General features: G+C 54.4%; 1 protein-coding gene and 3 pseudogenes across 1 annotated transcript; 1 reads left to right on the forward strand and 3 right to left on the reverse strand.

Moving 5' to 3' along the window:
- The first annotated feature begins 2,212 nt into the window (after window positions 1-2,212).
- LOC114684833 (serine/threonine-protein kinase SBK2-like) lies at window positions 2,213-11,843 on the forward strand. Its single transcript, XM_037201670.1, is given in 7 exon segments — window positions 2,213-2,463; window positions 3,308-3,376; window positions 3,379-3,561; window positions 10,169-10,270; window positions 10,273-10,370; window positions 11,063-11,640; window positions 11,642-11,843. Coding segments are annotated over 6 exon segments (1,083 nt in total). The 5' UTR covers window positions 2,213-2,463; window positions 3,308-3,309; the 3' UTR covers window positions 11,697-11,843.
- Window positions 11,844-22,300: 10,457 nt separating this feature from the next.
- On the reverse strand, window positions 22,301-43,783 carry LOC114684834 (annotated as a pseudogene).
- On the reverse strand, window positions 43,783-45,372 carry LOC114684835 (annotated as a pseudogene).
- Window positions 45,373-46,316: 944 nt separating this feature from the next.
- LOC114684837 lies at window positions 46,317-52,462 on the reverse strand (annotated as a pseudogene).
- Window positions 52,463-61,096: the final 8,634 nt, after the last annotated feature.

A 61,096-nucleotide genomic window follows, 5' to 3' on the forward strand; every position in this document is an offset into this window, starting at 1 on the left:
TAGGGCAGGCCCCCTATCAACTGAACCTCCTCATCCCCTGACCCTGAGCACCGTCCCGATGAAAGTTTCTGTTCCTCCCACAGCTGTATTTCTGTATCTCTGAATCACTGACTGCTTATCATGAATTCTGATGGGACCACTCTTCTCCCCTAAGACCTGGATGGCCCCCACCAGCTGAGGCACAAAACCTGAACATGTAGGATCCGATGTTATGTTGATCTAGTGTTTCCTGGGCTCCGTGTTGGTTCCATTGTGGAATCATATATGTATTCTGAAGTTAACACACACACACACACACACACACACACACAACACACATCACTGCCGAAAGGCACTCGCACACCTTATTTGCTCCACCTGGCACACTTTGCTCCCTTCTTGGCCTACAGACCTGGTCCCCATCCCTGAAGTCCTCCCAGCCATCTGTGTCTGTCCTTCCTTTCCTTATCACCAACTGCTGCGACGTGCTTGTGTTTTTTTGTTTTTCTCGTTTCTAAACCCTTCCGTTTTCTGTTTCCACAAAGCCCCAAGTAATCTATCTGGCTCAAATATCCCAGCTCCATCTTTCTTCAAGGACCCATCGATCACGAGAGCCAGGGCTGGTTCCATGGGTCTTCCTCTCTCTCAAACAGCACACAGACCCCAGCTCAGTGTGCTTCACGTCCCAGCATCCAGCGGAGGGGTAGGAACTACAAACATCACAGGAACTTATACTTTAAAAAACACCAAGTTCTCGTGTATCCCAGGATGTCATCTCACTATGGAATGGAGGATGGATAACCTTGATTATCCTCCTTGAACTTTTGATCCCCTGCCCCCACGCCCAAGTGCTGAAATTACAGACCTGTGCCACCATGGCGATTTACACAGCGCTGGAGATTTGAGCCACCAGAGTTTTGTGCAGGTCGAGCAAATGCTGCAAACAGAGCTACGTGCCCCAAGCCAGAGTTTACACTTTCTAGATTTAGAAGTGAGTTCCCTAAATGCACCATGGTGCCCCGGTTTGGACTTGGGAACAGGAAAAGGACCTTGAAGGCAAAAGGGTAGACAGGACAACTGTTGTTAGGAGCGTTGCTAACTCAGTGTTAAATGTTGGGTGAGATGCTGACCTGTGGGGGGGGGGGAGCGGGGGAGGGGTCCAAAGGACCTTTTGCAACTGTTTTTGTAAAACTTAAAATACTTACAAAAAAAAAGTGTGTTTGGACCATGAAATGAACCCGCATCGTCAATGCCTGAAGCCCACCAGACAGTGCAGCTGTCCCAGAGGAAGGGGGAAGTCACTCCTGAGCCCCAGCTGCCCCACCACCTGTTTCTGGCCCCTGGTCTGAGGTCATTTCTCATGACATCATTTTAGAATCCTGTCTCATTTTGTCCCTAAACAGGACCCTAGTGTCTGGGGCTCTTGGACATACCTCTGGGAAGATCTGTGTCCGCCAACAGGGCAGGGCAGCAGAGGCTGGGGAGCAGACCAAATGGGGCCAGGATAAAGGAGAGATGAGACCGTCTGAGGGAGGAGGCTACCGTCTGCCTCCTAGATCTGAAGGAAGAGGGCTGGGATCCGATCCCGGGGTCAGAGAGAAGAGGTCTCGGACCTAGTCTCTTGGATCGAGGAGGGGCTAATCCCTGGGACTGAGGAAGGCAGTTATAGTCCTGGGCTTCTGGGCCTGAAGGAGGATGGCTGGGGTCCTGGACCTTGGGTCTGAGGGTTAATGGATGAGGCCTGACTCCTGAGTCTGAGGAAGGAGGGTTGGGGTCTGAACCCTCAATCTGAGGGAAGAGGGCTGGGTCTAGAGTCCTGAGCCTGAGAGAGAAGGCTGCCTCGACCCTTGGATCTGAGGGATGAGGGCTAAGGGCTTGGATATGAGAGAGAAAGGGTGGACCTAGACCTCGGTGTCTGATAGGTGGGCTGATTTTCTAGAATCCTCCACTGAGGAAGGAAGGCATGGACCCCGAACGTGAGGGAGGAGGGGAGTCTGGACTTCTGCATCTGAGGAAGGAAGGCTACCAGGACTCTTGGGTAGTCCCAGGAAGGAGAGCTGAACACACACACACCCCCCACCCCAAATCTGGGCCCTTTGTTGAACCACAGTCAGTACTAGGATTCAACACACGGTGTCGCTCTGCCCCCAGTGGGGGCAGAAGGGGCGGGGCAGAGGGTGGGGCTTTACGACCCCCCAAGGTGGGGGCGGGACTTGCTCCCGGGCAAGCCGATGCTGGCAGGAGCCCCGAAGTGCAGGGCACTAACCTCAGTAGGCAGAAAGGGGTCAGACAAGCCTTGAAGAAGGTGAGGTCTGGAGCTCTCAGCCCAGGTCAGAAGTAGGGCAAGGTCAACCGGCTTGAGGTAGGCTGCAGTTGAACTAGGGAAACAGGTGGTAAGAGTCCTGGACCCTCAACAGGACAAGGAAGATCTTGAAGCCATCGAGTGCTTGAGTGTTGGGGCCAGGGTCCAAGCCCCCAAGTTGTGTGAGTCATAGAAGTTCCCCGGCAGTAATAAGTTATGGTTTGGACCTCTGGGTCTGGGGGAGGAGGGCTGAGGGCTGGGCCCCTGGGTCTGAGGGAGGGGGGCTGGGGTCAGGGACCCTGCATCTGAGGGTAGATGGACGGGGTCTGAACTCCTGAGTCTGAGCAAGGAGGCTGGCCCTTAATGTGAAGGAGGAAGGCTGGGGTCTATATTTCTAGATGTTGGAGGGGAGCTGGGGTCTGGAGCCCTGAGTCTAGGGAGGAGCCGCTGAGCTCTGAGACTTGGACCACAAAATGGTTGAGGGCTGAAGGACTGGGGACCGGTCCGAGCGCCAGCTTCCGGCAGGACCCTGATGTCTCAAGCCGCGTAGAGCCCCACCCTTCCCTGGAGGCAGAGAGCACCTGTTGCTCTTTGGAGGGAACTGCTGCTCCACTCTGGGGCCCCAGTCTGTTTGCTTTGGAAACAAGATGGGGGCGTTGTCTCAATGGCTTGGTTCATCTTACACTCCCAGGCACCAGGTGGCAGTGGGGGGGGGGGCATCTGACCTCTCAGTTGACCTCACCTCACACCACTGACTGTTCCCCACTCCTGGGGTCCTCTGACAGAATGGAAGTAAGTCACAATGAGAACTGGCGATCAGTGCAGGCCCAGACGGCTCCTTCACACCTCAGCCCTCCTCACTCAGACCCATGGGTCCAGGCGCCAGCCCTCCCTTCCTGAGACCCAGGAGGCCAGACCTCAGCCCTCCTCCATCAGACCCAGGGGTCTGGTTACCTTGCTCTCCCTCCACTGGGCACAGGCTAGCGACCTCTGGGTCCTGGGTCACTTTCCTCGTCTGTCTTGCAGAAATGCCGGGCAAGCAGTCAGAGGACGGGGTGATGGAAGGAGCAGCCGCGGAAGACGGGGGTGACGAAGGCCTGGGGGCCTCACCGTAGAGGAGCTGGAGCAGGGCCAGGAGACTGCGCTGGCCTTGGAGGACATGATGGCTCTGAGCGCCCAGACCCTGGTCCGCACTGAGGTGGAGCAGTTGTACGAGGAAGTCCGTCCCTTGGGCCAGGGCCGGTTCGGTCGCGTCCTGCTGGTTACTCACCGGCAGAAAGGTACTGGATCCTGGGCCCGGGAATGCCAGAGGGTAGATCTGAGCAAGATTTGAGACGAGCTAGCCAAGGCTAGGGAGTCTTATAACGTGAGTCAGGTCTTCCCTCCTCACTTTATTTCTAAGCTTTGTGTTTTAGGGGGTTCCTTTAACCCAGCTCTCTCCTTTGAAGAGATAGAAAGCCCGGCATTATGGTGTGTGCCTGCATAATCTCATCAGGCCGAGGCGGGGAGGTTGCTATGAATCTGGCCTAAGATTTACATAGTGAGTTCCAGGTTAGCCATGGCTACGTAGCAAGATAACTGTCTCAGACAAACAAAGCCGGACATGGTGGCTGATACTTGTAACCCCGGTATCCTGAGATAGAATCCCTGGAGGTAGAGGCAGGAGGATCAGGAGTTTGAAGTCATCCTACGATAGATCCAGAGTTTCAGGCCAGCCTGGGCTACATTAGAGGCTGTTTCAAAAATAGAAAGCCAGGCAGGATGGCTCAGCAGCTAAAGGCGCTTGCCACAAAGTTCAGTTCCCCAGATCCTACCTGCACGGTGCAAGGAAAGAGCCGATTGCCCCAGGGTGTCCTCCGACCTCCAGCCCTCCTCCCAACAAACACACAATCAGCCAGTGTGAAATTAAAAAGAAGGGAGAAAAGAGAAACCTGTTCGTACTTAAAACAAACACACACACACACACACACACACACACATACCAAAAAAAACTAATGATGTTCCATCGTACAGCCATGCCCACCCCTCTGCACTTCCTGGGATGTCTGAAACCACATGATTTGTGTCTACTGTGACAGCTGTCTTTCCCTTCCTCTTTCTTCTTAAACTTTTATTGACAATTTATGTGCATACGGCAATGGGAGGGCCTGCGGGGCAACTGTGCACATGAGTGCAGTGTCCAGAGAGCCGGGGACGCGAAAGGTCCCCGAAGCTGGAGTTACAGGTGGTTGGTTGTGAGCTGCTGGATTTGAACTCTGGTCCTCTGGAAGAGTAACAGCTTCTTGTTTGTTTGTTTGTTTGTTTGTTTGTTTGTTTTCTAACCTTTTTCCTTCCTTCCTTCCTTCCTTCCTCCTTCTCTCTCTCTCTCTTCTCCTCTCATCTCTCTTCTCTCTCTCTCTCTCTCTCTCTCCCTCCTATGTTTTTTGAGACAGGGTTTCTCTTGTGTATCCCCTGGCTGTCCTAGAACTCACTCTGTAGCCCAGGCTGGCCTCAAACTCACAGAGATCCATGTGTCTCTGCCTCCCGAGTGCTGGGATTAAAAGCGTGCACCACCATGCCCGGCTCATTTTTTATTTTTACTGTATGGGTGTTTTGCCTGTATGCATGTCTATGCACCATTGCATGCAGTACCCCCAGAGGCCAGAAGAGGGCATTCGATTCCCTAAAACTACAGTTACAGATCATTGTTTAGCAGCCATGTTGGGTGCTGGGAATCAAACCTGAGTCCTCTGGAAGACCCACTGTTCTCCACCCCTGAACCATCGCTCCAACTTTCCTTTTTTTCCTCCTTCCTTCCTTCCTTCCTTCCTTCCTTCCTTCCTTCCTTCCTTCCTTCCTTCCTTCTTCCTCTCTCTCTTTCCTACTGCTGCCACAGTGGCCTCAGACTTGCCATGTATCTGAGGCTAGCTTTGAACTCCTGATCCTCCTGCCTCTGCCTCCCCTGAGTGTTGGGATTACGGGAGTGCACCTCCAGGCCCAGTTTATGTCGTTTGAGGGATGGAACCAGAGGTTTCATGTATTCGGGGCATGCCATCTGCCAAGAGGATGATGCCTTTAGGTCATGAGTTCTCAACCTGTGGGTCGCGACCCCTTTAGAGAGACAATCTTTTCAAAGGGGTCACCTAAGGGATCATCAAAAAGCACAGATATTGCCGGCGGTGGTGGCGCATGCCTTGAATCTCAGACTGGGGAGGCAGAGGCAGGAGATCTCTGTGAGTTCAAGGCCAACAGAGTGAGTTCCAGGACAGGTTCCAAAGCTGCACAGAGAAACCCTGTCTCAAAAAAACAACAAGCTGGGTGGTGGCGGTGGTGGCACACGCCTTTAATCCAGCACAGGAAGCAGAAGGTGGATCTCTGTGAAGGCCAGCCTGAACTACCAAGTGAGTTCCAGGAAAGGCACAAAAGCTACACAGAGAAACCCTGTCTCGAAAAACCAAAAAAAAAAATAAAAAATAAAAAAAAAACAAACAAAACCACAGATATTTACATTACAATTCATAACAGTAGCAAAATTACAGTTACGAAGTAGCAATGAAAATTTTATATGGTGGGGTTGTCGCAGCATTAGGAAGGTTGAGAACGCTGATTTAAAGAAATAAAATGAGGCTATTTGTGTGGACACCAATACAATCTGCCTGGTATCCTTCAAGAAGAGAGTAGGAGTCAGGACTGTGTGAGGACTCAGCTTGAAGACAGCCATCTGCAAGCCAAGACACCCTGTCTCAGAAAGGAGAGAGAGAGAGAGCGGGTGGGCAGGGCTGAGGATGTAGCTCAGTGGTGTGAGTGCTTACCTGGTGTCTGGGAGGCCCTAGGTTCAATACCCGTTTCCGGACAAAACCAAAGCATCTCATCAAATTTCGACATCCTGCTGGGCAAACACCTGTGAGTCCAGCACTCAGGGAGCAGAGGCAAGAGTGCTCAGTGGCCTCACCCACAGGACGCTGAGATGCCTGGGAGGGTGAAGGCATTGCCTCGGAGATAGTACCACCTGAGTTGGATCCCTGGAACCCACATCAAGGTGTAAGGAGCAAACTGACTCCACAGAGTTGTCCTGTGACCTACATGTTCACCTTCTGTGCATATTCATTGATGGTATCTAACCACCTATCTGTTATCTCTCTCTCTCTCTCTCTCTCTCTCTCTTCTCTCTCGAAGGCTAAGGCTAAAGAGATGGCTCCGTAGTTAAAAATCATTTTTCCTTTTGCAGGAAAAAAAAATACGTGAATTCAATTCCATAGGCTCCGATGCCTTCTGACATCTGTGGACACCAGGCATGCACATCCATACACGTAGACAGACACTTCATACACATAAAATAAAAACTGAAAACAAAGAAGGAGAGGATGGAGAGATGTCTCTGAGACGGTTCTGCAGTTAAGAGTGCTTCTTGTGCTGGGTGTGTGTGTGTGTGTGTGTGTGTGTGTGTGTGTGTGCGTGCGCGCGCACCTTTAATCTCAGCACTCGAAGGCAGATCTCTGAGTTCGAGGCCAGCCTGGGCTACAGAGCAAGTTCCAGGACAGGCTCCAAAACTACACAGAGAAACTTTCTCTCTCTCTCTCTCGATTTATTTATTATGTATACAATGTTCTGCCGCATATATGGCTGCAGGTCAGAAGAGGGCGCCAGATCTCATTAGAAGGTTGAGGGCCACCATGTGGTTGCTGGGAATTGAACTCAGGACCTCTGGAAGAGCAGTCAGTGCTCTTAACCTCTGAGCCATCTCTCCAGTTTGAGAAACCCTTTCTTGAAAAGGGAAAAAAAAATACTTCTTGCTCTTGCAGAGGACTTGAGTTCAGTTCCTAGTATCAGGCAACTCACAACCACCTGTGACTCCAGTTTCAGGGAATCTGACACCTTCTTCTGTAGGCATCCCCCCGCCCCGACACACACAGCATATGCTCACTCACACACACACACACACACACACACACACACACACAAACACACACACACACACAACACAAAAAATGCATGATAAATACAAAAGACCATATTTGAGGCCAGTGTGGTCAATGGAGTTCCAGGGTGGGTGGGATTACCCAGAGAGATCTTGTCTCAAAAACTAAAAAGGAAGGAAGGAGAGAACCTTATCTTTGAACACAGCCTCATTTGCCGGGGTGAGATGGGGTGGGGGGTGGGATCCTAGGAATTTGACTTCCGTTGTTTGAATTTGAGGGAATCCGATTTGACCCATAACACAGAGGGAAACAGAATGAGAGAACAACAGCGGGGGAATGGAGGCACTGATGGTGAGTGAGAACCAACCTCAGCTGCTTGGTTCCATTGGACATATGAGTTACACCCCTGAGTGCCCAGCCTCATGCTAGATCCATGGTTCTCAACCTGTGGGTCGCGACCCTTTGGGGGGGCAAACGACCTTTTCACAGGGGTAACCTAAGACCCGTCAGAAAACACAGGTATTTACACGATGATTCGTGACAGCATCAAAATTACAGTTATGAAGTAATGACAAAAATAATTTTGTGTTTGGGGGGGGTCAGCACACCTGAGGAACCATGTTAGAGGGTCGCAGCATTGGAAGGGTGAGAACCGCTGTGCTGGACGATGCCCCGGGTGTAAAGATGGAGGCGGCGCTGAGATGTTCATAGTGCAGTGGGAAGTGAGCAGAGACCTTCAGAACACTAGGTGGGGGTCTGTGGCTCAGGGACAGGGCACTGCTCACCTCGCATGCCTGAGGCCCGTTCAGTCCACACACACACACACACACACACACACACACACACACACACACAACACACGCACACCACACAACGAAAACCAGGGGGTGGTGGGAAGCCAAGACAGCTGAGAAGACACTGCCTCTTCAGGCTGGAGTGTGCGGAGTTGAACGGCGGGTGTCTAAAGAGGCAGCCATGCCTGTCATTCAGCCATACGGGAGGCTGAGGAAGCAGGATGGCCAGTCAGGGTCTATCTGAGGCTGCAGAAATTCATGCGAGGCCTCCCAAAAAACTTAGTGAAAACTTATATCAAAGCAAAAAGTAAAAAGAAGTCTGAGGATTTGGCTCAGGGCTCCAGTGCTTGTCTAGACTGTACCAGTGAGAGGCGGGGGACGTGGCCCAGTGATAAGCGGTTGACCCAGAATCTCTCAGTGAGCAGGGAAAGACATCATTCTTCCATAGAGCCCTGCCTAGAAGCCCCCACTGAGGGTCAGGGCCATGGCTCCGTGGTGGGCACTTGCCCAGCATGCCTGAGCCCTAAGATCAATCCTCAGCCATACAAAAAAGAGAAAGTTGGCAGCCTGCCTGACTCACACAGCACAACCCGTGGTTGCGTTAGTTCTTAAGATAAGCGTAAGAAATAATCGCTGACGGCTAGAAGCTTGACACTAAAAGTTTCTACCTTGGAGGGAGAATCTAGGAAGTGGTTTCTCTCGTGGACTCGGATCATGACTCCTTGATTGGACCTGTTGCCCTGGACTCTGCAGTTTCCCCAGGTGTCTCAAACAGGTCTTTGTGCCAGCCGGGGTGGGCCATACCTACAATCACACCTGTGAGACAGGAAGATCCGGAGTTTAACGGCATCCCCAGCCAAGAGGGAGCCAGAAGCCAGGCTGGAATACGTGAGACCCTACCTCAGAAAAGGAAAAAAAAAAATCCTCCCACGGTCTGCACAGACCAACCTAGGCCTTCCACCTATGAGTGACAGTTGTGTAGCTTGTTCTGTTTGTGGGATTCCTAGCAGTGGGATCAGGACTGTCCCTAATGCTTGAGCTAGCTTTCAGGGACCTATTTCTTTCTTTTCTGTTTGCTTGTTTGTTTGTTGTTGTTGTTTTGAGACAGGGTTTCTCTGTGTAGTTCTGGCTGTCCTGGAACTCGCTCTGTAGACCAGGCTGGCCTTGAACTCACTGAGATCCACTGCCTCTGCCTCCCGAGTGCGAAGATTAAAGATGTGCACCACCTCTGGCCGGCTTTCGGGAACCCATTCCTCACACTGGGTTGCCTCGCCCAGCCTTAATACAAGGGGAGGACCTTAGCCCTACCTCCGACTGATACACCATGTTTTATTGACATCCATGGGAGGCCTGCCCCTTTCTGAACAGAAACAGAGAAGGGGTGGATGTGGGGAGTGGGGGTGCAGAGAGGAGGCCAGGAGAGGGAACGGGAAGAGAGGAGGGAGGGAAACTCCCTTCAGGGGTGTAAAATAAACGAATGAAATTTAATTAATTAAAAAAATCCTCCTACATGGGATTGTCATCAGGGGGAGTTAAAACAGACTCACTGAGGTTCCAGGTTCGGTTTTTATTCACCCTGAGAAGAGAAATGCAGAGTGGACATGGGTGGCATGGTGGCCATTATGGGTGCATGGCGTGGGTGACGTGGGTGGAATGTGGTGGACGTGGTGTGGGTGGACCGTGGACATGGGTGGACATGGCGTGTAGACATGGGTGGACGTTGGGGTTGGACATGGGTGGACATGGTGGATGTGGGTGGACATGGGTGGGGGTGAACATGGGTGGACGTGGGTGGACATGGGTGGACATGGGTGGACATGGTGGATGTGGATGTGGGTGGACGGAGTGGACATGAGTGGACGTGGGTGGACGTGGGTGGGTGGGTGGGTGGGTGCGGGTAGACATATGGGTGGACGTGGGTGGGTGGGACATGTGGTGAGGGTGGACATGTGGGTGGACACGGGTGGACACGTGGGTGGACCAACATGGACATGTGTACATGGGTGGCCCTGTGCTGGTGCGGGCGGTAGGGGGGTGGCCATTTACGGTAGGCAGCAAACAGGATTGGCCAAGGAGGAGTTTGGGAAACTTCCCTCCTGAAGCCTAGGAAGAGGATCAAGAGAGCTGGTCCAGTGACCCCAAACTCCTACCCACCTCTGACATCCATCCCTGTTCCATCTGCCCCCCACCTCTAGGAACACCCCTGGCACTGAAGCAGCTCCCCAAGACCTCGACCTCCCTCCGTAGCTTCCTGTATGAGTTCTGCGTGGGCCTCTCACTTGGCACGCACCCGGCCATCGTGCAGCCTACGGCATTGGCATTGAGTCAGCCAATTCCTACAGCTTCCTGACGGAGCCTGTTCTCCACGGGGACCTCATCACCTTCATCCAGCCCAAGGTGAGTAGGTCGGCCCTGGGTATGCCTTCGTGAGCCTCACCAGGGTTTGTGGGAAGTCAAGGAACCCCAAGATCACGCTCACTGTGTCAGGCCACCCTGGTCCCCATCTAACCCCAATTTCTAGAATTGTTGGGTCATTTTAGCGTTCCTTGACTGTGTCCTATTGGGATTAACCAACCTTCACAAGCTCATAGTCTGCCTGCTGGAGTTAACAGGCTTCATGGGCTCATCGGGTCCCATCTGGGGTCCATGAGTTCCAGCGCTAGGCCTCAGATACTTGCAAACTCATGGGACTTGTAGGCTCCTACTAGGCCTCGGAGGCCTCACAGGCTCGGACTCATGGAGGCCTTACCAGCTCACACTAGACCTGACAGCCTTGCACTGGGCCTCAGAGACCTCACAGGTTCACAGGTCTGATGGGCTCCGCTGGGCCTCCTAGGCCTTACAGGCTCACCCTGGACCTCACGGGTATCACAGGTTCACACCCCTTAGGGACACATGTCGCGCTTCACACTAACAAGTTCACACCGGGCCTCCCAGGTCTCTCAAAGCTCACAGGCCTCACTGGCATGACCTGTGAGCCTTCTCAGCTTTTCCAGGAGCTGTGCCTGGCGTTGGAAAGAATCCCTACCTCTTCCGTTTCCCTCAGCAGCTAGGGGGCAGGGGACCTTCATTATCTCTGACCCCTGCAGGTGGGTCTTCCCCAGCCAGCGGTCCAGCGCTGTGCAGCCCAGCTGGCCTCAGCTTTGGAGCACATCCACTCCCATGGCCTGGTGTACCGGGACTTGAAGCCAGAGAATGTGCTGGTGTGTGACCCAGACTGCCATCGCGTCAAGCTGACGGACTTCGGCCACACCCGGCCCAGAGGGACCCTGCTCCGACTCACTGGGCCACCCATCCCCTACACGGCCCCTGAGCTGTGTGCCCCCCCACCCTTCCCCGAGGGACTACCCATCCAACCTGCCCTGGATGCCTGGGCTCTGGGAGTCCTGGTCTTCTGCCTGCTCACCGGCTACTTCCCCTGGGACCAGCCCCTGGTGGAGGCTGACCCTTTCTTCGAGGACTTCCTGATCTGGCAGGCCTCTGGCCAGCCCCAAGACCGGCCCCAGCCCTGGTACGGCCTATCGCCTGCGGCAGACACTCTCCTGTGGGGGCTGCTAGACCCTCACCCCAGGAAGAGGAACCCTGTGAGCTCCATCAAGGGCTACCTCGGCCAACCCTGGAAGCAGAGGGAGGGGGAGGCTGAGGAACTGGTAAGCTGGGATGGGAGTGGGAGACCACGGGGCTGCAAAGGGGGAGCAGCCCTGCATGCCGAGACCTGCTTAGCCCGCGCTGCCGGCTGCCGCCTCCCTCCGTTTCCAGTCTCCCCTGCCCGTCCTGTGTGTAGTCTGTATCCCTCCTTTATGCTCTGTGCGTGCGTGCGTGCGTGTGTGTGTTGTTGTGAAAGTCAGAGACTTTCGGGAGCCAGTTCTTCTTCCTCCACTTGGGCCCAGCGATGGAACTGAATTCTTTATCAGTCTTCAAGCACCTTTACCTTCGGAGCCATCTGGCTGTCTCTGGTCTTGAACTCTGGATCCTCCTGCCCCAGAATCCTGAGTCCTGGGGATACAGGCATGCACCGCGCTCAGTTCTCCCGCATAGTTGTGCACCGTCCCGCCCACCTCAGGTAGCGCCCCCACCCCAAGCCCCAGGTAAGACAGCCACCTGCCCTGGACTTCACAATCCTCGGCCCCTCCTCTACTGTGTGTTCCTTTTTTTTTTATTTTTTTTTATTTTTTCATTTTTTTTTTTTTTTTTTTTTTGTTTCGAGATAGGGTTTCTCTGTTTAGCTTTGCGCCTTTCCTGGAACTCACTTTGGAGACCAGGCTGGCCTCGAACTCACAGAGATCTACCTGCCCCTGCCCTCCCAAGTGCTGGGATTAAAGGCATGCGCCACCACCGTCCGGCTGTGTTCCTTTTATTTACTTATTTGGTGTGCGCTGGATCTTTTAACTGTGTGCCCTCCCAGAGGGTGGGGTCCTGGCTCCCGCAGGACTGACCCTGCATCCTGAGCAGCGCCCAGCCTACAGCAAGCAGTCAAATCAGTAGACACCTGATCACCAGGGCTCCCCACTGGGGCCTCCCCACTCTTCACCACTGTCTTCCTGGCTTCGTCACCCCGTCTTCTCTCATGGGGCTTCACGGCACTCCAATCTGCTCCAGCTTTTTCTCCCACCCACCTGCATGCCGGGACAACCCCGCTACCCCCGCGGCCTCCGCCGCCGCCGCCGCCGCCGCCGCCATCTGAGATACTTTATGTACTCTTGCCTCAGCTGCCCTCTGCAAATAAAGTCCCCCTGGCAACTGATCTTGTGCTGTGCCTCTGTCCATTTAGGGAAGAGATGAGTGTTCTTGGGCAATGGTGAGACAGAGACAGAGGTCGTAGGGCCAAGTGGTGCTTGGGTAAGAATGTCCTGTTGGGTCTGTGACGGCAGGTGTCCAAATAGTGTCCGGGTGGCTATTTAGTTTTTAATTGTAAGAAAGAATTCGTCCTGACATGCTCACACCACAGCATGCCTGTGGAGATCGGGGGACACTTTGCAGAAGTGGGTTCTGTCATGGTGGCAGGCGTTAGTGGCAGGGCCCTTCACCTCCTGAGCCATATCACCTCACCAGTTTTCAAATGTTTTTTGTTTTAGTTTCTATAACGCAGTTTCGCTATGTAGCCCTGGTAGTCCTGGAACTCATTCTGTAGCCCAGGCTGGCCTCAAATGCACAGAGATCCGCCTGGCTCTGCCTCCTGAGGCTGGGATTAAAGGCTGCGCCACCACCGCCCGGCTGAGCCATTTATTTCTAAGAATCCTCTCTATTCTACCCAATCAAAGTCTGTGCAGTAACGATGTCATGAAAAACACGGTCCTGCTGGGGGGTTGACGCAGGTGGTGAAGCGCTGGCTATGAAAGCGTGGGGACCTGAGTTCACACCGTTTCTAAGAGCATCGTTTAAAAAAAAAAAAATCGCTGCCCTGAGGAGGGAGAGACGGCAGACGTCTGTGGTCCGCTGGCCATCCAACTTTGCGTGTGCATGCTTGTGTAAGACAGCCGGGGAGGTAGGTCAGACAGGAGCCCTCGCCAGTCCCCAGCCCTCGTCCATCAGGTCCCCCCACTCCTTCTCGCCCCCCCACACACACCCTAGCCCCTTGCTGGCAGCCGCCCCTGTTTGCAAACACGCTCTCTTCCTGTCTGCGCCCTGCCTGGCTGCAGGCCCAGGGCAAGGCTCCAAACCCAGGGACGGATCGAGTGTCCCTGGCTCCATAGCCCCCTGCACACTCCCGAGTGCCCCTGCTGTGGCTACGAGGTGCCGCCTGGTGGGGGCGGGCACAGCGTGTGTGCCTGAGTGTGGCCTGACCCCAAGGAGCCTCTGGCTCTGGGTTCCAGCCAAAGCAGTAGGGACGGCAGCGTCGGCCATCCTGGGCACCAGTGGGCGCCTCGGAGCAAAAGATCTTTAGAAAGAATCGATGGGGACACAGAGGGGGTGAGCGGCGGCGAGACCTCCTGCCACCTCCTCCGTGGGTCTAAAATAGCGCGAGCAATTAGGCCAAGAATGTGTCCCATAAAAGCGGGAGGCGCCTGACGAGGGTGTCGAGGGTAACAGGGGACTGGAGAAGGGTGGGGGGCCCGGGGTGCCTGTGGGCGTGTTAATTGGTTGGCTAGCAGAGGATTCTCTGGATTGTTAATGACAAGCATTCAGCCCCCCGTTGAACCAAGGTCAGACAACACTAACAATGCTAACTGCACCATTTCACACCAAGGACACAGGCTCGCACGCTCGCTCTCCCGCTCTCTGCTCCTCCCTCCCAACGTGCCGAAGGGGTCCCCGGACCCTCCGACTTCACTTGGGCTGTGGTGCCGCACGGCACCACACACCGGTGTTGAGCTGCAGGGGTGTGAGAAGAGGGTGTGGATAAGTGTGAGAGTGTGTGTGCAACCACAGCTCTGTGTGTGTGTGTTTGGTGTGTGCAGCCACAGCCACAAGAGTGCAGATGAAAGTGAGAATGTGTGTGCGTGTGAATGAGCTCACAAGAATGTCATGAGTGTGGGGGGAGGTGTGGCGCAGTGAGCACAAGAGCAAGAGTGATCGCAGGAGCGTGGATGCAGGAGTGTGCAAGGTAGATGTGAACATGGGAGTGTGCCTGTTTGCAGAAGTTAACGTGTGTGAGTGTGAAGGCTAAGTCCGGGGATGTGAATGTGGGTGTGACTATGAGCTTGTGCTTGTGTGTGCAGGAGTCAGCACCATGAAAGTGGGTGGGTGTGATACGAGATGCATGCATGAGATGTGAACAAGTGTGGATATGGGTGCTTGTGAGCATGAGCATGTGGACATGAGTGAGTTAGAGGTGCTAGGACCAGTGTGTCACAAATGTGGCTATGTGAGTGTGCAAGGGTGCAGGCCAACGCACGAGTGTGAAGTGAATGAGCATGTGGGTGACTGATTATGAAGTGGGGGTGTAAGATTGAGTGTTCATGTGGACATGATAGTGTTTGTGTGTGTGGAAGTTGAGTGTGGCATGGTATGAATGTGAGTATGCACACGTGTAGGAGCAGGAGTGAAATGTGAGGGAAACGTGGAGCTATTGAAGTGTGAGTGGACATGTGTGGTGTGGAAGTGATTGCTAGGGCTCATCAGTGTGATTGTGTGTAAAGGCGGGTGTTGAGCATAAGTGTGCATATGTACAAGAGTGAACTGGGTGGTGTGAAAATAAATGCAAATATGAAGTGTGGGTGGGAGTGAAAAGACTGTTTATGTGTGCTGGACTGTGGACCTGAGTGTGAGAGTGCACAAGAGTGTGTTTGTGTAAAAATGTTCACTGTGCAGGAGCATGAATATGTGTGAACATGAAGTATGTGTGTGAGGGTAAGGGCAGGTGTGAACATGAGGTTGTGTGTGCAAGAGTGAACACAGGTGTGTAAAACTGTGAATATGATCTATCCAGGTGAGTGTGAATAAAAGTATAGATGTGTGTGGGTGTGAGCTTGGGCATATAACGTACGTGTGTGGGTGTGGAGGTGAGTGCTAGGGTTAGTGTGATCATGAGTGTGATCTTGTGCTCAAAGAAGGGTGTTAACATGAGTATGCACACGAGCAGGTGTGTGAATATGAAATGTGGGTAGACGTGAAGATGTGTGTTGTATGTGTGTGAGTGTAAATGAGCATGGACATGAGTATGTTGCATAAATGTGTTCATGGAAGAGTGCATGCTGTGTGTGCAGGGTCACGAATGTGTGTGTGAACATGAGGTGTGAGGGTGTGGGGTTAGTTATGAATGCGAGTGTGCAGGTGTGTCCACAGGTGTCGACACGAGTGCAGGTACACGGGAGTGAGCGTGAGCTTGAGTGTGTGAGAGCTTATGAGTGCGGGCACAAATGTGTGGGTACGCACAGCGTGCTCAGGTGGTATGAATCAGAGTTACGAATGTGAGGAGCAGTGAGCGAGCCAAGGCGCGACAGGAGCGTGGGTGTGCAGGGTGTGTGAAGATGGGGTGAGTGGCCGTGAGTGGGTCAGGGTGGGGGAAGTGCGAGGTGCAGATGAATACGGTTGTGTCTCTGAGTTGTGGCACCTGATCGGTAAAGACCGAAAGCCAAGCAAGGAACACTGCAGACCCTGAGCACAGCCCCTCCGTTAGGGACAGGCGAGGGCGTGGCAAGCGGCCCCTCACACGCGTGAGCAGCTTTTCACCGACATCGGGGCCAGTGAGAGGGACCAGTGAGGAAAGGCGCTTGCCGCCAAGCCCGATGGCTGAGTTCCCTCCCCGGGTCCCACGTGGTGGGAGGAGAGAACAGACTCCTGCAAGCTGTGCTCTGACCTCTACACTCGCGTGGTGGCGCGTGTGCCCCCCCCCACATGCACACACATCATGTATGTAACTTCCACGATGACCTTCCACCAGACCCAGCAATTCCAGACCTAGATTCACACCCAGGACAGGACACAGGGCCACACACAGTACAGAGAGATGGCTCAGCCAGCGTGAGTCCTGAGTTCAGGGACCCAGTACTCACATGAACAGCGTGTGCAGCCCGAGTGTGCCCGCAATTCCAGGGCTAGGCAGGCGTGGACAGGGAGACCCCCTAGCTGGGACGAGGCCTGAGCGTTCAGCCCTCAGCTGGACTCTAAACCACCCAACACCCAGGCAGCGTGAAGAAGAAAGAAAGAACCGGAGGGTGGGGAGTAGGGCTGTGAACCGCTGCCCTCCAGATGTGCCATGGCCGCTGCACACCACAGCTGTGGTTATCTGCACAAGGCTGGTCCAGCGACACTCGGCGAGACGGATGGGGGAGAGGCTCAAGGGCCCCGCCCCACGCCTCTCTGAGTGACTAGTTGGTAGTTAATTGTGGAGGTTACACACTGTTGCCAGTAACCGTAATTAAACTCAGTGGGGAAACAAAATATAAACATGGAAGTAAGAAAATTAGCTGGGAAGAAAGGGTCCAACAGGAGGAGAGGGGCATGAGAGAGAGACGGCATACAAATGACTAAAATTCATTATAGACATGAATGAAATTGTCAGGGTTTTGTTTTCTCTGTGTATCCCTGGGTGTCCTGGAACTCCATCTATAGACCAGGCTGGCTTGAACTCACAGAGATCCGCCTGCCTCTGCCTCTCAATGCTGGGATTAAAGGCATGCATCACCACCGCTGGCAATACCTTATAATTTTTTGATAGAGTGTTTGTCTGCACATATGCCTGCAGCCAGAAGAGGCATCAGATCATATTATATGATGGTTGTGAGCCACCATGTGCGCTGCTGGGAATTGAACTCAGGACCTCTGGAAGAGCAGCCAGTGCTCTCAACCACTGAGATATCTCTCCATCTCAGGTGGGTTTTTTTTTTTTAAAGATACTTGCTGCCAAGCCTTACAACTTTATAATTTATTTTTATTTTTATGTGCATTGATGTTTTGCCTGCATGTGTTTCTGTATGTGGGTATTGGATCCCCTGGAACAGGGGTTATAGACGTGTGACCTGCCGTGTGGTTGGGTGCTGGGAATCGAACCCAAGTCCTCTGGAAGAGCAACCAGAGCTCTTAACCACTGAGTCATCGCGCCAGCCTTGTTTGTTTTAAAGTGGAAAACAATTGCAGAAGACATCTGACGTGGACGCCTGGCTTCCGCACATACACACATGTGCCACACACATGCTCACACATACAAAGGCTGCACACACGTATACACAGCATCACCCAGAGAGTGGAGACAATGCAGACATCAGACGAACCAACGCATGAACACAATGTGACTCACCTGTGTGTGAGATACTATCAGGTCACGATAAAAGAAACGAGTCGGGCACCCGTCCTGGGTGTCACAGAGGCGCCGTGAACCGTCGATGCCAAGTCAAAGAAGTGGTCACAGAGGGCCACAGACGGCAGCTGCACTCATAGGAAATATGTAGACCAGACCCCCACAGTCGTGACGGAGCTGGCGGGGCAGGAACTGAGGTGCAGGGGTGGCAGGGACTGCTGAGGGCCATGGATTTCCATCTCACGGGCAGGGCATGTTCTTAGGTGAGATTTCGAGGAGCACTGCTCACAGCCAGGGAGCTGGACAGGTGCTCAGCAGTTAAGAGCACTCGCTGATCCTGCAGAGGACCAGGGCTCACTTCCCCGTGCGCACGCACGCGCACACACACACACACACACACACACACACACACACACACGGCAGCTCACAACCACCCATCACTCCTGTTCCAGGGCATGGGATGTCTCATGGCCTCTGTGGGCATCAGACACACCCACAGAGTACAGACATACATGCAGGCAAATACTAGGCGGGCGTGCAGATCTCTGTGAGTTCGAGGCCAGGTTTCTCTCTTTTTCATTCTTTTTCTTTTCTTCCTTCCTTTTTCCCTTCCTTCCTTCCTTCCTTCCTTTTTCTTTTTTTTTTTTAAGACAAAGTCTCACTCTGTAGCCCTAGCTGGCCTCAAACTCACAGAGATCCACCTGCCTCTGCCTCCTAAGTACTGAGATTAAAGGTGTGCCACCACCACCACCACCATCCCCCAACTTTCTTTTTAATAGCAACTGCCCACTACCATGCCTCTTGCAGGAAAGAAGGTCAAAATTCACAGCCTAGTGCCTGTGTGGAGAGACAAAAGGCCCAGCGTTCTTCTCATAGGTAAGCTTTTGTTGTTTTGTCTGTCTGTCTGTCTGAGTCAGTCTTGTGTAAGCCAGGCCGACTTCAGACTTCCTGTGTAGCCAAGGATGACCTTCAACTCTTAATCCTCCTGCCTCCATCTCCTTAGAGCCGAGCTTACAGGCACACACCACTACACCCACTTTAGGCAGTGCCGGGGATTGAACCCAGGGCCTTGTGCATGCCAGGCAAAACTCTACCACCTGAGCTGCAGCCCCAGCCCAGCCCTGAGTAACAAATTATAACTAGATGTGCTAAGACTCAGGCTGTGATTTGACAGGTCTTGGAGGTTTGTTCCTGAGCAACTTCCAGAGAGCTGAATGCTGGGCGCTCCTTGCCACGCTTCAGGGTGTAAGCGATGTGAGGTTATAGTGCGGGTCTAAGTTTTCTCTACCGGCCGTCACAGCCCAGGTGGATAATGACAGATCCTCATTTGCTTGATGTGTATACGGTGTGTTGGTGTGTGTGTGTGTGTATGGTGTGTGTATGGTGTGTTGTGTGTGTGTATGTGTGTGTTGGTGGGTGTGTGTGTATGGCGGTGTGTGGGTAGGTCTAATGGAGTTCGGAGTTTGGGGTTTATCTGCACCCGCCGAGCTTGCTCACCCTATGCAGCTACTGTTGGCTGGCAAGCGGACCCGGAGCTCAGCTGTCCCCGCGGAGGTGTCGAGGGTCAGGGCCAGCAGCGGGTGGAGTTGGCTCCCCCTCCTGGCTGTGGGCCCCGGGGCCAGATGTTTGGGCTTAGCTGCCGGGCCAGGCAGGATAGAATGGCTGAGTAATTAGGTACCCGCTTGTTTGGGGCTGGCCGAAGGTAGCGGGTGGGGAGACCTCGGGCTAGAACGCCCATCTCACACCCACACACCTCTGCTTCGCGGAGGAGCCAAAGGCCGCGCCTCAGGCTGGGCCCTCCGGCACTTTCGGAGAGATGACTCCCAGTTAGGGCCCACCTGATCCCACCCAGGGATAGAGGCCACGGTTTCTTCCAAGCTGGGGTACTGCTCTGTGACACCCCAACGAGCCAGGACAGGAAGGAGAAGCAGCAGAAGCCCTACCCTCCCGAGGTTAGCTGTCAGTAGTTATTTAAGTCTCCGGCTTAATGAGATCGGGGACCAGAGAGTTCCCTGCATGTGCCTTTGCCTGTTGGCGGATCAGAGTGTCCATCTATCAAGACCCCCGGACATATCCTCTTCCCTGCCCAAACCCAGTAACTGGACCCTGCTGGCCTTTGTAGGGGAGCAGGGGCGCCAAGCTCCATCACCTTCTGACCTCTGAGCCGTGATCTGGGAAGAGGAGGAGGGACCATTTTCCTGGCCAGGATTGCAGGGGTCAGAAACTGGAGTGCGGAGGGGATGGGGCGGGTGAGGTGGTGTCTTCCAAGCTAGCCCTCGGTTTACAGACCAGCAAGGGTAGGTTCAGACATAGGAAGGGACCTGCTCGGGTCACTAAGACAGGGAAGTCGTGAACGTCCTCATCTGGAACCCAGGACAAGGTCAAAGCAGGGGCATGTCCATCGTTCTTCCGGGGTTGGGTCCCAGTTCTACCGTGTGCATTTGGTGATGAGCTAGACTGCTCTGAGTCCTTTCTGTGACGCAGATCAAGGTTTCCTCCCTTGCAGGACTATAGCGTGGATGGCAGGGCATTTATCTAGAGTCCAAGCTCCGAGAGGTGGTACAAGCCTGTAATCCCAGGACTCGGGAGATAGAGAGGCGATCAGGAGTTCAAAATTCAGCTACAGAGCTTGACGCCAGTCTGGACTGCATGACTCTCTGTCTCTGTCTCTATCTCTGTCTGTCTGTCTGTCTCTCTCTCTCTCTCTCTCTCTCTCTCTCTCTCTCTCTCACACACACACACACACACACACACACACACACACACAACACAACACGGTTAGGCACAGAGAGGCATAGTTAGATAGTCTGGGATCACTTTTCCATTAACTCATTCACCTTACGGGGACATATGGGGAGGTAGAGGACAACTTATGGTAATTGGTTCTCTCCTTCCGTTATTTAGGTTCCAAGGGATCAAACTCGGATCACCCAGGCTTACATAGCAAGTGTCATCTCACTAGCCCTGGGCTCGCTCTGGTAAGAAGGCATCTATCACATACCATCTCTACCCATACATGAACTGAGTCATTGGTAACCTCACCCCTTGATGTGATTAATACTCCCATTTTACAGATGAGAAAGCTGAGGCTGTGAGAAAGAAACAAAAAACCCCAGAGGTGTACGGGCTGCCCGCAGCCAAGCCTGGACTCAAGTCCGGGTGATCTGATGCAGCCACGTAATACTATCTTAAGAGCAAGGTCCCCGAGCTGGGAATGAAGTTCAGTTGGTAGAATGCTTGCCCAGCATGCATGAAACCCTAGGCTCAGTAATGCACAGAATCAGGTGTGGTATTGCACATCTGTAATCCCAGCACCCCGGAGGTACAGGCAAGAGGGTCAGGAGCTCAAGGGCACTGCGACACGCTGAACCAAAGGTCAGATTGGGCTACCCGCATGAACCCTTCTCTCAGGAGGGTCTGGAGTAGACAGGCTTGGGTTGCCATGGGGCACAAAATGGGGACAGCAGGCCAGTCACTCATCTCCTGTGCACTGAGCCTAAGCACCCTCAGAAACACAATGTCACCATCCAGTCATCTCCACATGCCCATGAGGCATGCACTATTATTATCCCCATTTATGGGTGGGAAACGGAGACTAAGAGGCCCGGGAGCTGGCTCGGGACAGCCCCTAGCAAGGGCTCCTCCCCGGCGTCCGGGCTGCGAGTGCATCTCCTCATCTGCTGAGCTGTGGTAACAGTACCCTCCCCAGCCAGCGTTAACGGAGATGGAATGACAGCCGGCTGCGGAAACCGGCAGTTCTCAAGCCCATCGGGTTGCCTTTCCCAGGGGTTGCCCGAGACCGTCCCGCACACCAGGTATTTGCATTTACTGTTCACAACCATAGCAAATTAGTTACAAGGTAGAAAGGAAAATACTGTTATGGTTGGGGGTCACCACAACATGAGGAACCGTATGCAGGGGTTGCAGCAGCGTTGGGGAGGCCGAAAACCGCGCAAACAGTGTTGACACAGACGCACGGTAAGTGCCAGTCCCTGTGACGGCAACGCTATCCTGCCCATTGGGACTTACGGGCCGTGTGCTCTGTTCTTAAAGCTGGGCTCACCGCGGCTAAGACAACTTCCTGCCTGCACGGATTCATCACTGTCAGGACTCACCATGATCACCACAAGCACGATCAAGGTCATCACCAGCATGGCTAGTGTATCAATGCCATCGCCATGTCTGCATTATTAACGTCATCACTCATCGTCACCTCCCATCACCACCGTCCTCATCACCCATCACTACCATCCTCAGGCTCACATCATCATCAACCCCTTCACCGTCACCGCCTGATATCATCAATACCATCATCATATTATCACCACCATCCCCACAGTCATATTACCTTCACATCATTACCGTCATGGTGACCTTCACAACCCCCACAGTCATATGATTGATTACCTTCACATCATCACCGTCATGGTGACCTCCACAATTAATGCCCATCCTCACCACCAACACACTCACGGCCACTAACATCGCACCAATGACCATCGGCATCACCTTTATTACCAACACCATCACCACCGCGACCATCATCATAAGCACCATGGTGTCACCCCCGCCCGCCATTATCACTGTCAACGCCACCATCACCCACCACTCACCCCATCATCACGTCGCTACAATTATTGCCTTCACGTTCGGCATCATCACCGTCACCATTACCGTAGCATGTGTGGCGTTGACAAGTTAGGGTCAACATTGTGACTCTGTCCCTCCAGGGTCCCCCTCCCCCAGTAACAACACCCACGCTCTGTTGGTAGAATACTTTGGTTTTCTCGTGTTTGTTGAGAGGATCTCTAGCACCCCGAGTTTCAGAGTGGGTCACACGTCTCCCCTCAGAGGCCTCTCCTCCTCCGTGGTGGTGGGGGTGGTGGGCACAGGCGTGCTGGGGGGCCAGGCCACCTCTGCTAGTCTCTTCACAGTCTCACTCAGCTGCCCCAGGCCCTGAGCGGCCTCCACCAACTGGACTAGGCCCAGCCCCAGGACTCGCCGGTCCCGCCGGTCTTGTTCCAGGACCTGCGTCAGCCTCTGCAGCCGGTCACCCACCTCCCTCACCGCGGCCACCAGCTCCACCAAGGCAGGTGGCTCGCAGGCCATGACCCTTACCGGTGGTTCTGGGGACACACATGGCCCAAGGGGACCTGGGTTGGGATAAGGGCTTGGCCCTTGAGTGAGGTGGTCAGGGGGAGGTTGGTCCATGGGTGGGCCATGGAGGAGAGGTGAAGGTCGGAGGGTCACGGTGGGGTCTGAAGTTGAGTGTGAGGTCTGGATAGGTGGAGAGGTTAATTTGGGGCTCTGGTCCCGGGGGGTTTGGAGACCTCCGTGGACAGTGGGTCCGTGCTTGGGGCTGGAGAGGGCCTGGAGGGGTCAGACTCGGGGGCTGGAGAGGGCTCCGGGTTCTGCATCGGGGATGTGGCCGTGGGACGGGCTCCCCCAAGGTCAGCTCTGGGGGAGGCTAGGCTTGGGTTCTGGAGGGCGAGAGGGAAATTCTGTCTCCAGGGAGGGTGGGAGGGAGTTTGTGGGCGTGGCAGGGGCTGAGGAAAATATGGGGGTTGGTGGGAGATTGGGGGGGGCAGTGGGGTGAGGGGGTCCTGGGAAGCTGAGGGACTGCGGTATGTTGAGGGTTATGGTGGGTTTCAGGGTGGTGGGTTCAGGGGTGGTGGGTTCGGGGTGGTGGTGAGTTCAGGGTGGTGGTGGGGTGAGGGGTGGTGGGGGGTTCAGGGCGGTGGTGGGTTCAGAGTAGTGGGTTCAGGGGTGGTGGGGGTTCAGGGGTGGTGTGGGGTGAGGGTTTCAGGGTGGTGGTGGTTCAGGTGGTGAGGGGTGGGGGTTCAGGGGGTGGTGGTAGGGTTGGGGTGGCGGGTTCAGGGACGGGTGGTGAGTTCAGGGTTGGTGGGGGTTCAGGGGCGGTGGTTCGGGACGGTGGTGGGTTCAGGGGTGGTGGGTTCAGGGGCGGTGGTGGGTTCAGGGCGTGGTGGGTTCAGGGGCGGTGTGGTAGGGTGAGGGTTGTGAATGGCTTTGGGGGGGTCCTGGGGCTCACGGGGAGGTCTGAGGAGTCAGAACCCCCCGGGTCTACTTTGGGTGTTGTGCCCAAGTCTGGGGTTGCGTCGGATTCTGGAGACAGCTCTGAGGTAGGGGGGAGGCTGGTCACTTCTGAGAGCGCAGAGGAGTCCGAGGTTAGCCCTGTAGGGGAGGCGGGTGCGGGGCTGCGGGAGTGCTCTGGGATGGGAGCTGGAGGCAAACTGGCCCAGAACCTGGTGGAGTCGGAGCCGGGCAGAGAGGGCGCCGGGGTGGGTGGGGGTGTCTGGGAGGGTCTGTGGGCCTCCCCGCTTGGAGGCCGAGGCAGGGATGAGCTGGGGCCAGGAGCCAGAGGTCGGCCGTGAGCCAGGAGCTGGGGACGAGGTGGCGGGCGCTGTCCTGGCCGAGGTGGGCCGCGGCAGCCGGCGCTCAGGCTTTGGCTTCCTTGGGGAACCTGGAGGAGAAGGAAAGCGGGGCGCCGATCGGTCTGAGGTCAGTTTGCCCCACCCACCGCGTCCCGGAACGCCCCTTGAGGAGCGGCCCAATGGGAAGGCAGCGATCTTCGTGACATCATGGGTCACCGGCAGACTTCACCAGGCCCTAGTGCCCCCCTCGTCTCCGCCTGTGGGGTTCCTGCCGCCACCTGGTGGCCTCTGAGGGAAGGTACGTGGATGCAAGGAGGGGAGAATTCCGGAGGGCATGAGGAAAAGTCCCGGGGACCAGAATGAATGGACAGCCTTTGGGGTGCAGAAATACGGTGAGATCGCTAGTGAACACCCACGGTGAGACTATGCAGTAATTAACTTCACGGTCGGTTGGCTGCGTTTGGATTCACCTAGGGAACGCAGCTCTGGACGTGTCTGTGTGGGCGTTTCCAGAGAGATTTTACCGAACAGGGAAGAACCACCCTGATTATCCCATGGGCTGGGGTCCTAGACTAAATAAAAAGAAGTGACCTTCGTTAGGTGTGGTGGCGCACGCCTTTAACCCCAGCTCTCGGGAGGCGGAGGCAGGCGAACTCTCTATGAGTTCGAGGCCAGCCTGGTCCACATAGTGAGTTCCAAGACAGCCTACAGTTACATAGTGAGAGCCTGCCTTGAAATAAACCAACCCAAAGGATGTGAGTGAAGTACCCAAATTTATCTCTCTGCTCTGTGGCTGCAGGTGCAACGTGACCAGCTGCCCCATGCACCCGCTGCCCTGACGTTGGCGGACTATACCTTCACACTGTGAGCTGAAGTAAAGCCGCCTGTAAGTGGTTTTTTTTTTTTTTAGGGGGCGGGAGCAGGCAATGAAAAATGTAACAATTACACCCTGTCTCAAAAACATCATCATTTTCTGATTTGCGCAGTGATTTGCACAGTCTAGATCCATTGACGTCTGGTCCGTGTGACTTTGCTGCGGGAATAGCTCAAGAAACTGGGGGCTGTTCAGCGCCATCCCTGGCCCCTGCCCACTAAGCCCGATGGAATACTAGGGATGTGGTGAATGCAGGGGCACTTACCCAGTATGCGCAGAGCCCTGGGTTTGGTAAAGGACCACAAAGAAAAATATCAGATGCCGGAGTCGGCAGACTCAGGAGGCAAGAGTGGTTGGCACAAAGCCTGGCAGTTTGGCTTTGATCCCCAGGCCGTCCCTCCCAATAATCAAATAAATGTAAATAAGGAAATAAAAGTTGGGGGACGCACGCCTTCAATCCAGCACTCGGGAGGCAGAGGCGAGCGGATCTCTGTGAGTTCAAGGCAGCCTGGTCTACAGAGTGAGAATCCAGGACAGCCAGGACTGTTACACAGAGAAACCTTGTCTCAAAAAAGAAATACAAATTATCATTGGGTAGATGCCTTGCCCCTGGTCATGGCGACCCCAAATGCCTTTAGAATCACTGTGTGCTGCTTAGAACAATCCCCTCAGGTAAGCTCCAAATAATGACGCTTGTTGAAGGCTGTCCTGCTGTTGGGTCTGAGGTAAGGATTGGGTTACCCCTGGGAACCCAGAGCCATCTCCCGCACCCCACACACAAGGTCCGCAGGCCTCACCTGTGTCTGCACGGCTCTCTCGGAGCCGGAAAGGGGTGGCCTGGGCTCTTGCCGGTGCCTCTGGTGACAGCGGGTCTGGGTTGGCTTGTGGTGGGGGTCCCTTTGTGGAGGTGCGACAGACCCCTGCGCGCAGGCGTATCCCACGTCCAGGAGAGCTCATAACGACCCTGGTCATCTGCAGGTGTGTGAGGAAGAGGGCTGAGTCCTTCCTGCCACCTTCAGCCCCCTGGCAATTTACCACAGCAGGGGCTAACCTGTCACTCAGCCCCCTCAACAACCTACGTCACCTCGGCCACCAGTCAGCATGCTCATGGCTACTAGAAGCAGAAGCTGATGAAATGACCTCATAAAGGAAATAGAGGTATTACTTCCATTCCCCCGAGGCCCCCGACCTTGGGTACAAACCCTCATCATAACTGAACTATCATACTGTCCCAAACCGTCTTTTTTTTTTTCTTGAGCCATAGCATGCACATACACACATGCACACAGACACAAGCACAAATAAATAAATAAATTAAATAAATAAATAAGTGGATGAATAGAAATAATCAATAAAAAGAAAAAGCAGATTCCCCAGTTTTATAAATCCTTGGACTATAGAAACATTTCCAGGCTGGAGTGAACAAGAAAAAATAAAGACATAGTTAAGGCCAGAGAGAGACGGCGCTGCTGTCTTTGAAGAAGGAAGGGGCCGTGTCTGGAAAAGTCAAGAGGGCAGATTCTCCTTCGGGGACCTGCCCTGCCAAAACTGATCTTGGCTCAGTGAGACCCATGCATTCTCACCTGCAGAAGATCAAGAAAGCATGTGTTTAAGGCACTGGACCTGTGATGTCATAACGGCCAGAGAGATAAATGTAGGTGCTTCTTGGAGCTTAAAGTCTATCCTTGTTTGGGCAGGAGAAACCACTCAGTGGCTAAGAGCATCCATTTCTATGCAGAGGACCCGAGTTAGGCTCCCAGAACACAATTCAGACAGTTCACAACTGTCTGTAACTCCAGCTTCAGATGCGGCACTGCTGTGTGTGTGTGTGTGTGTGTGTGTGTGTGTGTGTACAAATAAACTAAATTTTTTTGAGACAGGGTCTCTGTACATATCTCTGGCTATTCTGGAACTTGTTATATAGACCAGGTTAGCTTCAAACTCACAGAGATCCACCTACCTCTGCCTCTGGAGTGCTAGGATTAAAGGTGTGCCATCACCATCTAGTCATAAAAATAAAGCTTTTTATGTTTCTTTGTTTGTTTTCCAAGACAATGTTTCTCTGTGTAGCTCTGGCTGCCCTGGAACTCACTGTGTAGATCAGGCTGGCCTCACATTCAGAGATCCACCTGCCTCTGCCTCATGAGTGCTGGGATCAAAGGCATGTGCCATACCATCTGGACATAAAATAAATCTTAAAAATAAAAAATCCTAGCCCTGTGACTCTGCAAGTTTTTTTTTCCCAAAGAAAGGCCTTCGGTCCTCTTTCTGGGCCAGTGAGGAGATGGCCCACTGGGTAAAGGTACTTGCTGTGTACCTGACGACCTGAGTTGGATCCCCAGAACTCCTACGGTGGAAGTAGAAAACCAGCTCATGCAAGTTGTCCTCTGCTCTCCACATGTGACATGGCACACACACATATGAATGAATTAAAAACCGATTCCCTTCCTGCTGGCCTCTGCTGGTGGATAATATCACATTTCTAGAAGGTTTCTCTTGATTTCTCTACTACAACCAATCATTCCAACCTTGGGATCCTGCACCTGTGGGTCATTGTAATATAACACTCTACCAACAGTGTTTTCCATTCTAGGTGAGTTCATGGGCATCCTGCACATCGGAATGGGACATGTAGTCACACAACTCGCTCCAGTCCCTGTGGCGTCTAGACTGGAGTCCGCCGATGAGTCAGGTGCCAGACTTGCGCTTTGAGTGACCGCACACATCACCCCAACCCAACGTTGGTGCCTGCCTGCATCCTACCACTGGGAGGGAGTTCAAGGCTTGCCTGGACAATGTAGTTGACATCCAAGCCAGCTGGGGCTGTGGAATAAGATGGTCTCAAAAGCAAGCCAAGAGCTGGGAGATAGAATCTCCGTTTGTAAAGCGCTTGCTTTGCAAACACAAGGAACTGAGTGTGATCCTCAGAGCACACGTTTAAAGAAAATAAAAAGCTGGGCATGCTGGCCTCTTAAAATCCCAGCACTGGGGAAACAGAGACAGAGGATCTCCCAGGCGTATCAGCCACCAGGCTGGCCTCACTGACCAGCTCCAGGCCACCATCTTGGCCAAACACCCCCTGCCTTCTCCTAAGTCTTGCTACACGGAACTGTCCCGAGAGTTCCCTTGCACCGTTTGTAATTCTGCATTTGTTTCCCCGTGGAAAAGATCCCCCTGCCTCAGGATTCGCCGCCTCCACAGTGGCGGGTGCCTCGCATGTGATCAATTCCACCACGAGAGGGCGCTGAAGGGCAGGGAAACGGCCCCGATTGTGCAGAACAAAGGTTCTGGAACTCCGGCCACACCTGATCGAGGACCAGGGTCTCTAGGAGATCATTTCCGGCTCCAGCATCCCAATACCAACCCTAACACCAGCATGAGATACTGCCGGGTCCAAGTCACAAGTCCCTGAGCCCGCTCCCTGGCTAGACTCTACAGGTGGCCAGGCTGGATCCTGGGGACCAGTCAAAACGCGCCGCCCCCTGTGATGTAATGAGGTGCGAGGCAGAGGAGCGGGTCCCTGCCCAGCCAGGCCTGACTGCGCACGCCGGGCTGGGGAAAGAATGATCCTCCCAGCAGCGACAGGCAGAGAGATACACAGCAGAGGCCGTGATTGCTCCCAGTCAAAGTGGAGAGAGTGAAGACAGAGGAAAACAGCGGGGTGCGGAAGGGAGCGGGTGGGGCAGAAATAGTGTCGCACAGGGAGAGACAGAGAAAGAAAGGATGGAGGCCAGTGGAAGGAAAATCAGAAAGCGTGACTCGGAACACGACAGGAGCGGGCCGGAAAGAGATGGGGTACATGTGGTGCCCCGTGCCTGCAATCCAGCATTTGAGAGGAAGGGTGCAGACAGGGAATCACGGACAGCCTCAGCTACATAGTGAATCCCAGCCTGGGCTATCAAAGAGCTTATCAAGAAAGAAAGAAGAGTGAGGGAGGAAGTGGAGGAAGGAAGGAAGGAGAGAAAATGGGGCGGGACACGCATGCACATACATACACAACGTAGTGAGATTTTTTTAAAAGAAAAAAGTGAGGGCCGGGCGGTTGGTGGCGCACGCCTTTAATCCCAGCACTCGGGGAGCAGCAAGCCAGGCGGATCTCTGTGAGTTTCAAGGCCAGCCTGGGCTACCAAGTGAGTTCCAGGAAAGGCGCAAAGCTACACAGAGAAACCCTGTCTCGAAAAAAAAAAAATTAAAAAAAAAAAATAAAAAAAAAAGAAAAAGTGAGGTGCTGGAGAGATGGCTCAGCGGTTAAGAGCACTGGCTGCTCTTCCAGAGGACCTGAGTTCAATTCCCAGCACCCACATGGTGGCTCACAGCCACTGTAATGAGATCGGCGCCCTCTTGGCTGAAGACATACATGCAGACAGAACACTGTATACATAATAAATAAATAAATCTTTTTAAGGAAAGGAAGACACAAAAAGAAAGAAAGTGAGAGGAGAGGCTGGAGAGATGGTTCAGCGGTTACGAGCTCACACGGTGGCTCACAACCATCTCTAACTCCCGTTCCAGGAGCTCTGGCGCCCTCTTCTGGCCTCTGTGGGGATTGTATGCACATGGTGCACAGATAAGGATTTGGGCAAAAACACCCACACCCATACAATAATAAATAAAACAAAAAATTTAAAGAGTGGACGGAATGCAGAATTTTAAAGGAAACTGAGAAAGAAAATACAAGATACCACATGGGGGGTGGGTGGAGAACAGCTCTAGAGATGAGGAAGGGGAGAAGGTGGAAATGGAATCAATCGGGGAGAAAGACACCAGGAGAGGAAAAAGAAAACGGAGTCGAAAGTGCAGATAATAAAGTCAAGGAGTTGATAAGGGAAGGGATGTGAGCAACGGCGTGTGCAGGAGAGAGAGAGAGCGTCCGTGGGGCCGCAGGAAGTGCCCCGAGGAAGACAGCTGGGTAGGAGGTGTCCAGAGAACACCCTGGGTGGCAGCTCGAGATCTCCGTGTGGGCAGCCAAGAGGGAAGGACACAGGCTATAGCGAGACAGAAGCCATGGTGCAGTAGAGGGACAGATAGCTGCAGAGTGAGATGTTGACCTGCTGGGCAGGAGGCAGAACCCGGGCCCCAGGGATCCCTGCCCGGGTCTGAGATCAGCTGACAAGGACCGAGTGTGGCCTGCCAGCTCACTTTCCCAGTAGCTGGGGTAGGAAGCGTGTGCTGACCGGGTAACCCTGAGCTGGGGGTTCTGGGTCATTCCCAGAGATGCTCCGGCCTGAGGGGGTCAGGCTGGTGTGTCACGGGCACTTCCTGGTCCCTCAGGACTTGCTGGTACCCTCTGATCTCTCAGACCCCCAAGCTGTCTCTCTGCGCTCTGGAGGAGATGAATACTGTCCAATCAAGGACGGAACACATTCAGGATGTCTGGGTGGATCCAGGGAAAGCCTGCAGGGCCGAGGGGCCCTGGGTCAGCTCAGTTAGAAGGATCTGGATGGCTGGCCATGGTGGCACCCATTTGTAATGCCAACACTTGGGAGGGGAGACAAGAGGACCAGGAGCTCAGGGCAAACCTCGGCTACATAGCAAGTTCAAGGCCAGTCTGGGCATACATGATATATCATCTCAAAAAAACAAACCAGGTAGGCCACCTGGCAAAAGTACCTGCTGCCAAGCTTATCAACCCGAGTTTGATTGCTGGGACCCCCCTCCTGGAGGGAGAGCTCGGCAAATGCACCCACACAAGTTCCCGGTCAAGCCCCTCACCTGTGTCCGTAAGCCTCTGTGTTGCTGAAGAGGGGACTTCCGGGTTCCTAGTGGTAGCCCAGGAGAGAGTCTGTCCAGGCCATGCTGCCACAGTGGTCCCTTTGCTCAGGTCCTCTCCTGAAGTGGGGTCCCAAGTCCAGGAGGGGTAATCATCGTCATCTGGGTAGCCTGGGGAGAGCATGTGTCCCTTTCTGTTATCCGAGGTTCTTACCACTGTACTTCCCTTCCGGAGTCTCCTTCGGGAGCCCTGCCGGGCGCCCCCACCCTGACCCCCCTCCGGCCAGGTCACCCCGGGCCACTCTGACCCCCTCCCTCAGCCTCCCTCCCTGTTCCCCGGTACCGGTGCAGGTGAGCACCACGTCTTCCTCGTGGTCACAATTGTGCTTCCCCCACGCGCCCGAGGGGCAGTCGCTCAGGGAGGTCTCACTCCCCTTACAGCCCATGTCGTCCAACCAGATGGGCCCGGTCCCAGGGCCGTAGTGGGTTTTGCCTACTCGGGCCGGACCTTTCCACAGCCCAGCTCCCAGCAGGCGACTGTGGCGTCCCGGAGGTCCCAGCTGTCGTCACAGACCGTCCCCCACCGCCCAGCATGCCACACCTCCAGCGGCCAGCACACCTGTTGGGCCCATCGGCCAGGCGGACCCGGAAGGGACCTGGGGGGTGTGGGGGAGCCCTCGGGTTAGGAGGTAAGGGGAACTGCCTCGCTGCGGTTTCCCGACCCCTTTGAGCCTCCGCCACTCACCCGATGGTACAGGGTCTCCAGCAGATGGGGAGGGGGCTGGATCCTGGGATGACTCCAGAGAACCTTCTGGGCTCTCACCAGACGGCTCCAAGGAGGCCTGAGGGATTTGTGTGATGGTGCCTCAGAGGTCACTTCTTGGTGCCTTGAATAGACAGTGATGCTACAGCCTCCGAGGTCCACTCCCAGGGGACCCTGGGAGTCGCCTTTATAGTGGTGTGTGACGTCTGTCTGTGGGGAGCCTCCGTGGTCAGTCTTTTGGGTGACTCAGAGGTACGTGGGGTTAGATTAGCGTGCTTGGGGTGCCTGGACCCTGGAGCGTTTAGTAGGTGGTATCCCAGGGGGTTGGGTGGTTGGTCTTTTTGCATTTTTAGGCACCCACTTCTTAGTACTCTTACGCTTTCGCTTTCCCAGGAGCCTTTGTGGTTTTCTCTAGCACACTGGAGGTGAGGCTGGCAGAGGCCTTGGTGGCCAGCTCTCCTGGAAGCCAGGCATCCTGATCTCTACCCAGCCCAGGGAGCCAGCTCCAACTGAAGGGGTCTGAGATGGTATCCAGGCCAGGGTCCCTAGGATGCCGGGAGGAAGAAAGAGAAGACATAGAAACCATGATGGTGGACTCAGGGAACCCTCCCACCACCACTAACCCATATCCTCCCCACTAACCCATCATATCCTCAGCCCACTTTTCACTTTAAAAAAAAAAAAAAAAAAAAAGGAGGGAGGGGGTGCTGGACTGGAGAGAGGACTCAGTGGTTAAGAGCACTTACTGCTCTTCCAGAAGATCTGGGTTTGAGTCTTAGCACCCCACACGGTGGCTCACAACTGTCTGTAACTCCAGTCTCAGAGAATCTGATGCCCTTCTTCAGGTTTCTAAGGGTTCCAGGCACACCCATGTTGCACAGATGTACTTGCAGGCAAAATACTGGTGTGTGTGTGTGTGTGTGGTGTGTGTGTGTGTGTGTGTGTGTGTCAAGACAGGGTTTCTCTGTGTAGCCCTGGCTGTCCTGGAACTCGCTCTGTAGAGCAGGCTGGCCTCGAACTCACAGAGATCCGCCTGGCTCTGCCTCCCGAGTGCTGGGATTAAAGGCGTGCGCCACTGCCCAGCTAGCAATCTGTATTAACTGTATTTGTTCCCTGACAGCTGCAAGCATGTCTGCAATGAACGACTCTCTCCATCCACTCTCATCCCTAACAACACCCCTGCTCCCTGCCCGCCTCTCTCCCCCGTACACAGCTTTGGGTTGTGTTGTGTGATCCATTTGGTTCCATCAAAGGCCATCTGTGTTACCACTGGACTAGGACTGCCATGAGAGCCTGGTGTGCAGATTAAAACTACCTGGAGATGCTACCTCACCCCAGTCCGAATGACCGTCATCAAGAAAAACAGTGGCAGCAGATGCTGGTGAGGATGCGGGGAAACGGAAGCCTTATTCACTACTGGTGGGAGTGCAGAGAGGTGCAGGCGCTGTGGAAAATTAGCGCGGAGAGCCCACAAAAAGCTGGAAATGAGGGGAGGGATAGCTCGGCAGGAAGAGCATGTGCTGCTCCTGCCAAAGATCCGAGTTCCATTCCCAGCACCCACGTCAGCAGGCTGACAGCCACCAGCAGGTATGTGGCGCCTCCGGCCTTTGAGAGCATGGCACTTGTGTGTGCAAACCTACACATAAACACATACGCATGATTAAAAGTAATGAAATCAATACTTTTCAAGGCAAGGAATGGAGCTACTTATGACAGCTAGTCCCGTCCCAGGCATGAACCCTAAGGCAGTGGTTCTCAGCCTTCCTGGTGCTGGGATGCTTTAATACAGTTTCTCATGTTGTGGTGACGCCCAACCATAAAATTGTTTTCGTTGCTACTTTATAACTGTGATTTTGCTGCTGTTATGAGTCATAACGTAAATATCTGATATTTCCAATGGTCTTAGGCGACCCTGTGCATGGATCATTAGACCCCCAACAGGGTCTGAACCCACAGATTGAGAACCATTGCCCTAAGGACTTCATATCTTACTCTTCGAGACAGGGGTCCACTAAGTTGCCCAGGCTGGCCTTGAACTAGAGATCCTCCTATCTCAGACTCTCCAGTAGCTGGGATTATAGTCTTCCCCTTCAAGCCTGGCTTTTTCCCCCTGAAGATTTATTTTTATTTGATGTGAGTGGTTTGCCTGCATGCATATCTGTGCACCATGTGTGCTCAATGCCTGTGGAGGCCAGAATAGGGCATCAGACTCCCCCAGAACTGGAGTTAGAGGGCTGTCACCTGGAATCAACCCTGGGTCCTCTACAAAAGCAGCCTGTGCTCTTAACCATTTATCTGTTTTTGTTGTTGTTGTTGTTTTTATAACAGTGTTCTACTAGTCCAGGCTAGCCTTAAACTCTTAAGAATCCTCTTGCCTTAGCCTTTCAAATGCAGATACTACAGGCATGCCCTACTACCCCTGGCTTTTCTTCCATATTCGTCAGCCTCAAGAGAGGCTCAATGGGGCTGGAGAGATGGCTCAGAGGTTAAGAGCACTTCCTGAGGTCCTGAGTTCAATTCCCAGCATGGTGGCTCACAACCATCTGTAATGAGATCTGGTGCCCTCTTCTGCCTGCAGCATACATATATAATAAATAAAATCAACGCCTTTATCCACTCGGGAGCAGAGCCAGGCGGATCTCTGTGAGTTCGAGGCCAGCCTGGGCTACCAAGTGAGTTCCACGCAAAGCTACACAGAGAAACCCCCTGTCTCGAAAAACCAAAATAAATAAATAAATAAATAAATAATAAATAAATCTTTAAGAGAGAGAGAGAGAGAGAGAGAGAGAGAGAGAGAGAGAGAGAGAAGCTCGAAGTCTACCAGGCCATGTCCCTGGTCTCGATCCTTCTGTGGCTCTCCCAGAAGAGAGAGGGGCAGATCTGACTCTGGTCTTTGAGTCACCATTATCTATGGCCTATCTTTCTGGTTAGGCCACACAGGCAGTCTAGGATGAGCCATGCCCAACACAAGCTTGGGTACTTTGCCCTGGCTCCAGGAAGATGACTTCTAAGCCCTTGGAATGTTCTTGCCTGTAAGAAATTCCTTGTGTGTATGTTGAGGGTGGGCTGGGCTGGAAGATGGCTCAAAGGTGAAGAGCCCTGGCTGCTCTCCCAGAGGACCCGGGTTCAATTCCCAGCACCCCACGGCAGCTCACACCTGGCTGTAACTCCAGTTCTAGCGGACCTGACACCCTCACACAGACACACATGCAGGCAAAACACCAGTGCACACAAAAATAAATCATCTTCTTTACAAAAACTAAGAAATTCTTTGAGTGTTTGGGGACTTTTGCCATGTTAGTCTACAATGACAATGTGACTTCTGAACAGTTACACCTTCAGCCACATCTATGGGGTCAAGCCCCTCCAGACAACGCTAGACATCGAGCTAAGACAACCTGTCTTACTGGCCATTCTTGCAGCTTGTCACACCCATTTGCTGGGAGAATTCAGTACTGTCCACCCACCCCAATGGGAACTCATACCTGCAGTCCGCTCCATGTACCCTTTCCCTCGGCTGAACTTACCCTGCACCTTCACTCTGGTGAAGCCTGGCCCTGAGCTGACGGCCTCTCTCTTCCTGAGAGTCCTCTCATGGACTGAACCTCAGTGGTCTTACAGACCCCCAAACTCCACCTTGTCACACTGGTTTGCAACAGCTCGTTTGTGTTCCTCTTTCCCTCCACGGGGCACGAGCTTCTCAAAGACCCATAACACATTCATTCCATTCTGTGCACCCAGCTCCTAGCTCAGGGTCTCGCACTGGAGTTGGAGACTAGGCTCCCAAAAATGGGGGAAATGCACGGCCCACGTTGATGTTTAACTAGCTCTTATTTTGGCCAGACTCAGGTGATTTGAATGAGCTTATATGAGCCAATTACCCACTACAGGGCTCGGGCTTAGTAAGCACTCGGTCAAGTTACCGACACCCCGGTCTCCATCCCTTCCTCTAGAGCCAGACGACGGCTAGTGTGTCCTCACCGGTGCAGGTAACCCCGACATCCTCATTGTGGGCGCAGTTGTGTTTCCCCCAGGCGGCAGCAGGGCATTCTGAGAGCGAAGCCTCGGTCCCCACACAGCCCACGTCATCCAGCCAGATGGGGCCGGCGCCCCAGCCGAAGCGGCCTGCTGCAGGGTCTGGTTGCCGAGGCCCCCGCAGCCCAGCTCCGGCAGACCACCGCCGAGTCTCTCATGTCCCAGCTGTCGTCACAAACCGTCCCCCAGCGTCCGTCATGCCATACCTCCAGCCGGCCAGAGCACCTGCTGGGTCCAGCCACCAGGCGCAACTGGGGGACCCTAGAATAGGGGAGAGGGGAAAAAAAGCCAAGAGTTAGGGTCAGAAACCGTCTGGCGCCGGGCGGTGGTGACGCACGCCTTTAATCCCAGCACTCGGAGCAGAGCCAGGCGGATCTCTGTGAGTTCAAGTCCAGCCTGGGCTACAGAGTGAGATCCAGGAAAGGCGCAAAGCTACGCAGAGAAACGCTGTCTCAAAAAAACCAAAAAAAAAAAAAAAAGAAAAGAAAAGAAAAGAAAGAAAGAAAGCCCGTCTGGCACTCTTCATCTGCCTGCATTCTGCCTTCCTTTCCAAATGTCCATCTATCCACTGTCTAGGCTTTTCCTCATGAATCCCTCCATCCAGAGAGCAGATGTGCTCAAGTCTCCTCTGCACTGGCCACAAAGCCAGGCCTAGCTGGCTGGCTCCTCGGAAAGCTAAATATAGAACTGCCGTATGATATAGAAATTTCACTGTTAGGAATGGACCCAAAAAAATATTGAAAGGGCGGGGGGGGGGGGGGCTGGAGAGATGGCTCAGAGGTTAAGATCACTGCTTGCTCTTCAAAGGTCCTGAGTCCAATTCCCAGCAACCACATGGTGGCTCACAACCATCTGTAATGAGATCTGGTGCCCTCTTCTGGCCTGCAGAGATACGTGCAGACAGAACACTGTATACATAATAAATAAATCTTAAAAAAATTATATAAATATATATTGAAAGGGGACTGGCAAGATGGCTCAGTTGCTGGGCAGTGGTGGCGCACGCCTTTAATCCAGCAGAGGGAGGCGATCTCTGTGAGTTCAAGGCCAGCCTGGGCTACAGAGTGAGTTCCAGGACAGGCTCCAAAGCTCCACTGAGAAACCCTGTCTCAAAAAAAAAAAAAAAAAAAAAAAAAAAAAAAAACTCAGTGGGCAAGGGTACCTGCCACAAGCCTGACAACCCTGAGAGTTTGCTCTCTGGGACCCCCACATGGCAGAAAAAGAGTTATCTGACCCCCATGTGTATATCACGACACCTGTGCATGCACACAAGAGATGAACGTAACTTTAAAAAATGGAAAGACTGTGCTAACATACACTTGTGTACATGGCTGTCTATACTGGTCACAGTAACTCAAAGGTGTCTCTTAGTGTATGGACAAGTTTAAACAGAAGAAGATGATCTTTGCGATGCACTTTGGAATGCACATTGCAGCTCAGGCTGGCCTCAAACTCAATCCTCCTGCCTCAGCCTCTCAAGTGCTGGAATTGCAGGAGTACACTGCCATACCCATTGAACCAAGGGAATTACTTTACTTTCTTAGGGTTTTTAATATTACATCCATTTATTCACTTATTGGTGTGTGTGTGTTGTGTGTGTGTGTGTGTGTGTGTGTGGTGTGTGTGAGCGTGTGCAGCAGGGTGTGCATATGCGACCATGTACACACGAGGGTCAGAGGAAAGTTTGTGAGAATCAGTGTCCTCTCCCCACAACGAGTCCTGGGCTGAAATTCAAGTTGTCGGGCTTGGGAGCCAGCATCTCCACCCACGGAACCATCTTTCTGGTCCCAAGGGATGCTTGTGTGAATGGATGGATGTGTGTGTGTCCATGGGGAGTGCGTGTTACATTCATGCAGAAGCCAGTGGTTGACATCATTCTCCAAGTTGGTTTTTTTGTTGTTGTTTGTTTTTTTGTTTTGTTGTTTTGTTGTTTTTTTGAGGCAGGGTCTCTCACTGAATCCGAGGCCCCAGTACACACCTCCCCCCGACAAAATAATTCTCAAGCTGTGCAGTCACTTGGAGCAAAGCCAGACATTGTGATGGTCCCGCCACAGGGCACGAGAACCCAGAAGCTTAGATGGCAGACTCATCCTCATCCTTCTGCCCTGCTCAGGACCCAGCTACAGAAGGTGGAACTCTTTGCGCAAACACAACTCTGGATTTTAGGATATCAGCAGAACATAAAAACAAGTACCTTGGCCTAGGCGGTGGTGGTACACGCCTTTAATTCCAGCAATCGGAACCCAGCTACAGAAGCGGAATCTCTGCGCAAACACAACTCTGGATTTTAGATTCAGAAGAACATTAAAACAGTACTTGCCTAGGCCGTGGTGGCACACGCATTTAATCCCAGCAGGGAGCAGAGGCAAGGGATCTCTGAGTATAGATACACCTCTCAGTTTCTCCCCGAGTCTAGCAGAGCGAGATCTGCCCACAAGACGAGAGAACCCTGTTCTCGAAAAAAAACAAACAAAAACAACACACCTACACAACAACACACACCACACAACCCAATGCTTGGCTGGTTAGAGTAGCACTGCCTAAGACTCCTGCTCACTAGGTCCCTAGAGTTCAATTCCCAGCAACCACATAATGGCTTCACAACCATCTGTAATGAGATCTGGTGCCCTCTTCTGGCCTGCAGGCATACATGCAGACATAGACACTGGTATACATACGATAAGTATAAAATTTTTTTTTTAAAAAACAAACACAAAAAAGCAAGCCTTTGTCCTTCTGAGCAGGGGCATAGGCTACCTTTCTTTTGTGAGAAGTCCGTGGGACGAGTCTCACAGCCAGGGCCAGAAGAGTGCACTACCAGCTTCGGGCCCAGGCCTCTGGGGGGACAGTGGGAGCGCAGGGGAGAGTCCCAGCTGCCTGCCGGAGGGGTCCAGGCCCACGGAGTAGACAGAAGCCCGGTGTTGTGGAGGGGTGTTGCTGACTCCACCCTTGGGTAAGCTTAGTGGCTTCCACTAACACGAGAGGAGCATGCAGCCGAGGCAGGTGAAAAGGAACTTAGAACCTTGACCTCAAGGCTGCCTCCTACCCAGAGGAGGCCCAGGGCTTCCACGTCCCTGACCTGCAGCAAGAAAGTGGGTGGGATAGGAGGGGTAGAGAGCAGGAAATGGAGGGAGTCTGGAGGTTGAGGGAGAAGGGGGGAGCACTCCTAAGCGGGTAAGATTGGCTTGGGCTAGGAGCGAAGGGAAGTAGGTAGCTTCACCCCATCAAACACAGAGCAATATCCAGTGTCCCTTATGGGAGACCAAGTCACACCTGAGTATATTCCTTGGAACCAAGGTTTCACATAGAATATAAGAGATGGGGAGAGGGAAATCCGTCCAGGAAGGAAGCATGAGCAGGGACCACTTCTTCCCGCCGCACTCAGTGACCACACAACCCACGGCTCACCTTCCCACTGATGTCCCTCATAGGCCCTCACCATCACACACGGCCCAGCATCTCCGATGGTGACAGTCATGGTTGGCCCCAGGGCCTCGCGGGGCAGAATCGCAAGGATGTCTCGCTTTCTCCCACACATCTGAGATCATCCACGGACGATGGGTCCAGCCCCTCCCCAAAGAAGGCGCCCCCTGGTGCGGCCATGCATCGCGCCCCCACAGCGCCAGCTCCCTCCTGCAAGCCACAGCAGCATCCCGAGGTCCCAAGCGTCGTCCACACGGATTAATCCCCAGCACGCCCACCGGTGCCAAACCGTCCAGGCGGCCATCGCAGCCGTGGGCACCATCAGGTCCTGGGTGCACCGGGAGGGTTCAGGAGGTCAGGTGGAGACAGGGTGACAAGAAGTTAGGGCGAGATGAAGGAGCTGCACGTGAGTTATTACAGACCAAGAAAGAGCACTAGGACCGGGTTTTTGCAAGGACTGGGTTAAACACTGTGAGAGTCTGGGATGGGTGAGCAGATACCGGTAGAGACCAATTATACGGGTGTTAGGCACCGTGCAACAGCCAAGAACATGGGGGGGAGGGATGGGACGGGCAGCAGAAGGAGGACAGTGAATGGAGAAGGGAGCCCCCAAAGTGCCCTTCCATGGCCCCGCTGAGGCTTGGCCGCTAAGCCCAGCTTCTTCCTGCCTCTAAACCTATTTCTCCATGACGAATGTGTTAGAGTGTGAGATTAGATTTGCGGCCTTTTACCCCTTCCTAGGGGGGGAGGACTAGGATCTGAGAACTAGAGCGGAGGGGTAGTCAGCTCCCCGCCCCCAGTCGCCCCCCCCGTACCACCATCAGACCAGACACCGGCATCCTCAGTATGGTCACAGTATACTTCTCGGCCCCAGGGGCTTCTGGGGCAGCCCGGAGAGCCTTGCTCTCCTCTCCTCCACACCCTTCACGTTCATCAATCCACACGGTCCTGGAACCAGACGTAGAGCCCTCTGGCACGCGCCATGGGCGGCCAGCGCCCCTCCCCACAGCCCCAGCTCCCGACAAGCCACAGCTGCATCTCGGAGGTCCCATCCATCATCACACACACGTGCCCAGAGTCCCCAGCCGTCCACCGAGTTTCGCCAGACAGGCGCGTCCGGCGAATCCGTGGGACCTTGAGACCAAGGCAGGCAGGCTCTTATGGGGGACAGGAAGGAGACGTAAGAGGCTATGCCAACGTCAACGTCTGGGGAGAGCGGAGGCCGCGAAAGGGCCGTGGACTGAGGTTTTGTCTGTCCCACTGGCTCATTCAGAAGAAGAACTGTCACTGCTCACTGGACCCGGACCCCTGGGTCTCACAGATCAGTTAGAGGAGGGTGGGCAGCCCTGACTGAGCAGAACGAGAGGTCTGGATCTCTCATTTTGGCTGGGCCTAGGATCTCACGGCACCAGTATAGGAGACAGGAAGAAGATTTGGAGGAGACTCACCTTGGCGGGGAGCTCCATGTGTCAGTACAGGGGCCTCGGTGGACTTGGCCATGTTCGGGTTGGCTGGGGATTCTTCTTGCGAGGGCCATTCTGTGGGAGACTTGCTGCTGGTTGGGGAGCTGGGAAGTGGCACGTACAAGGAAGTCAGGCTTGAACTGTTCACCCTTTCCGACTCTAGGCATCTGTCTAGGGATCCCTTGCTGAGAGTCTGAAGGACTGGAGGATTCCCGGTAATGAAGGACACTCGCTGGCAGGAAACATCGGTAGCAAGATGACCTCCCCCCCATCGCTGAAACAGACACTGTGGCGCAGGATGGGACACCTTTAGTCTTTTGGTGCTCACCATGAGTCACAGGGGAGCTCCTCTGAGCTAGGGCTCAGCTCCCCGGGCAGTGGCAGCCACGGATCCCCATCCAGTTAGGATCTGTCGAATCTTCTCGTGGAGTTAGCTGCACGCATGACCTTGCGGGAGAGGACCAGAGTTATAAGACATGATGGTATCAGAATAGAGGGACGGCAGCGGCGTCACGCCCTTTAATCCAGCCCAGGAGGCAGAGCCAGGCGGGTCTCTGTGTAGTTCAAGGCCAGCCTGAGCTACAGAGGGAGATCAGGACCGGCAACAAAACAACACAGAGAAAACACCTTGTCTTGGGGAAAAAAAAGAAGCAAGAGAGAGAGGAGGAGGAGAGAGGTCACTTACACTTGATCCTTTGGTCACTTGACAACTCTGGATGCTTGAATTCTGGGACTCAGAAATAAGTGATTGTAAGCTCGGTTTCTAGGAGGTGGGGAGGAACCTGGTCTTATGGGGATAGGGATTAGGCATTCCTCTCACTTCTAGACGGTCACAAATCTATACAAGAACTATGGACTTGGGTTTTCTGGGGTTTCTGAGGAATTTGAGTCTCTTTACCTACACAGACGACGCCTGCGTCCTCCTCATGATGAGAGCAGATATGGGCCTTCAGCCCCGTGGGGAGGAGCAGGTACCACTGCCCCTGGCCTTGCCGAGCAGGCCAGCTCACTGAGCCACGGGGCCCGGTGCCCTCCCGAAGAAGGCACCCCCGGGCGGCCAGCGCCCCTCCGCAGCCCGCACGCGGCCCAGGCATCCCGGCAGGGGTCCACATCCGTCACACACACACCTGCCCCAGCGCCCGCTGTACCAGACTTCCAGGCGTCCCGCACAGCTGTGGGGACCATCAGCCAGGCGTAGTCGCTCTGAGGGGGCGAAGGAAACACCGTGACCCAGACAGAAGCCCTGGGGCCTGGGGGCCAGGGAGCTGCCTTGCAAGGTGCCATCTACCCTGGAGGCAGGACCTGGACCCAGACTCCTGGGTACAATGAGAGGAGCGTCTCGGAGATATTGGGGGCTGTGTGGAAAGTCAGAGTGGAATCAGGGGAGCAGGGGCCCGTGGGAGAGTGGCGGGAGGCTTGGAGCTGGGTGAGGCCAAGTGGAGAGTCGGGACACTTACCAACAGCCTGGGTCCCCACCAGAAATGCTGCAGAGGGGGTCGGAGGAACAGAGTGGAGGTGAATTAGGGGGAGGGGTCCTCTCCCCAGCGCACGCTCCCGCTTAAGTTTCGGTGAGAAACATCCACTCACATACTGATTCCCACACCTCTGAGTCAGAAACCCCACGCTGGAATGGACTTTGGGTGGAGGCTGGGATAAGTTGCAGGTCCCTGGGGCGGGTGGGGCCCAGATGCCTGACCCCTGAAGACAGGGCTGGGGACCAGACTTGAATGGTGGATTGATACCCTGCAGTGTGAATGCAGGGTAACAAAGGGTAGGTCACTTGGGTTGCTAGGCAGGACCGCGCAAAAGGCTGGGTCCCTGAGGGATTAGAGGGGCCGGCCAGATGTCAGGATAGTCCAGAGCACCAGAACCAGAAGAGGCTCCCTGAAGCCTGCGTCCCTAAACTGGACAAGCTGAAGGGTCAGAGTGAAAGTCCAGGTCCCTAAGGTACCCCTCCCCCAAAGGGAATGGGTCACTCACAAGGAGGCAGGCCAAGCCCTCTCATGTTGGCAGAGTCCAGGGCAGGGGTTGGGGTGAAGGGGAAGGAGGGGAGGAGAGAGGAGAGAGGCAGCCAGAGAGAACGGGAGGGAGGGAGGGAGGTGGCCGCCGGGCCGGCCGCCGGAGGCGCCCTGGACAGCTAGGAGCAGGCTGGGCTGAAGGCTTTGCCAGGAGGGAGCTGCTGCAGGGAGGCAGCAGGGGACAGGAGGGGAGGGGCTGGCCGCAGCTGAGGCTGCAGGGGGGCGGGGGGGCGGGGGCAGGCAGAAGGGAGGTGTTCAAGTGCAGACACCACACTGGAGAAGGCGCCAGCCAGGCTCCAGAGGGCACGTGCTCAGAGATGCTTATGGGGATGGCAGCCCTGGGAAGGACAGGCCTGGGTGTCTGGGGGACAGGGCTGAGGGCACACCCTCCTGCTCTCCTTTGTTCTCCAAGCCAAGGAGTGCAGCTGGGAGTGGACAGATTTGGGGGGGAATCCTGCAGTAGCAAGAAGGCCCGCAGCCAGACACCAGGAGGGACTTACTACTATATTAAGAAAAGAAACTGAAACAAAAAAAAGAACAAACAAACAAAAAACAAAAACCCTATCTCCACTGGACACCCACTCTGTTAAATCTGGATGGGAAGTTTCTAGTCCCCATCTGAGGAAGGAGTGTCTAAACTTACCAGTGCCCAGAACAAAGGTATGGAGGGCAGAGACCAAGGGGTCAAGGCTTCTTCTGTCTGGAGGGGTGCACACACACACACACACACACACACACACACACACACACACGCCACCCCAGGCAGCTGTGGGGGGAAAACTGTGGTAATGGGAGCATGACTCAGAAGGCCTGGCAGGGACCGGGCGGCCGCCGCTGTGAGCTCACTGCTTCTTCTCCCAGCGAAGTGCACCTCCCCTTCCTAGCAATTAATGTCAACTTGGAGAGGAGGAGCCAGACGGAAGGGGGGGTCTGGGGGAGCAGCTGGGAAAGGCATCAGAAAGGAGACAGGCGCACAGAAGTCTCGGGCTTTATTAACAAACTGTAAAAACAGATGGGCTTGGAGACTGTGCTCCAGCCCACCCACTCCCCAAAGATCTGCCCACTTTGGGGGTACACTGTCTCCCCAAATATCCCTTCCAGACCTAAACACACACAGTGGGGACTTTGTAGATCCAGAACCAGAGAGGGTTTTTTTGTTTGTTTGTTTGTTTCTTTTGTTTTGTTTTTTTTGTTTTTTTTGGGGGGGGGTTGTTGTTGTTCTCAGTGCATACAGACTAGGGGCAAGGAGTGGACAGGGTGACCTCTAGGTCCCAGAGTCCCCACTGCACTGGCAGGTCCACCGCGGGCCTGAGTCCATCAGCCTCAGCGCCTGCCTCACCGTCAGCCCAGCAGACTGGGTAGACACTGAGGGAGGGACGTAAAGTGCCTGGCACACAGTGGGCGCTCTTAGGTGCTGGTTCTGCATCCATCTCCCAGTGGGCACGGTCTACCATCACAGATCTTTGCTGAATTCTCTCACCAGCATATAGCCCATGCAGCCCAGCCTCCCTCTGCCTGGTAGCCACAGGCCTCAGTAACCCTGCCACGCCCCAAGCAGCCACGGCCACTGGGACCACGAGCCGGGCCGGGGTTCCCCCATACTCCCAGCCCAGGCTCGAGCTCGGGATTCAGCAAAGGCCAGCAGCCTCCTGCCCACGCCCCTGCGACGATGCCATCGAGAGACCGAGAGGCGGGTGACTCGGGCTCCGTCCCCCACGTTGGCACCAGGGGCCAGAGCCAGGACTCCACACACATCGCCTGAGCCCCGGACAGCCACCCAGGGGCCCCCCAGGCCGCCGGGAGGAGGCAGAGAACCCCACCGGGCTCGCAGGCCCAGCTTCACAGCAGCCACAGCCAGAAACACGGGCAGCAGGAGGCCAGGGCGAAGGAGGCCAGGACGAAGCGCAAGCCGCTGCTGGCTGCGGCCAGGAGGAGAAGGCTGGCGGCGAGTCAGAGCGTGGAGGGCCACACGGTTTTCTGTGTCTTTTACACCAGCCTGTGGGTGGGAGCAGGGACCCAGCCATTCATCACATTGGAACTCCCAAGGAAGGGTTCCCACGTGGGAAGAGAAGCCAGCTGTTGGGGTAGTTCCAGTCTGACCCACTGGGTGTGAAGGGCTGAGTGAATGAATGAGGTCTGGATGGATGGATGGATGGATGGATGGATGGATGGAGGGAGGGGAGGGAGGAGGGGGAGGAGGGAGGGAGGGAGGGAGAGCCCGGGGCCAGTGAGTCTGGAGGGCATGCTAGGGTAAAGCACCAGATAGGGAAATTGAGGCCGTGAGCTCTTCGCAGGAGGGTCTGGAGGATGAGAGCACCTCTCGTTTGGGGGCTGGTAAGTGGGGCCGACTGGCGGAACCCTGAACATCCAGCCCCCACACCCTTCCAGCGCTTAAAATAATAATAATAATAACAGATGAGGGGTAAGTAGGGAGAAGGAACTAGAGAGAAGGGACCAATTAAAAAACAGCCGAGGCCGAAAATATTCCCCTTTGGAGGTCCCCGGGAGCGCAGGCAGGTGGGCGGGGGCAGGTGAACCCACTTTGATTGTCCCTAAGCAGCTGCGCATGCTCACTGGTGCCCTGCCGGCTCTCACCTTCAGCATCTCCAGCACCAGGGGCTTCTCATCTTCCCTCATCTCCCGCACTGACAGGTGGTTGGGGGCCATGGTAGCCCCCAGGCCGCCGCCCCCCAAGAAGGGAGCTGGCGTCGTGCACCTGCTGAAGACAATTAGGTCTGTGTTAGGTGGGCACCTGAGTCTCAGAGCTCTGGGAGAAATGGGCTGCAACATTTCCCAGATCACCAAAGGACGCTGGAGCACCGCCAAGGAGGGTTGCCACAGTGTCAGGTCAGGAGCCCCCACACCCAGCGGGGCTCAAAGCCTCCCCGAACCGTCCCCCACTCCGGGGAAGGCATTCAGCGATCTGTCTGTAAACTCGCTCCCTCCCCACACTGCAGGAGCCCTGCAGTGGGTCTCCATCCTGCATAGCAGGAGCAAGGGCCCTGCAAGCACCTCCACAGGGTTGCTCGAATCCCTTGACAGCAAGGGGAGCAGGGTCAGGAAGGGGTCACCAGCGGAAGTGACGTCCACACTCCCGACTGGAGGCGGGCCCGGCGCCTTAGCAAATGTTGCCGAGCTTCTCCCACCAGCGGGCAGGGGTTGGCAGTCACGAGGGAACTGCGAGGGCGAGGGAAGAGCTGTGACCTGCTGGAGGCCGGTGGGAGAGCCATGGGGAAAGAGGAGGGGGTGGGGCAGAGAGGGCTTCTTACCCGGCCTGCCTGTGGAGGGTTAGCACAGCGCCTTTCTTGCCGGTCCTTCGTTGCTAAGCGACCTGAGCATCAGGAGGAGCGGCTTTGCTAGCAACCTAGTCTCATTGGTGGCTGGGTCTTTGAGGGAAGAGGGGGGGGGCAGTACTGAGCATCCCATCCGCAGGGACCTGTATCTCAACCCAGTGGCACCTGGGGTATCGTTTGGATCAATAATATCCCTCTACCTTTCAGGCGAGGCAAACTTACGGGGAAAAGCATCTGGAATTTGATCCCTAATCCTCCCTGGTATAATGACTATAGTGACACGCGCGGTACACACACACACACACACACACACACCACCTTTAAAAGATGGCAAAGAGCCAGAGAAATAGCTCAGAGAGTAAAAGAGCTTGCCAAATGAAAGTCCCCACGGCAGACTCCCGCAAAGTCTGTGACCTCCACAGGTGTACCCCCCCCAACACAAGAAAACCCTTTAACTATGAACTGGAGGCCGGGGGAACCGATCCGCACCCTGAGAAGCAGTTAGCCTCCGCACCGCAGAGCCCGAGGGAAGAATGAACCTCCAGGTCCTAGGCAGGAGCTGTGCCCACGGCTATCCTTTCCCCCATGAAAGACAAAACCAAGAAGAGACTCTGTCTTTATTAGCGAGCCCAGCCAGCGGCCCCCGGACTCCCGAGCTGACCCCAGCCCAGCTGAGGAGAACAGTGGTTGCGGGTGGGGAGGACGTCTGTGGCAGACAGAGGTACCAGTGGCTCTCTCAAAACGTGTGTACCAACTGGACTGCAGGCAGAGTCTGCACAATCTGGATAGAGGGCACACTCTGCGGGCCAGGACCCCGGGCCAGCCACTGCAGGACCACTTGTACCATCTGGGAGGTGGGAGCTACGGGCACCCCCACGGGGGCCGAGACCGGGCCAGGTGCTGGCGGGCCAGGAGCTGCAGTGTCGTCGTGGTGGCGCCTCCTGCGGCCGCTGCTTTCCAGAACATCGGTAGCTGGAGCGCTCCGAATGATGAGGAGTTTCTGTCCTGCTGGGCCAGTGGCCCGGCTCCGTCAGCCCAGGGGACAGGGTCTCCACCTCCTGCACACACAGCCTGGTCTGCTCGCCGTCGGCTCCACAGCACCAGCACACTCTGCAGTCCCTCTCTGTCTGCAGCGTTTCAAACACGACATCCTGGACCACGCTGGCGCTGGCCTCGCCGTCCCCCACCTCCCCAGGTCCAGGGCCGGTGAGCAGCTCGTCAGCAGTGCCACTCTGAACACACAGCAGGTTTGGAGTGTCTGTAGCCACAGCTCCGCCACTGGAATTGGAGACTTGGCCTGTCAGGGGCTGGAGCTGGACTGTAGTCACCTCCTGTGCTGGTTGGAGCTGGACCGTGGTCACTTCCTGTGCAGGCTGGAGCTGGACCGTGGCCACTTCCTGCGCTGGCTGAAGCTGAACCCCACTCACTTCCTGTGGCCCTGTCTCCCCACTCCCCACATTCTGCAGAACAATGAGGCTCTGCCCTCCCCCGCTAGCGCCTGCGTTGCCGCCTCCCTGCATCCCCAGGCCACTTGGGCCTGGAACCACACCACGCCTGCCCCCTGTCCGCTTTCGCCACGGCCCTCGGGCCCTGCTTTGCAGCACCATTGCCCATACCCCCAGCATTGGCAGGAGGCAACAGAATGAGCTTGGGAGGTGGAGGCGGTGGGGGAGGGGTAGGGGGCTGGACACTGCTAGGGATCAGTTGGAGACCCTGGCAGTCTGCACCAGGAGAAATGTCTGGGAGTTGGGGACCACCGGGCCCGGGGCGTAGCCTGGGCTGTGGTCCCAGCTACTTCAAGGGAAAGTGTGGCCTGCAGGTGGGGAGAACATGAACATCTTGGGCCGCCAGTGGAGTTGGAGCTGCGGCCAATGGGGCAGGGGCTGTGGCGCCGCAGGGCCGGTGGTGCCGGAGCTGCTGTGGCTGGGGTGTGCGTCCTCAGATGCCGCTGCAGATAGGCGGCCATGACAAAGCCCCGGCCGCAAATGGGACAGGCAAAAGGACGCTCAGCCGAATGGGTGCGCTGGTGCAGCAGCAGGTTGGAGGAGTGCGTGAAGGTCTTGGGGCAAAGCGGGCAGCGGAAGGGTCGCTCGCCCGTGTGCACGCGCTGGTGCTGCCGCAGGTTGGACGTCTGTGCGAAGCTCTTGCCACACACGCTGCAGGCGTGGGGCCGCTCGCCGGTGTGCACGTGCCGGTGGCGCCGCAGGCACGAGGTGTTACGGAAGGCTTTGCCACACTCGTTGCAGGCGTAGGGCCGCTCGCCCGAGTGCAGTCGCAGGTGGTACTGGTAGTGGGAGGACCACTTGAAGGTGAGGCCACACTGGCCGCAGGTGAAGGCCCGCAGGCCCGTGTGCACGCGCTGGTGGATGGCCAGCAGGGAGGAGCGCTTGAAGGCTTTGCCGCACTCCCCGCACTGGTAGGGCCGCTCGCCTGTGTGGTCCCGCAAGTGGTAGCGCAGCCCGGAAGAACCCTTGAAGGCCTTGCCACACTCTGCACATTTGTAGGGCCGCTCTGCGGAAACGGGGGCGGGTGGGGGTGGAGGGGGAGCAGGGGTGGCGGGGCTAGAGGCTCCTGGGACAGGTGACCTCGGCGGCCTCAGCCTGAGGGGGCGGCCGTCCTGCCGCCGCCTCCTCCACAATGGCACTGCTGGTGGCCAACAGGCTCGCCAGCTGCGGGAAGGCGCCATCACAGCTGCCACAGCGAAGGCCTGTCCACTGGCCCGCCGTGGCTGTGCTGGTGGCGGACAGGCCGGCCACGGTCCGGAAGGACTTCCCGCAAGGGAGCAAGCAAAGTTGGGGGGCCCGCGGCGGCAGGCGGGGGCTGCGGAAGAGGGGGGTCGGCTTGGGCAGCTCGGCCGGCGGCGTATCCGGGGGCTGGGCAGCCCCGGCGGGCCCCGGGCATGGCTGGTGCTCCAGGGCAGCTCCTCGCTGCTGAAGCCCTGCTCGCAGCCGTCGCAGCGGTACACCAGCTCCACCGTGGTCTCGGCGGCAGCCAGGAAGAGCTCGGGCACCACGGCGGGGGCGGCGGCGGGGGCGGCGGGGCCTGGGGTGCAGGCGGGCTGCGGGGCTGCAGGTAGGCGTCGGAGACCAGGACCTTGGGCTGGCTCCGCTGGTCTCCCCTGCAGGGGTGGGGGCGGGGCGGGGGCGGGGCCGTGGGTGCGATGGTGCAGCAGCAGATTGGAGGAGTGGGTGAAGTCTTGGGACAGAGCGGACAGCGAAACGGGCGCTCCCCCGTGTGCACGCGCTGGTGCTGGCGCAGGTTGGTACTCTGCGTGAAGCTCTTGCCGCAAATGCCACAGGTGTAAGGGCGTTCCCGGTGTGCACGTGCCGGTGGCGCCGCAAGCTGGACGAGTTCTTGAAAGCCTTGGGGCAGTCGGGGCACGGGTAGGGCCGCTCGCCCGTGTGCTGTCGCAGGTGGTACTGGTAGTGGGAGGACCACTTGAAAGCCAGGCCACACTGGCCGCAGGTGAAGGCCCGCAGGCCCGTGTGCACGCTGCGGTGGATCTGCAGCAGGGAGGAGCGCTTGAAGGCTTTGGGGCAGTCGGGGCACTGATAGGGCCGCTCGCCCGTGTGGCCCGCTGGTGGTAGAGGAGAGCCGAGGAACCCTTGAAGGCTTTGGGGCAGTCCGGGCACTTGTAGGGCCGTTCTCCCGTGTGCGTGCGCTGATGGTGCAGGAGCCGAGATGACCACCGGAACGACTTGCCGCACTCCCCACACTCATACTGGGCAGCAGGGGTGGGAGCTGGGGCAGTGGGGCCTGGCTTCTCCCCAGTTCCCTCCGTGGTGGATGCTGGCGCCATGTCCACGTGGGAGCCGGCCATCACACCTGGTGCAAGGATTCTGATCAGAGTGGGCTAGCACTGGCCTCCTCACCACTCACACCGGCTCTTCACGAACAGGGCAGCCCTCTATGTCACCCACCCTGTAGGGCTGCTTCCTTAGTGTTAGGGCTTCCAACAGCCTAGGGTTAACCCACAGCATCACAGACTAAGAAATGATGGGGTATCCAGGGTGTCAACTTCTCAGCAAACTGCAACTAGGTGGCCAGCTCCTCTGGGAAGCAGAGATCCAAGAAGGGGTGGTCTCTAGACCGAGCCCTGCCTTCAGGACCCTGGTCCCTGACGTCAGAGCCTTAGGAGGCTCCGGCTTGGCTTCCTGCTCTGGTGTGAAGACTCACTCCTTACCTTTCTCCACCTCAACACTTGTCCCCACCACCACGAACCTCGATCACCCCACTCCACCACCCGCTGCCCCCACTCCCTATCCCAGGGATGACTTCCTGTTCCCACAGGACTACAACCTCCTCCCACCCCGCCATCACTGCCAAGGCTCCCTGGCACGCCCGCCCTGGACACAGCCGCCTGTCTCACTGGGCACGCGTTCGTGTGCACATTTCTGAACACTCCCCGTGGCCCCTCACTCCACAGCACTTTCTCTGACCCCTCACCCCTCGGGGGTAACCCCCTGACACGTTTCCTCCCACTGAATCCCCCTGCTCCCCTGCTCCCCTGTTCTCACAGGTCGCCTGCTTCCGTCAGGCCCTGCAGTGACTGGAAAAAGAACAGCAATCAGAACAGAACACCTCATGCGCCGACCACTGGACCAGCGGTTCCAACTGAGCCGACTGTCATCCCACTCGGACATCTTGTGATGCTGGAGACACTCACTGTTGCTTGCCTGTCACATGTGGGACAGGGTGCTTCTCAGCCCCTACAGTGCACAGGATGAACCCCCCCAAAGACCCAGCTCAAAACAGCAGCAGCAGCACACGACTGAGAAACTGTAGGATCCCCACACACGCTTCCCTGTGCCACAGCCTCCGACCTCCCGTGGCATCCTCGTTTGCTTCAACTAGACCATTCCCAGCAGCAAACACAAAGACACAACACCCTTGCTCCGGTTCTCTCCAGCCTCCACAGGTCCGCGTCAACCTGCCCTTCCCTCTGGAACCGCCTCAGTCACCCGCAGTCCCCCAGCACCCCAGTGCCATGCTGCTGAGCCCTCCCTTCAGGCATACATCCTAGCTTCCGATGGTGTCTCCTTCCTCCGGTCACCATCTCGGCCTTTGGGCCGGATCCTTCTAAACCTGGAGGTTGAGTCAGAGCCCAGTCAAGAATGGCTGGTCTTTCTGTTTGCCCCTCTCTCTGGAAGCCTTGCCCCCTCCGAAGGCTCCACAATTTATTAAAAAAAGGGACTCCAGAAGTATACTCTGCTCAAGACTCTCCTTTGCACCACATGCTTGGTGCACTGTGCCTAAGACACCTCACTCTTAACCAAATATTTAGAAGTAGGGCTGCCGAGTGGCTCATGACGGAGTGCCTATCCAACCCACAAGCCTAGGTCTGACCCCAGCATGGCACACACCAGGTATGGTAACCCAGAAGCTGAGTCCAGCCTGGGCAGCGGTCACGCCTTACAGCAGCCTGCTGAATGCTCATGGCCGGTGATCTTTCCCACTTGGTGGCCTCCAGTCCTCTGGCCTTTCAGCAGGCAGGGAGAGCTACCCCCACCGGGGGCTCCGCCTAGCACCCCTTCTCTCCACCATCCACGGTCCACCCTGTCACCTGGAGACACCTCCTCAGACCACGCTACTTAAGTCCCTTCGCACTCTTTGCCTACCTCGAGGTGGTGTTCCCTTCTTCGTGGGGCTGGGCTCTCCACCCTTCCCTACACAGCCAGGGTTTTTTCAACCTCAGCAGCACAGAGATTTGAGGATGGGTCATTCTTTGTCAGAGGGGATGGCTCACACATTGTTGGGCGTTTGGCAGGGTTCCTGACCTGTCAACCCGGTGGATGCCACTGGCAGCCAAAGCAGGAATGAGTTTGACCTTTCCTCAGCAGATCCTCAAGCCACTGCTCAGTGTGCCCCCAAGCAGAGTCCCATCCACATCTAGCCCTCTCGCTGCCTCTTTTAGCCTGTCTAATGTCTGCACCGTGTAAACAGGGGACCCCCTTCTTGTTTCCTGTGCATCCCAGCATCGACCAGCTGAGTGCATGCTCAGTGAATACAGTCTGAGCAAACAGGGATGAGGCTATGGAGGATTGCTGTTTTTAAAGGATGGGCAACGGGCTATGAAGGGTTTATTAAAGGATGGGCGTCTCTTTCACCATGTAAGGGGCTAATGAGCTTAAGAAACTGCATGCGCCTTTTGAGAGAGGTCAGGCCGCATCTTTTAACACGAGATGCCCAAAGGAACTGAGGGACCCAGCTGAGCAGTAGGAGTCCCCTTTAAAAGGCTGGGCTTTGATGCTCTTGGGGTGTAGCTGGACTGTTAGTTAATGACTGGCATGCATGAAGCTCTGGATTCCCAGGACAGCAGAAAACCAGGCGTGGAAGCACAGGCCTCTAATCCCAGAACATACAGGGTAGAGGGAGGCAGGAGGATCATACATTCAAAGTCATCCATGGCTATACAGTGACTCCAGGGGCATCCTGAGCTACATGAGACTTTGGGGGAAAAAAAAAAAGGTTAAATACCTGTCTCTATCTTTGTACAGATTTTCTAGGGACCAGCAGGATTGTGAAACTTTTCCTTCAATGTCTGGGAAACTGTCACCCGCCTTTAAGGAAATAACCCTCTTTCAAGAGAAAGGGAAGGGAAAAAGAAAGACATGAAGCTTTGCAAAAAAAAAAAAAAAATGCCTAGCAGAACACAGCGCCCTTCCCCTTTAAGAGGGAGGAGCCGGCCTCGCCGACTACAGATCGGAGGGCGCCACCGGCGACTTTCCCTTTAAGATCCCCCTTCCGGTTTCCCGCTCGCCGTCGCCCCCGCGGCCCCGCCCTCCGGCCCTTCCCCCACCCCGCCCTCCGGTCGCTCACCTGTGGCCCCGGCCTGGGAGCGGGGGACCAAGGAGAACCCCAGAGCCTGCCCGCGGGGCTGACGGGAAGCGGGGCCCGGCGGCGCGCTGCGGGAGCCGCGGCCCGGGAGGGGGCGGGGCGCGCTCCTCCCCGCGGCCCCCGGCGCGAGCCACTCAACCTTTATCGGCCACTCGCGCACACAAACCCCGCGCCCGCCGCCGCCGTGCGTCATGACGCAACGCGCCGCCTCCCCCCCGCAGCCCGGCCCCGCCACCGCCGGCGCGCGCCGGGTGCCGAGCCCCTGTGCCTGGGGGCTCCTGGCGCGGGAACTGAGGCCGTTTTGCAACTGAGGCCCTTTTGCAACCTGCCTGCCCCCGGGGCTCGCGGGCAGCCTGCGGTGCCCCTGCCAGCCTGCTTCCCACCTCCTGCCTGCTGGCATCTGGGGTGTGGGATGTCATGCTGGCTTCCCCAGCGTGGTGACATTGAGACCGATCGTTTGTGTTGCTTTAATTCTTTTGTTTGTTTGTTTCCTTTTTTTGAGCCACGGGCTCACGTAGGTGGTTCAGTGTGCAGCCCAGGCTGGCCTTGAATTCGTAACGCCCATGCCTCCGCCTCCCCAGAGCTGGGATTACAAGCGTGTGCCTGCGTGCACCCTGGAGAGGAGTCTGGGCTTTGGCTGGTTGCTGTCCGTGGGAGCTTCCTGTGCGTTGTAGTGTGGTCAGCCGGAGCTCCAGTCTCTGCCCACTAGCTGCCGGTGGAACTGCTGTGTGCGCGCACAATGACAGCCCCAGTTCCTTGAGGCGCTCCAGCAATCCACTAGTTCAAAGGCAGTACCGTGAGCCAGACACTCTGGGACTGTGGACCTCTCTCTCACACACACACACCAGCACCACGCTGGACTTGATTTCCTAATTCTCCTACCTCCCAAGTGCTGGGATTGCAGGGTGCATCACCACAATGGGCTTCTACGGGCTATTCTCTGTGCTTACTCAAAGACCCTTTATCTCTAACCCATCTCTGCCTAGCTCTTGCTGGAAAGATCCATGATAACCAGGGTCCTCCTGTCAGTTGCCAGGGACAGACAGCTTCACACCGCATTGTCAGCAGCATAAGGAGTTCCCCTAGACCAGTGGTTCTCAACCTTCCTAATGCTGCGACCCTTTAATACCGTTCCTCACATTGTGGTGACCCCAACCAAAAAATATTTCATTGCTGCTTCATAACTGGATGTCAACAATGTAAAAGATTACAAATAGATCCATATTAGTCACCATGCACAAAACTCAAGTCCAAGTAGACCAAAGACCTCAACATAAATTCAGTCACACTGAATTTGATAGAAGAGAAAGTAGGAAATAGTCTGGAACCCATGGGCACAGGAGATCACTTCCTAAATATAACACCAGTAGCACAGACACTGAGAGAAACAATTAATAAATGGGACCTCCTGAAACTGAGAAGCTTTTGTAGCGCAAAGGACATGGTCAATAAGACAAAAAGACAGCCTACAGAATGAGAAAAGACTTCACCAACTCCACATCTGACAGGCTGATCTCCAAAGTATATAAAGAACTCAAGAAACTAGACATCAAAATACTGAACAGTCCAACTAAAAAATGGGCTATAGAGGGCTGGGAGATGGCTCAGTGGTTAAGAGCACTGGCTGCTCTTCCAGAGGTCCTGAGTTCCATTCCCAGCAACCACATGGTGGCTCCCAACCATCTGCAATGAGAACTGGCGCCCTCTTCTGGCATGCAGGCAGAACACTGCATACAAAATAAATCTTTAAAAAAAATGGGCTATAGAACTAAACATTCTCAAAAGAAGAATCTCAAATGACTGAAAGACATTTAAGGAACGATCAACATCCTTAGTCATCAGAGAAATGCAAATCAAAATGACTCTGAGATACCACCTTACACCTGTCAGAATGGCTATGATCAAAAACACTAATGACTGTCTATGTTGGAGAGGATGTGGAGCAAGGGGAACACTCCTCCACTGTTGGTGGGAATGTAAACTTGTACAACCACTGTGGAAATCAATATGGCCGTTTCCCAGAAAATTAGGAATCGAACTACCTCAAGACCCAGCCATACCACTCTTGGGCATATACCAAAGAATGCTGATACATACCATAAAGATACAAAGCTATGTTCATAGCAGCAATTCATAATAGCCAGAACCTGGAAACAACCTAGATGCCTGTCAACTGAAGAATGGATAAAGAAAATATGGTACATGTACACAATGGAGTACTACTCAGCAGAGAAAAACAATGGCATCATGAAATTTGCAGGCAAATGGATGGAACTAGAAAATATCATCCTGAGTGAGGTAACCCAGACTCAGAAAGACAAGCATTGTATGTACTCATTCATAAGTGGATACTAGATGTAAAGCAAAGAACAATCAGACTGCAACCCACAGATCCAGAGAGGCTACCTAACAGGGGGGACCCTAGGATGACTGTGGTTTATAATAAGTTTTGGGTTTACCCAATCACTGGGCAAGCTTTAATGAAACATTTCACTACTGGGATAAGAATTTGTAGTGTATCAAGCTGATGAAAGAAAACGCTGGCCGTACTTTCAGGAGGGAGGCTAAAGTCTTTTCAGATTATGGATTAGCCTATAGAAAATGTCTGCCATAAATCAAACAGTGAAGGGGAAGATGAATAGGAATCTCATTTCCACAACTTAAGTAAAACAGTTTTCTGAACAGATGAAGATAGGTTTCTTCTGTATCCCAGAATCTAATCAATATTTATATATATATAATTCAGCTATTATTTGGCTTAAAAGGGCTTATTGGGAAATGTTATTATTTATACTATTTTGTACAGAGAAAATATTTTACTGTTTAAAAACCCTGAAGTTTTAAATTATAACCTGTTTTTATGTGCAGACTATCTGAGTATTATTTCTCCTGGAGTTGTACATAAAATGTTTTTACATTTAAAAAAAGGACAAAAAATTACATTGCTACTGCATGACTGTAATTTTGCTACTGTTATGAAATGCAATGTAAATATCTGACATTCAGGATATCTGGTATGTGACCCCCGTGGGGGTTGCGGCCCATAAATTGAGAATCGCTGCCCTAGACTTTTAGGACAAACTGGGGATGTGCCTTGGAGTCTGTAAGGAATTTCACAACTATAGACAGTATAGGAAACAGGTTTGGTGACTTTTGTTTGTTTGTTTGTTTGTTTTTCAAGACAGGGTTTCTCTGTGAAACAGTCCTGGAATTCACTCTGTAGTGAAGGCTGGCCTTGAACTCAGAGCTCTTTCTTTCTGCCTCTACCTCTGCCTCCCCGAGTGCTGGGATTAAAGGCATGTGCTGCCACTGTCTGGTGGATTTGGTGACTTTTTTTTTTTTAATGCCGAATGCTTTTTCTTTTTTTTTTTCTTTTTCTTTTTTTTTTTTTTTTTTTTTTTTTTTTTTGGGTTTTTCGAGACAGGGTTTTCTGCGTAGCTTTGCGCCTTTCCTGGAACTCACTTGGTAGCCCAGGCTGGCCTCAACTCACAGAGATCCACCTGGCTCTGCTCCGAGTGCTGATTAAAGGCGTGCGTTTTTCTTTTTTATTTTAATGCCGAAGGATTGGTGACTTTTAAAAAGTTACTTTAATATAGGTTTAAGCACAGGGTTTAAGCCGGGTGGTGGTGGCACACGCCTTTAATCCCGGATCTCTATGAATTCAAGGCCAGCATGGTCTACGAGCAAGTTCCAGGACAGCCAGGGCTATGCAGAGAAACCCTGTCTTGAAAAACAAAAGAAGGAATGAATCTCAGATGAAAGACACATCCAGCGTAGATATGAGCTTCCGGGGGAGAGTGGAGGAAAATAAGAGGCCCTCAGTGTAGGGGGAGCAATTGTCTTAGCATTAGCCACAGGGCTGTTTTGTTGACTCTCAGTTACATCTCCAGAGGCTGCTGAGAAATCACTCTCTCAGTCCCGGGTAAGGGGAACGGATTCTTTAAGATTTGTCTGTTTGCTTGTTTTTTAAATCTATTTTATGTTCTCTGTGTGAGAGAGCGCCTACATATATGTCTGGGCGCCACATGTGTGCCCGGTGTCTGAGGAAGCCAAAAGACGGTGCCAGATCCCCTGGAGCTGGAGTGACGAAGCCGTGATCTGCTGGGTGTGGTCACAAGAAACTGAAGCCCCATCCTCTGGAAAACCAGCCACTGCTCTCGACTGCCAGGCCATCTCTCCGGCCCTGCGTTAGCAGTCTGAACTAAAAGAACATCATGCAGGGGGCGACTTGGCTGGTGCAGAGCTGCCGCCCAGTCTGATGACTGAGTTCAAGTCACATCCATAACGGGAGGAAGGAAAGAACCGACTCCCACAGTCTGACCCGTGCCCATGCCATGTGGCATACACACGCATGTGCACATATACAAAATAGTAGATAAGTGTAATTTCATTTTATTTACTTAGAGTGTGTGTGTGCACACATATGCCATGATATGGCAGTCAGAAAACCACTTTCATTAGTCAGTTCTCGCCTTTCTTTACCTCAGGGATTGAACTCAGATTTTTGTTGTTGTGGTTGTTTGTTTTGTTTTGTTTGAGACAGGGTTTCTCCATGTAGTTTGGGTGCTTGTCATGGATTTCTCTCTGTAGACCAGGATGAACTCACAGAGATCTGCCTGGCTCTGCCTCCGAGTGCTGGGATTAAAGGCGTGGGCCACCACCACCAGCCGAACTCAGGTTTTTAGACTTAATGACAAACCCTTTACCCACTGAGCCATCTGGATGACTGCTAATTAAAAAAAAAATTAAGAGGTCTGGAGAGGTGGCTCCGTGTTTAGAACACTGGCTGCTCCTGCATTCTGACTTTGATTCCCAGCACCACACGATGGCTCGCAGCTGTCTATAATTCCAGTGCCTAGGGACCTGATGCCCTCTTCTGACCTCGAGAGACACCAGGCATGTGAACACAGACATAACTGCAGGCAAAACACCCATACACAAAAAACGAGAATAGATAAATCTATTTTTTAAGTTCAAAGTCTCTCCCAAGATTGGAGGCGGTCCCTTAGCTGTGGGCCCTGTAAAGTCAAAATGAAAGTTCCAGCACTCTGATCTACAAAGACAGAGTAAACACCCCCGTTCCAAAAATGAAGGCATAGAAAGATTGAAGAAAAAAAAAAAGGTTGACCCAAAGCAAAACCAAGCCAACAGGGCGAACCTTAGCTCCTGTATCTGCAGTGGCAGCATGGGGCACATGATTCCACGTGGGCATTGGTGCAGCACACACAGCCTCAGTCCAGGCTCGTTCTCTCCATGCCACTGTCGTTACCAAATGTTGTACATTCTTGGTGTCTTCAACCTCCTCAGGTTTCCAGCACAACTTAAACTTCACGTCATGCATTGTTCACTCAAGGTCTTCCTTGAGACACGTTGCCTAGTCTTCCAGGCGTTTCTCTCCCACCTTAGTGCAAGCCTCCGTGACCCGATAACTCCTGCGTTCTGCAGGCCTCTGAAACCAAGTTCTGCTACCCTGAGAGGGAGCTGGACCCCTGTTCCACAGCTGCAGAGGCCTCTGACCTACAGGACTAAACCTGGGAAAACATTTCCCAAAACAGCTTTTTCTGGAAAGCAGTGCCCCAGGAGTCCAGAACAGAGCATGGATCCTTGGACCTGGAGTTACAGAGAGTTGTGAGCGGCTGTGTGGATGGTGGGAACTGAGCCCAGGTCCTCTGCAAGAAAGAAAATGCTCTGAATGGCTGAGCCATCTCTCCAGCCCCAGGAAAACTTTCAGGAGAGGGGTTGCCTGGGGAAGGCTGCCAGGAGGACCAGGGAGATGGGCAGTTCTTGACTTCTGACCAGACCTCCTCTGCCTGCAGATCCAGAAGATCATCAAGGAGCCAGTCCCAGCGGGGCTGTTGGGCTCTTCCAAGGCCAGAACCCCTCTTGCTGACTCCAGACCCTGACTTGAGATGGGAGCATCCTTTTTTCCCTCCTCTCTGAATCCCAAGAGTCCACCTGGAGGCCTGCCCTGTGTTGGGGGAGGGGTGCCTGTGGTGGGGAGGGGTGCCTGTGGTGGGGAGGGTGGGCCTGTGGTGGGGGAGGGGTGCTGTGCCTCCTGCTTAAAGAACTGGTCCTGGAAATGCTAATGAACTCTGAGTGCTGGAAGGGGTGTGGGCATGGGGTCACTGAGGAGGGGCAGATGAGGGAGTCTGCTCAGGTTCCCTCATGAGGTGGGAAACCAAAGGGCAAAGAAGTGTCACAGACTGGACCCAGCTCCGAATAAGCGTTGATGTGGCTGTGGACCAAATCATTATTGGGTTTGTGGGGTGTCACAGGGCTACTGGGATGTGCAGGTGGGAGAAGAGGATGAGATGAGGTGAGGAGAAGGGGGGTGCCTCTTCCCAGCCCCAAGCTGGGACTAGACACAGGCCACATCTGCACAGCAGGCAGCAGGTGCGTCTTGAAGTAGGAGTTTCTGACCATCCCCATCTCAGGTGGTACTCAGCCACTCTGCTGGCTCGCCTCACAACTCCTGCGTTCTGCAGGCCTGTGAGACCAAGTTCTGCACCCTGAGAGGGGAGCTGGGCCCCTGTTACCACAGCTGCGGAGGCCTCTGACTGCCCACATGACTAAACCTGGGGAAACATCCCCCTAAACAATGGAAAGAGCACCCGTTCAGCTTCACAGCATCATGCCGCTTGCACCAGGTGCCAGAGAAGAGCCTGGAAGACCAGGCAGTGTGTGGCAGGGACAGATTTCCTCCATGGAGCCCCTGAATGGACAACCCATGAAGCTATGAAGGAGAACCTAGGTTGTAGTGGAGACACCAGGGTGTTGGAGATGTTCCTGAAGAGACAGATGTGCTGTTTTCTCAGAGGAAAGTCTCTCAGATGAGTTTGCCTTTTTATAGCCTGGCTCCACTCTCAGCGGGTGAAATAAGGGCTACAGGAACACAGCACTCTGACACTGGGCTGTCCTGATAACTGAGATGGTTCCTAAGTGATTAACAGGGGGGTAGCATATACAGCATGGACACACTAGACGAAGAACTTGTCTTCCAACAATGAGGAGTGGATGCATAAGATTTTGTCAGAGTACTCAGAACGGCGGGCGGATTTAAATGAATGGTTTATTTCTGGAAATTTCTGTGTGATATTTGAAGAACTAGAGTGATTGTGTGTAACTAAAGCTGGAAAGGAAGACCACACATTATGTGGTGGGTGAGGGAATGGATCCAAATACCACTGGTTTTTCATGATCTCATGAACTATTTCTTTTAAAATCTCTTCCTGGAGAAAGATAACTATGTTGAGATATCTATCTGTTCACGTCTTTCTAGAATGATTGATAGATCAACGGAAGGATTACATACTTGATCCTATTGATCCTGTTTCTCTGGGGAACCTTTTTTTTCTTTTTCTTTTAGGATTTGTTAATATATATATAAAAGCTCTATCTGCATCTACGCCTTTATGCCAGAAGAGGGCATCAGATCCCTGTTGCCCTCTGTTGATGGTTGTGAGCCACCATGTGGTTGCTGGGAACAGGACCTCTAGAAGAGCAGCCAGTGCTCTTAACCACTGCGCCATTTCTCCAGCCCTCTGAGGAACCTTAATGTAAGTTGCCCCTGCTTGGATCATATGTCATCAGTCAAGGCCCCTTAAGATTGGGTCTACTCAGAGGCCCTGCTGACTGTGAAGACCAGGGGTCCCACAGATACAAGGAATTAACTCTCCCTTGTGACTCTGTAAGAGTACTGGACGCTCAGTGAGACCTCAGCCCTGTGCAATCGCAGAGTGAGGGCCGGTCACACCCTCATGGAGGGCATCCTCACGGAAGCAGCACACATATACACACACACACACACACACACACCATTTTCTTGTCACTGTCTGATTTGGAGGGGCCCTTGGGGCTCCACCTGAGCTGGCATTTTTTCATTTGCTTGTTTATAGACGCCTCCCTCTCAGGACCTGAGAGACAGGGACAGACCACGCTTGTCTTGCTGGCCACTGCATCCTGGGGCTCTGCACATGAAGTCTTTAGTGAGTGTGGAATTCCTGAATTCACTCCCCTACACCATTGTGAGCATAGGGTGAAAAGGGCCAAGGAAAACCCCCCCCTACCCTGACTTGACTCCAGGACCAGGGTTTGAAATCTCACCACCAATCCCTGAGCTTGCCCCAGATTCAGACCACAAAAATCCACCAATCCCAAGCCACCCTGGAAAGCTCCACATCCCCACCCCAGGAAACCCTATATAAAGGTCTGTACCCTGTTCAGGTTTGCTGCTGTTTTCACCATCCTCCTGGGTTCTTCCTTTCCAATATAATTGCTCTTGAATGCCCCATTTGTTTGTATGGTTGACTCTGTGGTATCCTCTTGGCTCCTGACCGCCCAGGAATACCTCCCATCCCAGCTGCCATACTTACAATGAGGGCCTCGCGACAGCGAAAAGAGGGCCTAGTGAATGTACAGGACTTCAACCAACATCATGAAGCTGGATTCCCACCCTGGGATATTCTCACACAAAAATGGGACAGGTAGAAAAGGGGCCCTGGAGCGGACCTCCCCACATCAGCCATGAACTTTTAGCGCCCCCTTGGTTCGAACATCCTCAAGCGTTCACGCTGTGTGCTCAGACCGGATTGGGAAAGCAGGTGCGCGATGTTTCTCTTGGTCCTAGGAAACTAGAAA

Source organism: Peromyscus leucopus, unplaced genomic scaffold (genome assembly GCF_004664715.2).
Source record: "Peromyscus leucopus breed LL Stock unplaced genomic scaffold, UCI_PerLeu_2.1 scaffold_1057, whole genome shotgun sequence".
NCBI lineage: Eukaryota > Metazoa > Chordata > Mammalia > Rodentia > Cricetidae > Peromyscus > Peromyscus leucopus.